Source organism: Centruroides vittatus, unplaced genomic scaffold, assembly GCF_030686945.1.
Source record: "Centruroides vittatus isolate TY-2023 unplaced genomic scaffold, ASM3068694v2 scaffold_1015, whole genome shotgun sequence".
NCBI lineage: Eukaryota > Metazoa > Arthropoda > Arachnida > Scorpiones > Buthidae > Centruroides > Centruroides vittatus.
This window is the reverse complement of record NW_027122666.1, coordinates 29,516-101,604: the sequence shown is the minus strand read 5'-3', so window position 1 is coordinate 101,604 and position 72,089 is coordinate 29,516. Positions and strand designations below refer to the sequence as shown.

Here is a 72,089-nt window from a genome sequence, read left to right as displayed (position 1 = left end):
CCAATATGCCTATTTTTAATAAATTTTTGTTTTCTCGTTTTATTGCAGGATATGCATAGTAATTATATAAGGACTTCTCAAAAAGGTTTTTGGACTGAAAAGAGCTTTCAGCTAGCTATAGAGCACGTTAGAACGGGCGGAAACTTAATAATACTTATACTGCGCTGTTATACTTACTTTAGAAGTACTTTGTACTACATATGCAATAAATTAGATTTGGTTAAGATATTCGAAAATTAATTTTATGCAATTATATTTGTTATCTTACCCTAATGGCATTTGGCATCTCACCCGGATACTTGGGGTGATATGCCTAAAATGTCAGACAGTAAAAAAATCGTCATTGCAAACACAATATACAATTATTTTTCATATACTTCAAAGTTTTATTTGAAAAACATGCCGAAGAATATGATATTTTCGTTAGAGGCCTCCAAAACCCAAATTATCGCTATAATTTCCTTTATAAGCATAATGTTAGGCATCTTCCCCCGAATCACTATACATAACTTTATTTCCCCCAAACATATTTATATAGCTAAAATTAATTTTAACTAATGTTAAAAGTTAAAACTAGTTTTATCTAAAATCAAAACATGTACAGCAGGTAAATTAACTAGAATTTACTGCTAGTCAAAAATGAATTTGAGTTAAAACTAGTTTTAACTAGACAAAACGGGTTTTAACAAAGATGTCCAGTATAAACTAGTTTCAACTAGTTAAAACGCGTTCTAACTAAAAACGGGTTTTGACTGTAACACAACAACACACACACACACACACACACACACACATAATATATATATATATATTGGTATATATTGTACAATATATACAATATTGTATTACAGTCAAACCTGTTTTTATGCGGTCTTTTTTTGTGCGATTTTTTAATGCGATTTTTTATTTGTGCGGTATAGTTGGCGACTAGTCTCGTGCGATTTGTCATGTCTCACGTTGACTTATTATAGCTAAATAAACTTATTATAGCATAAATGAACTTATTATAGTAATATTATTGCATGAATATGCGAAAAATGAAATAATTTATTTTTTAAGTCAACAAAACACCACCTGGACAAAAATATGTAAAACAGACGATAGACGAGACGATGCAGTCAAGTGCTGACATCTGTTGTCAATAAATTCTATTTCGTACGGTTTTGAGTTATTTTCTATGTGAGACTTTTTTTATGCGGTCCCTATTAACCGCATAAAAACAGGTTTGACTGTATATATATATATAATATATAATATAATACAATATATATATACAATTATAATTATACAATATATATACAATATACATAATACATTATAATTTATATTATATTATATATATATACAGTAGAGCGTCGAAAATTGGCGTCAATTGGGGACTGGGGTTGTTCCAATTAGTCATTTGTTCCAACTTCCGACTTTGTACGAAAAAAAATATATTAACCTGTCCGATGTTCAAATTTTTCTCCGTTGCGTATCGCTTCCTGTTGAATTTTTCTCCGTTGCGTGTCGCTTCGTGTTGAATTTTCGTCGATTTTAAGCCTAACGAAAATTTTATAATAATAATCGAGGCTATCGTATCGTTAAAAATTATTTCTTTATTTTGTACAAACAAAATAAATATATTGAAGAATATAAAAAACATGAAAATTATACTTTAGAAGCAAATTTAGTATCAAAAACGTTCGATTCAGCACGACACAGTCCGACTGAAAATCGTTCCAATTTCCGGCCATTTCAATTACCGACGTTCCAATTAACGACGCTCTACTGTAATATAATATAAATTTCACAATTTACATTTTATTTTCCAATATTAACAAAAAGTAAACTTTGTAAAGAATTATAATAAATTTTATATAATAATTTACTTATAAATATTCAATATATTTAATAAATAAAATTATTTTCGCAAATCTAGATCTATTTATGGTTTAGTATGGAATTTGAAATCACAATATGTAATAATGAGTGGATAAGCACATCATTAATTGCGTGATTTAAATAAATTAACTCAGAAATTGTATGAAAGTTCTTACAAATCTGATAATCTACAACAATATTCATTGTTGCATTATGTCTAGAAAACTTGTAAAGAATTATTTGTCTGTAATCCTATCTTACTCAATAAAAAACATCGTATTTATATAAAATTAAGCAGTGAAATAATAATTTAGATAATACCAGAAATGATGTGAAACTTACAATTAAGCATATAATATAGGCTGCATAATACCATATATGTGTTTTATTCTGTATGAAACTTACAATTGAGCATACAATATATGCTGCATTATACTAGCTATCAACTGCATATTTTATATGCAAATTACTGTTATGTCTACGATATATGTTACATAATACTATATACTGTATGTGCTGTCTATAATGTATAAATTTTACAATCAAATATACAATATATGCTGAATGATATAAATGATTTGTCAATTTTGTATGAAACTCACAGTTTAGAATGTAAAATATGATGCATAATACTATAGAAATGTGCTTTTTATTTTGTATCAGATTTACAATAAGATTTCCAACATATGCTGTTTAAATCTATATATGTATTGTCTAAGAAACTTACAATTTAGCTTACAATAAATGCTTCAGAATTAAATACAGTGAGTGATCGGTTAACAAACATAATTCGTTCCAAGACTTTGTTCGCTATCTGAATTGTTCGTTAACCAATTATCGATTTACCATAGGTATTTATGGGAATTTGATTAATTCGTTCTGGAGATTCCAAAAAAAATAAAAAAAAATATATACTTTCTTTATTTATGTATAATAATAAAAATACATATATACACAGTCTTACATTTTTATAAGTCATGTTTTTTCCGTTTGTGGGGGTTAAAGAATCTGTCTAATGTCGATTGCTTTTCTCTCCAGAATTTTTCAGAAGTAATTAATAGCATTGTAATTGTAGAGATCCCCAAGCCTATTAACCTCAACCTGGTTTGGATGCCATTCTAAGTCCGTTGTTCTGACATCCTCCCACTTCTTCAAAAGATCTTTAATAGCAGATATCGGCGTTAATCCTCTTTTAAGAAGAAAACATATTTTGCCGAGTTTTTTGGTGTTCTTCATTCCGGAGTTCTTGGCGTTATTCTGTCGTCAGATCAGTTTCAGGTTCCATTATGAGCTCTTCAATGTTCTTTATTTCTCAGATGTGATTTTTGTTACTCCTTTAGCTGCTTGAGTCTTCTTGATTATACTGTATCTTTCTTAGATAAGATTGAACTTCGGCCTACTGTAGACCTGTTCAAGCCATACTGCCCCTCAACATCAAACACCTTCTGCTTACTCTCTACCTTTGCTATTATACTCTTACCTTTCGAAAATAAAAACCGACGCAAAACTTAACGAGTATCCACCCGAATACTATAAAAGAATTGTTTCTGTTAGAAAAATAAAAGGCTGGAATTACAAGGGAGAGTTTCAACGTTCGGAGGAATACTATCCGATCAGTATATACCGGGTTGAGCGTCGATGTCAACGTCTCCGCGCACCGAAAAGTTTCGAATTGTTGCCTGAGGACAAGGGAAGACCAATCGGAATTCATTATTTTACGTCGCTTCTTCTTGTGTTTGTTCTGTGAGGTGTTCATTGTCCGAACATAAAAATCTTTTTCTCGAAAGTGTTTGTTATCCGATTTGTTCGTTAACCGATCACCCACTGTATTGTAATTTTCAATTTTTATTAATGACATTTCAGCATAACTTTATAACACATAACTGTACAAGCATTAATATGTGACATAATGTTTTTGCAATTTCTGATTCATCATTTTATGTATAAAAAGTACAGTAATTATTAATTAAATAGAAAACGAGATTTTATTCGTAAACTCTTGACCTTAATTATTGAAACACATTAAAATAAATTGTAGTTTAATAATAATAATACTGAATTTAATTATTTAAATCGGCCCATCAGTACCCAAGTAGATAGAATTCATGAATATTAGTAGTTGGTCAGGGGTTTTTGTCGCTACAGCAGTCTGGCCACGTGGAGTTTCCCGGGATTTCGTCACGTATTTATATGTAAATAGAGTTTCCTCCCCGGAAACATCTCCCATTGGTAGATTGCCCATATGTCGCGTTGCCTTGTCCCATCGATCTAGTCTAATAATTAAACTCAATATTTAAATATTTCTCGTGTGATGATCGTGGTTATTTCTGAGTAACGCAATAAATATTCTAAATATAAATGTGTGAACGGCATAGTTAATAAATACAGAAATATAGCACTTTAAAGAAAATATCTCCCATTCATTATAGGCTAGAGATAAATTATTAACAAATTAATGTAAGTAAATAATGTTTTTCTTGCATTGATTTTCTTTATATTGCTACACAAAACCATACAACAATAACAATTTTTACACGCTTTTGTTATCGAAAATCGTTCTATCGAAAAATTAGTTAAAATATATTAAAAATTTAAGAAAAAAATATACAATCAAATTGAGGGAATAGAGGCTGAGATTTGTTTGTAAAAAAAAAATAATTCAGTTAATAAAATTATTATATTTCTCCAATTTTAACTGCTTCTGAGTAAACAAGAGGGCAGTTTTTTGTCATTGTTATTTCATATGCACTTCCTGAACCTATATATAAAGTATTTTTGGATGATAATTGATTCCATACATGAATCATATAAGAATTCTTCATTTTACGAAGAGTATCATGAGTCGAAGAATTTAGAAAATAATCTTTCCATTGAAAGTAAGGAAGAGGAAAAGCTGTGGTAGAATTCATTAAAGTAATATCACAGTTGCCTTTTCTTTCGACGTCAGATATGCTGTACCCATTGCAAAACTTCACTAGCTCGTTAGTGATAAGATGAGGGCCAGCACAATTAAAACAATTGGGATTATATATCTTTGCAAATGTTTTCATGCAGTTGTATAATAAAGAATGGTGACGTTTCATCCCTAAAATACCATTTGCTAATGTATTTTCATTTTCTTTCAATATAAAGTTTGTTACTAAAGATAAAGGTTTTAACATCACAATGTCGAGATCAAAGTATATTCCTCCGAATTTCCAGATCAGGGCATACCTAGCTGCATCACTCAAATGATTTATTTTGTATTCACTCTTTTTCCACTTTTTCTGACGATACCATTCACTCAGTGGAGTTTCTGCTAAAAGTTCCTCAAATGTGATCTTTTTAAATTGCACATTGGACAGATTAAAAGTATTTGTAATTAATGCTTGAGTCGTCATTAAAACTGTAATAGAAAACAAAGGATAATGTCTTGAAGTCGATTCTACTGCGCAGGCTTGACGTGTATTTAAATGTGATGCTCCTGAAGTTTCGATAAAAAAAATACTCCGAGCTTCAAGTATTTGATCTGAAACAAAAATTTTCTTGAATCAACATAGAAAAGTTAACTGTGTAAAGTGTAATTGTGTGCTTGGTAAAGTCAAAAATGTGTAAAAATCTTTGCAAAACTTCTATATCCAAAGGTTCCATATTGCTATAATATATGAATAATAATATGGGAGTGCCAAAAAACGTATACACATTTTAAAGAGATGTTACTTATTTATCATTTTTCTAAGTTGAATTGATTTATGGTAGTAACGTGTAATATGCATCCCACTGTACTTCCAAAGAGACGTGGGAGCTTAGCTAGATGAAAATTTGTTACGAGTATAAGACAGAGGTGCGATTGAGTTTCCTCCAGGTTATCCTGACTTAACACTTCTTGACTTCTACTTATTGGAGACTTTAAAAGACGTAATATACCATGCAAAACCGACTACACTGGCGGTACTTCGAGAGGAAAAGAAAACAGCATGCGTAGCGATACAAATGGACACATTGGCCAACATTACTCGAGCAGTAGTTCACCGAATCAGAAGTGTCTGGACGCTGACGGTAACTATTTTGAGCACTTCTTAGGATTGCTGAAGTCTACCTTGACTTGTATTTATCGTTTGTTATTAGTACTGTATATAATGAGTATTACAATTTTAAATCAGTTTTTTTCCATTCTTAAAATGTATATAAATTTTTTGGCATTCTATGCGAATACAAATTACACAATACATCTATGTATACACAAATTCTTCATACACTCATGCAAGGGTGTCGCCAGCCAATGGGCCAGGGGGGCAAGATGATATAAATTGATAGAGGATATGAATTGTATGTAGGTAAAATAAAAACGATTCATAAATTTTAAGAAGCTTAAGAAGATTATTTTAATTAAAACATAATCTTCTTGGGTTTTTCGCGCGGGAATTATAAATCGGGCAATAAATGACTTAGCATTTAAATAATTTTTTTCGCATGCCTAGGGAGGGGCAACTGCCCCTCTGCCCCCCTCTGGCGACGCCCTTGCACTCATGTTTACAGAATTTTGAACATGATAAGAACAGAGGAAACCGTTATAAGATAGACAATTAATGAAAATACGAAATTGGCTATGGACATAATGGTTATGAATTTCTTACACAAACCTACATTATAAAAAGTATTATTACCTGAAGGAAGGAAATATGTCAACAAAACATATAAAAATATAAGCAGCAACAATACGGGTAGTCCAAATTTTAAAATATTCATAGTATGCTGAAAGACATAAAATGTTTCATTATCAATAATATATACATCTTTGTAATCAATTTCTTACATTTTAAAATTTGTTTGCAACTAATATATAAATTACAGTTTATAAAATTGTTTAATTGGCTAAAAGTTGTTAACTGTTTTACAAAAATATTTCATACTCTGTATTTTAAAAAATTTGTTGTATTTGAAATTGTACAGAATGACCCACTATGACTGAACACTTGTTATATGGGATATCTCCAAATAAAATGAAAGAAAATAAGCATATAGCAAGAATGAGAACGATTCTTTGTTTCATGGCAAGCAGTTGACATGCTTTTTATTACATGTTATTGAAATTTGACTGTGCAATCATGATGTCTTGAACAAAGCAAGTGATCAGTTCACAGCGAATCATCTTGTATATGAAAAAGTAGGTAAAGAAAATTGTAAAAAGTTATTTAATTAGCAAAATTTTAATATGAATGCACGTTCAATGATGATTTGAACCTTATATATTGTTTTCTTTTATGGTCTTTTAAGGTAATTGCAGAATGAATATGTTCAATTTTCCTCTGTGTAGCTTGGTGAAATTTAGAACTAGATGAGCCAAAAGTTTTAAAAATTGGCAGGGATGTTTCTATATATGGGGGATTAATGCTATTAAATTTTGGTGGTTAAAGGTTGAGACAGAGTCGGGATCTGGATCATAACGACAATGACCACTCTCGAGTATATCTCGAGAGGGGTTAGATTTATTGAAAATTTTATTAGTTATTGGCATTTACAATTTCCTAAAAAATCTCACCACTACCTTAAAATAAGCCTTTTGTCTTTTTATAATGATTAATGATATAAAAATTATTTTTTAAATAAAATTTCATAACAGATGGCATTACACATGACTCCAGAATAACATTTCGTTTACAAGAACGTAAAAGACTAATTGCAAATTGGGTACAAAATAAAATGTTAGAAGATTGTTTAAAACGAATTATTAAGTTAAGTAAACAATGAATAAGCATCTGAACATTCTAGGATCCTTCAGCCATTTATTATTTTCTTATTTATCAAATTAATAATGGCTTTAAAGTTATAAATCAGTACTTTATATAAGTTGTAAACATTTTACTTGATCTTTATTCCATTCTTCTTTACTATTACGATGTGTATTTTGGGTGGAGATTCTGAAACGTAAATTAAATTCAGATCAGTTACGAAATCTATTTCCACACAATGGCAAAACATAGTTTTCATTCAAATCCTATTAAAAATAAACTTGTCTTTTTTTTTATATACTTCATCGAAATTACAGATGGAACAACATAACAAAATTCCAGAAGACGAGAACATAATATTCGATTTATTTTGAATCCATCGATTATTACATTTTCGAATGTTCCACAAAAATAGTTTATATTTTCATGATTACATGAAAGGAAACAAATAAATACATACAGTAAAATCCATTTAAAAGACCATCCCTCTAAAGTATCATTTTTGCTCGGAACCATTTATTGTTTATAGTAGGAGTGTGGTATACTGAGTGTAAATATATTTTTAAATTTACAGACATAAGTGTGGATACATTTCAAGATAATTTATCTCTACTGAAGTAAAACGTTAAAAAATAGTCATATTCAACAAAAATTACAGATTGCCCGAGAAATTTATCCTCTACAGTTGAAGATCACGTCCCTTTATCAAAGTTCAAACTAGGACTGATCTTGGGGTGCCGTATATTCTCGAGTAGGACTGGCTCGAGGGTATATGGCACCCGAAGACCAGTTTGGTTTTCAGCACCAAATCAATTTTTTTAATTTTTAATTTTTAGCTTTATAAATTTTACAAAACACGCCCTTTAAATACGTCTTTTATGGAGCATTGCTTGTATCACCAACGCTTAAACTCTTTAGTCTTCTTTAATACTACTCAGTGGCGTAGCGTAGTGGGGGCGGCAGGGGCGGCACTTTAAGGGGGCGGCAAAATTTCACAATAAATAATAATAATACCTAAATAAAAGGGCGGCGAAATTTTCCTCCGCCCCGGGCAGCTGACACCCACGCTTCGCCACTGATACTACTACTTTTTATTAGGATGTTGGTGAGCCAAATCCATTGCATTCCTAGGCCGGTGCCTCTTGTATCTATCACTAGCGCCAGTCCTGGTTGAAACCGTATTTTTCGAAAGCCTGTTTGAACTTGACTATCACAAATAATCATTTTCTTTCTTTTCAATCAATCTCGAAACATGTTTTTGTAAGTTAGAAATTTACTTATTAAAAGTTGAATGACTTCTGCTGCTGCTGTAACGGTTTCATTGGTAATGCTTTCCACAGTTCTCAGCTGAAACTCTTGAATATAAAATGGTGTTGCTTTTCCTATAATGTCTCATTCTCGTTGTTTTCTTTATTTTTGATACGCATTACGTTCGTTTTCCCTGAAGTTTCATACAACGCTCGTTTCCTCGAAGTTTCTGCTTTTGAAAGAATAATTGAGCAATTTTCTTCCAGTATTAAATTGTTATAAGGAAACATCGGAAGTTGTATAGATTGCATCCTACGGAATTTCGGGACTTTGAGTATACATTTGAACTCAGGAAACCGAGACGAGTTCTACTTTTGGACCGGAGACCAAACATAAGAAAGTTATGATATTTACGATTTCTTGCCTTTTACAATGCATTCTACCCCATTTTAGAGTTTTCCATCTAGTGGAAAACTCTAAAATGACGTAGAATGCATTGTGATATATTTGAACTCGTCTCGGTCCCCTGAGTTCAGATATATATTCAAAGTCCCGAAATTTTATAGGAACTAATCTATACAACAGCCAAAACATCAATAGCTGTATTAAAATTTTTATGGACAGTTTTCATCTTCGAATATTTTCTTAAGTTTCTTTGGTATTTCAATTTCAAATTTATTAAAATTTATTTTTAATGATAAAAGTATTTGAGTCATTTTTGAATCATAACCGATCAGTACGAACGATTTTCGTATAGGGAAAACCAGAACCAAACTACCTATATTTTTGGCCAGTAAATGGTGCAGTTAGCACAAAAACATCAAAACGCATTTCATTTCTTTTCCCAGCAAGATATTGTAAGTTTACGGCCGCGACTCCACTAGCCGTAAAAGGGCCGTAAAACCCCTCACCGTAAAAGCTTTTAATCACGTGACCATGATATTTTACGCCTGAGCAGGTCGTAAAATATCATGGTCACGTGATTAAAAGCTTTTACGGTGAGGGGTTTTACGGCCCTTTTACGGCTAGTGGAGTCGCGGCCTACTTCTTATTTTTTACGATAAGTCAAACAAGTTAATGTTAAGTGCTTTATGAATTGCTATTTCTTTGATATTGCACTTTGAACAGTTGATTCATATAATTATATTGTAATTCTTCAGTTCTTAACAGAATAACAGCATTTAAACTTGACCTCTGTGTCCGGGCAGGACGGAACCGAGTTACATTCTGTTGAAGAGTGGATCATTCGCTAGAATTGCTTCAAATGGACCATAATTTATTTGATAAAATTAATAGTAATTAAGAAAACATTTTTCTATTTATTCTTTAAATTTTTTCAAGTATTCGATAAGAAATACAATTCATTTTGACAAATATTACATAAAGCGAAACAAACTGCAGAACAACATAATTTTATCATTAGTTATTTTTAAATAATAAAAATAACAGTGTTACGTTCTACCTCGTAAGAGCATGTCTGTTTATATAATACATAATAATTAATGTTTTTTTTATATAGTTTTGTACGAAATAAGATGTCATACTTGCGTGTATGCTTATTTTGACATCATAAGATGTCAAAATAAGCATACACGCAAATGATAAAAAATAAGTTTATTTTTTTATCATTTGCGTGTATGCTTTACTATTTTACAACCTCTTAAAATTTCAATGTTTCGTTATACTCTTATTCCCTCTGTTATTTTCTAACTAAGCTTTTTAGTAATGAAAATTTTCTTTTGTCATTTTTACTAAAACATTCCGTCTTCTTTTAAAACACAATAATCAGCAGCCGATAGTAACCCACTACATGACAGTTTACTTTATCTGTCAATACACAAGTCAAGTTAAAAGTGCTGGATAGTAAATGCGATTCGTTCGGTCTGTTTTCCTTTTTAAGCTAATGGGTATTGTCACAAAAACTGCAACCATTTTTCTCCAAAACAAGTACTAATTTAATGTTTCTTGCTTTTCGGATCACATACTCCGGTACACTGACTTTCTAATGATTTATTACGAAGCAGTATCCAAAATAGCAGGAAACTAGTATTGAAAAGAAAGAATAACACCTTCCTCCACCGATCTATAATCATTTATTCTTTTTCCTGTTTTCTACCCATCCTGGTCTGATGAGAACTATGTTCTTGTACACATTTTCTCATATAAAATTAAATTAATCGTTACAATTAAATACTTAATACTGGTTCAGCTAATATAATATGTGAATCACTTATTTAGATTTATATGATTGTATATTTATTTTTATTTTATAAATCTGATAAAGGAGTAAAGTTTAAATTTATTAAATCAGATAAAATTCCACTGTATATCCCATAAAGTTTGTTGTTATGCGAAGACTGTAAAATCTGTGTATATTATGTATTGTAATTTATCTTATTTAGTGAAATTTAGTAAATTTAGTAATAAAGAGAATAAGAAAGAGAACTGTAAACTTCACGTCAATTAATAATCAAGAATATTTCTAGTAATAACATGAACAATTTAAAGAAAATATTAGTAGGTAATTGATAAGTTATTCTTGTTTCTTCATAAATAATAATTCATACTGTATAAGAGCATGCTGTTATACTTGGATAAAAGAGTATTTATGCTCTTATATCCGAGGATAACATGCTCTTAGACGAGGCAAAATTGGCACCATATTAGATAAAGTACACAACGAATTGAACTGTTTATTTAAAAAAATCTTTTATAGTATTAGAATGTTTTTTATTTTGCCTTATTAATTTAATAATGATTACCACAGATATACCACTGAACAGTTACTGTATCTGAAGCATTTACATTTAATTCACATTGACACATCAGTCTAGAACTTTTGCAAATCAAAAGAGCACGGAAATACAATTTAAGCATAATTAACTAAGCGTAGGCCTATTTTTCTGTAATTTATATTGGTTATTTGAAGAATTTTTAACTTTAAGATCAATGTTACGTTTTTTATCGAAAGATATAACTATTTTTTAACATTAATAGATATTTGTAAACATTGTAAACAGTTCTAATGAAAAAATATATTTAAAAAAATAAAAAAGAAAGTTAAATATAAACAGGGAAATAATCCTTAAGACTATATTTACCAGTCTGGATTAGCATTTAATTCCGTTCGTGAATACTTAATATTTCTTCCAATTTAATCACATTATTATCCGTTGTCAATAGTTACTGATAATGATTAGAGAAATGATCTTTGACTGTGTAGAAACCTACGATTGGTTTAAATTATCACATACCAATTTCTCGAACGTCTGAATGCTTTATCTAGAATACTTTTGTTTAATTTCTTGTTGAAAGCTTATCTACAGCAATAAAAAGTAAAAATAGATCTTTAAATTTGAAATTAAAATATTCGCGCAATATAAAATATAAAAGAAAATGAAATATTTAAAAAAATTATTTGCAGAAAAAATAATGTAAAATAATAATGGAAATAAATTTTTTGAAGTACTTGCAGCGTTTGAAAAGATAACTTGTATAAATATAGGGAAGTTTACCTTTATGATATGAGTCGAAAATCATATGTTAATCAAAAGTTTGTATATTTATGATATATTTCAATTATAAATAAGCGAAAAATCTTTTAATCATTAATTACAAAATGCTGTTAAATTTGAAATAAAACGTATTCAGGTTATCAATGCTAACAGATATAGAACTGATAGTCTTCATTTTAATACAATTAAAGTCATGTCCGTCTGAAGAAAATTTTCCAGGTGGCATGATACTAGCTTACCATAAATGCCAGACTACCGAACATTCCAGATTATCGAGTACGAAGTTAACAATGCTTTTATAAAAATTTTAATCAAATTTAAATAAAAACATGTAAAAATAATGACAGGCAAATTGTTTTTAAAACGAAATTTTAAAATTCGTAAGACAAAGGGTAATTTATGGATAATAAAAGTGCAGCCAGTTGGCGAGGGACAAACCCACGACCAAACTACCAGTATTCAGTGGTTTTGTCGGCTAAGCCACTTGTGAATTAGCTAAGAGTTAAAATTGTGTGTTGCGCATCTATTATGAGATGTTATGAAAAATAACTTTTATGTTATTAATGTGAGACCGCGGATTTTAGCGGGAAAATTTGTGTAAATGAAAGAAAACTTTCATTTTTTTGTTCAAAAATTATTGTAAACAATCACCGATAGAAAAAACTCCTGGCGGAGAAACAGAGCAGAGGTCTCCAGTAACTATCAACAGTTAGGTGGAAAAGTTGACACTTATCTGTCAAGAATTCGCAAGTCATTGTCAACAACCGACCGCTTCCCACACTAACACTAAAAAAGCTCGCGCCACCGGAAACTTAGTGCGCTTTCCTGCTCCAGCGCACTTTCCGGGTTTCGCTGGAGAGGCGCGCTGTCATCGTACCACACTCTCACGCAGGGTGTCCCTCAGGGCAGCGTTTTAGCGCCTTTCCTGTTCACCAGCTACATGGCGGACCTCTGGGAGGGCATCCCTCTGAACGTCAAGGCAATCCTATACGCGGACGACCTCTTTCTTCTCGTAACGAGTACCAGCCCCACTCAGGCCACCATCCGCGCGCAAAGTGCGCTTGACCATTTGACCCACTGGGCGGCCAGATGGAGCATCGCTTTCTCGGCAACAAAAAGCGCTGTCATGGACCTGTCACCCAAACATAACCGCCCTCCAATAGCGCTGACACTGCCTTCGGGAAGAATCCCGCAACGCACCATCATACGAGTCCTGGGCATGCATTTTTCTCATACATTCACGTGGACGGCTCACGAGACTTTCACACGCACAAAACTGACCAGAGCGAGATCTTTCCTCAAATACTTCGCATCCCGCCGTAACGGTGCTCGTACAGCAGAGCTCCTCAGGCTTTTCTTTGCGGTTCTCAGCCCGATGGCCGAGTTTGGAGCACCGCTCCTGGATGGCGCTCCATCCACCACCATCAATCGCATTGAGAAACCCCTCAACGCCGCACTCCGAACGGCACTGGGCGTGCCCAGGACGACCCCTCTCTTATCACTCTACACAGAGACTGGTTATGTGCCGTTACGGCCGAGGCTACACAGAACACTCTCCCATGCGGCGGCTCAAATATCGAGGGGCAGCTTTAGCCCACTACACGACCTCTACCAAAATGCCTCAAGTCTGGACTTTTATCGTTGGCGCCGTCACCAGGAACCTTACGTGTACCGGGTCATTTCCCGTTACCGTCGGGAAGGCCAACTCATGTCACTCATCTATCACCAGCGTTGCGTGCCACCAAGCACTGCCAGCGTCCATCCACACATCAGTCTAGACGACTACCCCACTTCGTCCACCAACCCACCAGTCGTGACGAGCGTCCGTTTCTGGGAGACTGTCGCTGCAAAATGGCCGGGCTGACTCTGCCTAGGCGTGGATGCATCCAAATCCAGTACTCGGACTGCCATTGGCGTAGTTTTCTCGAACACAAACAAAACAGAGGCCTGGTCCCTGCACAATTACTGCAGCGTCTTCGGGGCAGAAGCCCAGGGCATCCTGCGCGCAATCCACATCAGCGCCCCACTGCCAAACCCACTGTCATCTTCTCCGACAGCCGCTCGGTCATCCAGGCTATGGCCAATGTCTCGTTCTCATCACCACCTATCATCATCGATCTCGCGGCTACTGTCAGCGCCCACACGGTGCCCATCGTCATCGGCTGGACACCGGGCCATACCAACATTCCGATCAACGAGGCGGCCGACAAAGCGGCCCGCCGCGACCCGTTCAGTGGCTCCATCTGGAGACCCCTCACGCCACGCGACCTCACCCGGGCCTTGCGGGACACCACCATCGGCACCCTGACGGATTCCTGGTCAGCGGCCTCACCGGGACCACAGCAACAAAAGCCGGGACCACCCGGTCCCGGTCAGCGGCAACAAAGGCCGGGACCACCTTTGCCTGTTCGCCCCCTGGACGTACAGTTGCGCGTCGTCTCGCTACGCGGAGACGCTTTTGGCCCGGCTTTGGACCGAGACGGCCCCGTTACATGCTTTCCTGTACTCACGGCACCTACATGACTCTCCGGGGTGCCCCCATTGTGGTGCAGCGGAAACTACACTACATTACTGGCTTCATTGCCCCAAATACACTACAGCCCGCAAGGACCTCGGCAACACGATGACCCTTAACATGTCTCTGGTGCGCACGCTGACGCCTCTCTACTGGCCACCAGCCTCCATCACTCCTAGTCAGCACGTGGCGGCGCTGGTGCGCTACATTAGCCTCACTGGTCGTTTTGCTTAGCAATTGGCAACGTTGGTCGGAGAAAGAGCCGCAAAGGCTATAATCTCCATATTAAACTGTGAAAGAAGAAGAACTTAGCGCGCTCGCATAAGAAGTTATTATTGTACTTGTGTCCGTCTCCACGCCCAGGAAGGAAGTCCGGCCGGAGAAGACCTACAGCAACTCTTCCACATCGTCGGCGACCGCCATACATCGAATTATATCGTCCAATCTCACACTAAGAGGTATTTTGTTAGGACCTTTGTAAACTCTCTCTCCCGCAACGGCAATAGGCTTAGCTCATAGCCACCTGTTTGTTTAGAACTTGTAGAGCTTTATATCTACTTGCATATAACCGCATAGTATCGTAGAATAGTTTGTAATCGTCTTGTATGTTATTCTAGTTATTCAATAAATGTTTTATTTGTTAACCTGTCTCCTGTTAATCCAAGACGCCTGTCGACTTACCGACGACCTCCCCACTCACTTTTTGCCCTCCTAGCCATCCGAAACGACAAAGAGATCGGGTTTTGCCAACCCGTGCAGTGTAAGTGGTCAGCGAGGATAAACCCCTGACCCTCTGCTTAACTCACATTAACATCTTAAAAGGAAAGTAAGGAATTATTTTCTTTTTTTAAACAACAATTTTCTAATAAAGAATGTATGGACATTCTTTCTTAGAATTAAAATCAAATAAACTGCCTGATAACCGAAGAGATTAAGGCGTCAGCCTACCTCTATCATCAGACATGTGCGCTATGTTAAAGAATTACCGGCGTAACACCCTATAAGCACTAATATTTGAAAAACACTTATTACTTTCTTGACTGTTACATATATATAATAGGAAGTATGGTGATTGGTCAAACAATGACAACAAGATTTTTACAATTTTGAACTCAGGAGACCTTGAAACGTCGAGAAATGAAGAAAAATTTAAGTTTTTTTCTGTTTGGATGGTAGTGTGGAGCACAATTTTGTTTACCTAATTTGAAGTTCAATAACGCCTGAGTTTTTCATCAAACATTTCTGAAATTTTGCAGGGAGATTTGTGTATTAGAGTGATTGGTGATTGGTTTGTGTATCAGAGTGTTTGTGTATTAGAGTGATGGTGTTAAATATTGATGGTTAAAGATTAAAAGATATGGGGGTGGTCGTATGTTGTATCTCGAGTGTGGTCGGACTTAAAATTTTACTTGTTATTAGCATTGACAAATTTTAATAAAACTTATTTCTACCATGAAAATTAAGCTTCTTGCCACTTTGTAATACTTAATTAATAAAAGTTTTTAATGAAATGTCACAAGAGATGGCGCCATCACAATATTAAATTATTTTACTGGGAAAGTTACGAACCTCGTTACTGGAGTTTTTAAAAAAGTAATAAACTGTACAATAAACTGCCAACTACAACAACTACTGCTACTACTCCCATATTAAGTGATATTTCCATTTTCAAAATTGCTCGAGAAGTTTAAAATCAAACTTAATGTTTATGACTAAGTTGTTTTATGATTTTGTTTTTGACTTTCTCTTCATATGTATAGGGGAAGGTGGGGAATGATGAGGACATTAAGGTTTGAAAAGTCATAAGATGGCAACCATTTTAATGAGAACAATAAATTTTTTATTCTCAGCAACTACATTTTGTAATATATAATACCGAATTTAATTTTTGAAAAACGTTTTTAAAAACTGAGAAATTTAATATATTAAAACTATATGTAAATGCACCATCTTGCCCCACCCATGGGGTAAGATGGGGATATTATTTTTATATACGAGAAGGACAAATTAAAATGGTTAAACTGTCGTTTTCTTCAATATTGGCACAATGAAATTGTGTTCATTTATCACAACGGCTGCATTTTTTATTATTTTCCGAATAAATAAATATAAAAGTTTGAACTTTTATTTACTCGTATTTACTTTACCAGACGATATAGTCACTTCGCGCATGCTCAGTTTCGCTATTTTGTAAACAGACGATATTTTTTTGGTGGAAAAAAATGTTTATTTCGATTGTTATCTCACATTTTATTTCTTGTTAAGATAGTATTTAAATTAAAAAATATTTTCATAAATAAAATAAAACGTTAAAACATAAATAATAAAGTAATACGGTATATACTGTATAAATTTATTACAGTTAGATATGATTTAAAAGTGGAATATTTCATTTTCTATGAAAAGATCATTTTTAAAATTATTATTTTATATATTCGAAAAGGTGATATAGAATTATCAATGACAACGAATTTAAAACTGGTTCACTGCACTATATTGCAGTGCCTCTAGCCAGCAGCAGAATTGGTGGCCGACCTTGGGCAAGATGGAGTACCCCATTTTGCCCCAACGTGCACTTTTCATACTGACTGCAAACACAGGCCAACTTTATTTCAAAACTAAACAATTTCAGTTTTAAAGGTTACTTCGAATACCATAATATCTTCATATAAAAGGTAATGTAAAAGTTCACAACAATACTTATTTTGTAGAAACTTTGTAGCGGGCGTAAAATTACATGAAGTATTGCTGAAACATGGACTGTCTTACTTTCAAACAAAGAGAGTGATTCGGACGTTCTCTCGTACCGTGATTCCTTTTGAAATTGACATTTACTTTCCCAAATAACAGCTAGATGAAAGCACGTTAACCACGAATAAACAGACGCCCCATCTTACCCCATGGCCCCATCGTACACCACCTTCTCCTATATGTATGCTAGAAAACAAATTTCAGAACACTTGTGCATTTAAAGTAGTTAATTAAACAGCAATTTCTTTTCAATATATTATTTATTACTACTAAATATAAATAGAAAGTAATAAAATTTCAATTAAAGAACTTTCAAAAATAATATTCCATCTAACATATTCCTCTGGAGAAAGTTTAGGACCAGATTATGAAATTGCAACGAAATTAATTTTATTTATAAACTCTCCATACGAAGAGACTTTGCATAAACAAGAGGACACTGAGCTGCCATTGTTAATTCATACGCACTTCCTGAACCAGGTTTTAATTTTTCATCAGTTGACAATTTATTCCACACATGGATCAATACACTATTATTTATTTGCTGTAAAATGTATTTTGCCGAAGAAGGTAAAAAAATACTCCTTCCATCTATCGTAATATACAGGAAAAGCTGTTATTGGGTCGAAAACTGTAAGATTGCAATCGAGCTGTTTTGGCATGTTATCTGTAATTTCTTGGTGGCAGAATGAAGAGATTTCTTTTGTAAATAATAACGGACCGATGCAGGCAAAACAATTACTATCGTATGATTGCTTGATGTATTCCATACACTTATAAAGTATAGTGTGGTTATGCTCCATTCCGAAAATACCATTACACAGTTGATTACTACTTTCTTTAATCACGAAATTCTTATAAGACGGGAAAGTTTTCAGTATGACAATGTCTAGTATGACAACTAGGTCCAAGTATATTCCACCTATTTCCAAATTAAAGCGTATCGAGTGGCATCATTTAGATGATATATTTTATAACCACTTTGATTCTACTTTCTTTGAAGATACCTTTGGAACAATGGCGTATTTTAAAATAATTTTTCGAATCTTTCCCGCTGTATTATTACATTAGGTAGTATTTCAAAATTAATATTTGTTTGAATGTGAAGTAAACATTAATACTTTAATAAGGAATGAAGGATGATGTCTTGCAGTTGATTCGACTTCACATGCTTGACGAATATTCAACGAAGCAGAACCTGAAGTTCCTATGAAAAATATATTGTACGCTTCATGTTTGTATTCTGAAAAATAAGGAAAATACTTGTTATTTTATAATTCTGCAAATTAACCCAAAATTAATGGGTTTACTAATTTATTCAAGATGTAACAAAATGAAACGGTTATAAGTTAATTCAATTATTATTCAATTGTTCATTAAAGATGATCAGAAATATAACTTTGGTGCTTTAGTGCGCATATATGGTCTAGTTTCTCCCCAGTTGTGGAACAGTTCAAATATATTATTGGGGGATTTCTATTTCGTCGAAGGGTGTTCTAGAACACAGTTAAGAAATAAATGGTGGACCCAAAAATTATTTTTTGAACAGACTACGTCTTCTTGAATCGACTAGGAAATACTTTTAATATTAAATAATTAAATAAATAAAATATTGTGTATGATAAATACCCGACAACAAAATACTTTTTTAAAAAAAAGTTACAGTAAAAACGTATCCTAATATTTTGTACAAGTGGGTTATATTTCAAAAATTATTAATTGCCAATTCATTTTCTGTATAAAACGAAATACAATAAATTAATGATTTTTTTAAGAAAAATTACAATATCAACCAATAATTTTTAACTTACATCCAGATTCCATTTACCATTAACTTACAACATCAAAGTCAACGTGAGTCTATCAATCATTATAATATGTTAGAAACTTCCGATTATAGTTTAGCAAAAATATTGTAATTAATAAATATTTGAAATTGTTATCTTTAGACATAAAAAATATGTACCCTAGTATAACAAAAAATAATATTGAAAAATCTTTACAGAAAATTAATGCACCAAATTGGATTATTAAATTGTGTTTGTTAGTAATGGAGAACAATCATTTCATGTATGGTGAAAACGTTTACAGACAAACTGATGGGATACCAATGAGAACACGCATTAGCCCAAGACTTGCCGAAATCTTTATGATAGATATAGATAAAAAATTAAAGATATAAAAGGAATAATATTTTATAATAGGTATGTAGACGATTGCATTATTTTATTTGATAGTAGAAAGACTAGTGAAGATTTAATTTTAAAACTTAATAGAAATAAACACAATTTGAAGTTGAAAAAGAATTTAATAATAGTATAAATTATTTAGATATAACCATCAATAGCACTGATAATAAATTAGAATACAAAAAATTTATAAAACCTATGCAAATACCAAGAGTACTTAATTATAAATCTAACGTTCTACAAGCTATGAAATTCGATATCTTCAAAACGTATACAGATAAAATTAAAAATAGAACGAGTAAGTTACAAGAGGAAACAATTTTAGAAAAATGGTTAAACTGGATTAATTGTAATAGCATTAAAAATAGAAATTTTGAAAAAAGATAAAAAATGTGTAAATTTAACATATAGGCCTATACCTAAAGTTTTTGAAAGAGTTAAAAATATATTAAACAGGAAAGTTAATCTAATACCGAAAAAAAATTTATTTAAATGCTATTTATATCACAGGTCTGCCAAAAAAATTGATTGAATGAAAGAAAAGAAAATAGTTTATTCATTTAATTGTAATTGTGATCCAGCAAAAACTTATATAGGAAAAACAAAAAGGACATTAGAAATTAGAATAAAAGAACACATACGCGCAATAAACGGGAATTATGCAAATTCTGCTGTTGCAGAAACTGTAATAATTACGGATGCTAAATTGATATAAATACAATAAAAATTAAAAAGAGTCTAATAATTACAAAAGGCATTATATTAATTATATGAACATATAAACATAAATAAAGAAACAAACAAAATAAATAACAATTTAGGAAGAATAATCCACCAATCATAGAAGACCATACTGGATGACGTTTACAAAAAGCAAGCAGTATAAATGATTGATAGTGTGAATAGCTGAGCCAGTGTAGCTAGTCGAGTGCGTCTAGTCTAGTGGAGGCCAAGCCAAGCAAGCTAGTGCCGTCTAAGCTAGTCTAGTGGATTCCAATCTAGTGCAGTAGTCTAGTCCAGACTAGTGCAGTGCAGTCCAGTCCAGACAGTACCAGAGCAGTACGAGACAGACAGACAGAGGCGGTCAGACAGAACCAGGACTGAGGAGAACCAGAAAGAGAAAAACATACAGAAAGACAGAAAAAAGAGAGAGTGAAACAGGATCAAGAGAGTGACCGATGTCTGAACAGACGAGAGAAGACATCTTGTTTACCTAGTATGTTGTGAGTCGCGTAGTTCAAATACCTCGTTAGGTACCCCCCTCGTTGTATAGATAAAGATAGTCAAATTTCCAAAAATCGGATTTGATAACTTTGTTCCGAACGTTCATTTTTTTTGTAATAAGTTCCCTTTAATTGATTATATGTGATTCTGCATTCTTTTTCCTGACAGGCTCATTCTTGGACTTCGGAGTGACTCACCCCTTACTCTTGCGCCTTAATCATTTATTTCGTCTCAATCGGCGGTGTGTCCGGTAAAACACACCTGGTGGCAGGACCCTACCCAAAACGTGCGTAATATTAAATTTTAACGGCCCCGAACCCCACAATAAACTCGCATTGACTTTGATGTTGTAAGTTAATGGTGAATGGAATCTCGATGTAAGTTAAAAATTATTGGTTGATATTGTAATTTTTTCTTAAAAAATCATTAATTTATTGTATAGTATTTCGTTTTATACGGGAAAAATGAATTTATGTAAATTGGTAATTAATAATTTTGAAAAGATAACCCACTTGTACAAGGTATTGTACAGTACATGTTTTCACTGTGTGTTTTTTTTTTTAAAAAAGTATTTTATTGTCGGGTATTTATTATGCACAATATTTTATTTAATTATTTTAGTGGTTTGTAGTAATACTGCTGACGAGAAGTATGTTTAGCCCGAAACACGTATAAGTGTACAGAAAAAAATTACTACAACTGGTGATATAATAAAGAGAATTTTTATTTTTCTGAACTCTCATACTGCTGTTTAAAATTTGACAAAATAATAAGTCCTACTAATGAGTAATGTCCAAGTAGACAATTAGAAATAAATTAGAAGTGAGGACGGTAAGGCATTTATAATTAATGAATATCATATATTGTCTAAGTTTGATACAGCGAATACAAGGGAGGCTGTAGCGCCCTGGTCCTCTCATTTACACAAAAAATTTGTTCGAACTTAAAACATTGACCCCTATGAATAAAAACGAAGAAAATGCTAATAAGCATAAGGTAGAAGTAAATGCATATACTCTATTTGGTATGAATAAGGATTACCTTACACTTCCGATCAAATGCTTTTGGTAAACGAGTAAAAGCTTTTCCACTGCAGGATATGATGCTCTATTTTATTAGTTCATTAAATTCATATTAGCCGTACCCATGTTTGGTCTTTACTTTTATATCTACACTAATTAAAAAATGTCAACGCTAGTGAATAAGCATCTGGCATCGCAAGTAGCTTGCATGTTTAATGTGGGTTTTCCTTTTTCGATTAATGTTCTCATCACCGTAAAATCTGTTTTCTTATTCCTATGTAGGTGCAGTCATTCACACAAATTGCAGTTGGAAGGCGATAATTATTTTGCCATAGTTGTTTTGCTTCCATGACAGAATGATCTGTTGTAGGATAAAATTTCCTACAACAGATCAACTATTTTCTCCGCAACATTGCTTACACTGTTGACTGCTCTATACCAAGTTCTTCTCCTATGTCTTTTTGGGATCCAGGACCAGCTAAATATCTTAAATATATTTTCATTTGTTTGTAAAGAAATTAGCGCATCATCACGTGATTCAGTCGTCACTCCTAAAAATCACGTACCAACCATTCAGCACGTTCTTCTTCGGACCTAAATAACGGCTTGAAATCACTGACTGTGGAGAGGAACGAAGTTTATAATATTTAACGTTCCTTAGATTATTTCAGCCATGGTTAAACATTAACAGAAAACAAACCTAGATAAAAGTCTACAGTTACATGCATCTAGTCAGACGAAGATTCAACTACGTTTTAAAGGATATGCATATAATTCGAAATAAATACTTACTTTCATTCGTACTAAAACAAAACCTACAGAAATTTCTTATTGATTATTCAAATATTTTTAATTTTTTAAGTTAGCTCTTTAGGATCTTCTGGATCAGCTGCTACTTAAATGTTCAATCATCGTAAATTGATTAAATTTAGTTGCATGCAAAAGTTATAGCACGTGATTTCATTATATTCCCTTCATTTAATACATTTGTTTTAAATTAAACAAAATAAATAATTTAAAGATAATAGTAAAAAGATTCAAATAAAAATTAAAAATTTGATTTCGAGCATACAAGGCTTACTAAGAGGATACAATTTAAGGGACGTTAACAAGTTTAAATTCGTTATTGATTAAAATTTGCATTGAAAAAGTAGTATTAAGTAGTGGAAAAAATAAATACTTTCAATTCTATTAGCCAATTTCAATAGATAAATTTTAATCAAGAATAGAAAAATTAAAAATGTTTTTCTTATAGTTACGTTGTCATTAGTTACTGATAATAGTTGGACGATTGGGAATGTGATCTTGGCTAAAAACTTCGTCACATGACATACTTCTCGAGTATGGTAATGTTTTACGGAAGATATTTTGTTTGATTTGTAATTGAAAGCTTATCGAATGACAAATAAGAACGATAGATGCTAAAACGTAGAGCAGGATGCAAAATAGTATAAACAAAGTACTGTATCTTCAAAAAGACTTAACTTGGTACCTGCAACATAGCGAGGCAACGTACTGTACTATGTACAGCTTTAGTTATTGAAATATTTCAGACGAAGAATTTTTATTCATTAAAATTTGTCTATTTTTAAGAATATGCTTTTTTTATACCTCAATGAATTTAATCATGGTATATAAATTTTTTTTATATACATTTATTATACAGCTAATACTGTATACATACAATAAACGTTCAGTATTTCACTTACACTAGTTAATCGGGATTCTACTGGATAATAAATATTTTGCAACCTCCTATCAAGTCATAACATGTATAAGCACTTTATGCTTTGTGTTCTTAATTTAAAATATTATATGAAGTAAATGCATTGTTTTCACGCGTAAATTATAAACAAACCTGAAGCACGAAGAAGTAATCATAACAACCTAGCTGATTGGTTGCATTGAGAAATTGTTCACGTTTTCTGTATATATATGTAAATTTTAAATATATTAATTTATTAAAAGATAATTTGAAATAGCATTCAGAAATGTAAATAGCACACTCAGTTGTATTCTAATAAAGAATTTGTTGATATAATCTTATAATTTATAATTTTGAAAGGTATTATGTATTCTAGAAATAAGTATCGCATAAAGGTTTTAAAGTATTACAGTAGATCAACAGCCATAAATCATTTGTCTCGTTGAAATTAATACACTTGGCTACATATGAACCGCTAAAGTACAAAAAAAAAAAATGTTTAAATAGACTACACTTTTACGTCAAAGTAACGTCATTAACACAGTTTCTTAAAGCAAACTGTAATAATGACGTTGAATTGACTTAATGGTGTATATTATTCGGAGAAAACGAACACACCTAACGTTATCTTATCGCAGCTGTGTAGTGAAATCTTGGGTACAACATTATCAATTGCAAATAATATATTTCAATGCAAAACTGAGAAATTTATTTTAATTTTCAGTTATAGTTTCTTGTAAGTCACATTCTTCAAGATCCTCGATTTATGTGCAAAGGGTGACGAAAGAAGACACGAATTAAATTCCTTATATAACATTTCGAATTAAAGACATTTTATCACTGTTTGTGAATTTGCAATTTTGTAGATTTTTTAAATAAAAGTTCGAATAATAATAATGCAATAAGAAGAAAGGTTAGAGACAGGAAATTACCAATAATTATGCAATGTCTAAATGCATTTATCATTCTTTTTATTAAAAAATTTGTATAAATTTTGCTAGATAATTGCATGATGCAAATTATCAAGTATAATTTTTTATTTAAGTTATGTCAGCAGATTAAATAAATTTTATTTCTATTAAAACCTGAGAAAATAGCATTATGCAACGTTTATCGAAACAATTGTTTGATTGTTAAATGGTTTTAACCTAAATTAGATAATTATAATGGGAGAAATATAGGGAATATATAAGGAAGTAATTATAATAATTTTATCTGAAAGTTGTGTATTTTGTTTATAATTACTATTATTTATCTACTTATCTGTGAATAAGAAAATATTATTTCTTAATGACGTCTGGATACTCGAGCTAGCAGTAAGTCAGTAATAATTTTTGTTATAATAATTAAATTTATTTTAGTAGAAGTTGTTAACCCGGCATTTATGGACCAGAGTTGGTTTACTTATCGAAAATGCCGGATTATCGGACTTTTTTTTCGCAAAATTCGATAAATTATATGCTTCCGATTTGTTTACACACGTTCTCCAACCAGTCTGAAGATAATACTGAGGCGCAAACTAGTGTTGGGCACAATCGGTTTTTTACAACCGATCGTGCCCAACACTAAATACCATATGACAATTCTCAAAAACTCATAGTCTGATGTGGAAGAAGATGAAACGCAGCCTCCGATGAGATATTACAGTAAAATGTATTCACTAGCAAACTAACAATGTTAAGCGTCAAAGACGAAGGAACGTTTGTTTCTTAATATCGCCTATGAGAGAACTTGCTAACGTACTCATGTGGCACAGGCAGTAGCACCTTCGACGCCGGAACACTATTTGGTGGGTTTATCTCAGCATTAGATTTTTCTTTTGTCTTGAAACCACTATTCTAGAACTTTCCGGATGTTTCCATTTGTGAATCGTCACCCACATTCTAAAATACACGATGGGCGTATGTAGGGTATATACAGTGACTAGCGTGCGAAACGCAATATCTTGGAGCACTAAACTGTGTCAACAAAAGAGAAAAACTGCCCTGCGTGTCATTGGAATCGCTAAGTTATCTGTCAATATCGGAAAAGAAACGCATGCAACTATGGAATACAGCAAGAATGGAGACTGCTTGCTGTGCAGACGAAGCAGATTGGCACTTCAGGCTTCCAAAATTTTGGTATACTCGGGGACAATATTAAATCAGACGAGAAAAGCATTTTCTGTCTCTAGATGATTGGCAGACCATCAGTCCTGAAAGCCATTTAGAGGATGAATTGGATTCCTACTGTATGCGAATGGATAAGAATTATTTTGGGCAGACTATGAACAACACGAAGAGAACGGCATTCCGACTGACAGGCCGAAAAAATGTGCCACATCTCTTTCCGCAAGAAATCTCACAAAATATATTTGCACGTTTTGTCGTAATGATTAGATAATTGGTTTTTCTGTTTTTATACATTTATAGTACTGCATACTTTGACGTGCCTAAATGGCATTTCTTTTGACGCTTGGAAAGTCCCAAATATCTTTCTTATGGTATTTTTATTACTGTTTACAGCACTGATTAAAAGAATTTCTTTTTTTATAAAAGTATTGTTAACTTTTCCAATTCAATAAATTTCGTTTTGCTATATTTGTACTAATTGCATTCTTCTCTTTCTTGATCTTCCAATCTGACCCGACCATACAATATTCGGTGCATCTAATATCGCCTAGTCGGCGGAAATCGGTTCCTCTGTCGGGCAAAAAATAAATACTATTTCTTTAGCACGCTAAACGTCACTGTTTTCACATCTTTACCACAAAAGAACAATGCTCTTTTCGTTATCTCATTTTTCTGCCTGCAGTATATGGCCCGGTGGTTGGTACTTCTTTTCGACTATGTTTGCTTTCTTGTTGTCCATTGCATTGTTTACAAGACCGCATAATAAAGTAGGCAAAATATGGTGTAGTTACCTTATTAAACATAAAATTAATATTTCTTATTTTTAATTATACACTTTCCATGTGAACAGCCTTTTCATAAACAAGAGGACAATGAGTTGCCATTGATAATTCATACGCACTACCCGAACCTGGTTTTAATTTTTCATTTGTTGACAATTTATTCCACACGTGGATCAATACACTATTACTTATTTGCTGTAAAACATTTTTTGCTGAAGAAGGCGAGAAATAATCCCTCCATCTATCGTAATATACAGGGAAAGCTGTTATTGGGTCGAAAACTGTAAGATTGCAATCGAGCTGTTTTGGCATGTCATCTATAATTTCTTGGTGGCAGAATGAAGAGATTTCTTTTGTAAATAATAACGGACCGATGCAGGCAAAACAATTACTATCGTATGATTGCTTGATGTATTCCATACACTTGTAAAGTATGGTGTGGTTACGCTCCATTCCGAAAATACCATTACATAGTCGATTACTACTTTCTTTAATCACGAAATTCTTATAAGACGGGAAAGTTTTCAGCATGACAATGTCTAGGTCCAAGTATATTCCGCCATATTTCCAAATTAAAGCGTATCGAGTGGCATCACTCAGATGAAATATTTCATAGCTACTGTTATTCCACTTTCCTTCAATATACCATTCCAACAATGGCGTATTTTCAAATACTTTTTCAAACGTTGTCCGTTGTATTCTGACATTAGGCAATAACGTAAAGTTTATATGTATGTCAGGATTTGACGTGAACATTAATACATTAATAAGAGATGAAGGATAATGTCTTGCAGTCGATTCGACTGCACATGCTTGACGAATGTTCAGCGACGAAGAATGTGATGTTTCAATGAAAAAAATATCGTGCTCTTCGGTGTTGTAATCTGAAATATAAATAAAAATATGCTAATATATATCATTTAAATCTTTCATAAATTAACTTATTATCAATGATAATATTGTGTGACATTTTTTAATTTTATTCAGGCTATAAAACAGCTAATTAATTATAGACGAGATTGGATTGGAAAAATACAACTCAACAAATTGTTAATCTGCCAAGTGGGTGCCTTCAGATAGGACGACTGTAGGAAATTGCTTACTATTTAGAAGTTACACACGTGAATAATAGCTGAAAAATTCCACATGCAGCGCCCAGTCTCTCTGTGTTTTCCGTAATGTTACTTTCCCGACTCCTGTTAAGTTGTGCCTAACTTGATTCAGGAAAGTAACATTATATAATATAATATAATATAAATAAAATAAATATTATATAATATTTCTACAACTTCATATATATTAGTATTTCCAATATTATATTGTTATTTTAGTAATAAAATATTTTTCATAACCAAACACTATTCGTTCTGCAATTTTTCTTGAATTTCACATAGCCTCTACATTTGTCTGGAAAAGTTCATTTATTTACAAAATTGTTTAAACATTTGAAAATTTTATTTAACCCATTCGGCACTTCTAACCCTAATACTTTTAATATTTATACTGTACACACCATAGATTTTGAATACCATACTATAAAATCTGTTACGCAGAGTGGTATGCTATAAAATATTTCATAATATTGCTTAAAGATAAGCGGTTAAGCCGCCATCTTGTATTAAATTTATAATTTTGTAATAAATTAACGCCTTAATCGTCTCGGCCATCTCATCCGGCTGTTTATTTAAACAAGAAGTTATCACTGGATAGGCCTATATGAATTGTACAATACATTCGGTTATGTTACCGTAACCAAATTTTTGCCGATACCACTACATCATTGCAGATATCCGAGTGGGTTAAGCTAGTATTAGATACTTCTAATAATTATGTGATAATTTGTATAATTTAATAATAACTCTTTATTACCTAAAAGAGAACAAGGTGATTTAAATGATTTCAAACCGTAAAACGACGATAATGATAACGAAACGAATAGCAGGCAGATAAGTATTAACTTCTTTCTACTCTGAAAGAGAATATAAATAATATTTATATTAAATATATGTGTATGTTTGTGTATTACACAATTAACTTTACATATTTAAAAGATTTGTTAATATATAATAATATAATAGAACATAAAAATTTGCAATCGATATATAGGTTTAATTTGATAGGATACGGCAACGCAACACGGGTAATGTGCTTTGGAGAGATGCTTCTGAAGAGCACTCTCTGGGAAAAACTGGCCCAAATTTAAGTGTTAGACACGTGAACAAAATCTGGAAAAGTATACATGACCAGCCTGTTGGTCAGCGCAACACGCCATTAACTAATAGTAAAATACCAGGGTTCAATGCTTTTATCCACTCTACCACTGATGGGCACATCGAATTATCAATTTCTTACACTGCTGGATGAGGGATCCAGCAATTGCAATCCCTAGTTGCAACACTAACCCAACGAAAATTCTCCAAATAAAATAAGTTATTATTGTAAAATCACCGAATAGTAAATAATTAATGCAAAATGCAAATTTGAACTTTCTTACTTATTTATTCCAATACATGTTTTGTTATTGTACGAAGAAATGGTTAATGGTCCTAATCAGTGATTTTATAGAAAGTTTCGTGGGCATGGAAAATTTGAATATTTAAATATTACTTTCGTGAATTATTCAAATAAAAATCGAATGTATATTATTGTGTCATGGTCACAACGTCTGGCTGCAATACAGTATTTTATCATCGTTTTATTTGAAAAATCACGTTACGTCTAGTCCAGTGTTCCGCAAAGTGTGTGCCGCGGCACACTGGTGTACCGTGGTCAATAGTTGGTGTGCCGCGGAAAAATGCCAAGTTTTGTGAAGGTAATGCACCTACACATAGCTGAGAGTTATGCGAGCGAAGCGCTTCGTTGCACGAGGAGCGGGACAGCCCACCCGCGCGCCGCACGCATGCGCGTGTCAATGTGATATTGTAACGCTGCGCCCCGCTTAGTCATCGTTGTCACGCGCTTTTGTAAACTGAAACAAATCGCTTTTCGCCAGTAACTAGCCGCTAGTTTGTGAATGTGTCGTCGCGAACGTAATTGACTTTTTTTATTACAAATAAATAGACCCTAATACATGTATGTGTATATAATGGTGTATATATGTATGTGTATATAAATTCCTTAAACCTACCGCAAGTTCGTCAAGTGAAACTAATGATTCCCAAGAAGCAGAGTCAACGAAGAAAAAACCTAAGCTTGTTAATCGAAAATATGATGAGAGCTATGTACGTACGTTATGGCTTTATATATTGCGGAGACGAATCATGCCCAATCCCAAAATGGAGAAACTTTGGGTAATAATTCGATGGTGCCCAGTAAACTTTTACGACATTTAACTACTAAACACCCATCAGTGGCTCAAAAAGACAAAGCCGTTTTTCAACGTTTGAAAGACCAGTCTAAGAAACAGGTAACTCTTATGAGTTCGTCTTTCAAAACATCAGACAAAGCGCAGAAAGCAAGCTACGTGATCGCTAATATGCTTGTTAAATCCAAGAAGCCTCATTCTCTCGCTGAAACTTTAATTTTACCTGTCTGCAAAGAAGTTGTCAAGATTATGATTAGCCAAGAAGCCGCTAAGGAAATCGAAAAAATACCTGCGTCAGCAGATACGATCTCACGTCGAATTAATGATATTTCTAGCGACATTCAATCAACGTTAATTGAAAAATTAAGGCTTAGTGGAGTTTTTGCGCTACAAGTCGACGAGGCTACTGATATCAGTGGTCACGCGCATCTCGTATCAAATGTGAGGTACACTGACGAATATGAAATAAAAGAGGACTTTTTATTTTGTCTGCCACTACCTGGTTATACCACTGCAGAAGAAATATTCAAAGTAACAGACCAGTACTTCAGTGAGTATAATTTGGAATGGCACAACTGCATAAGCATTTGCACGGACAGAACAGCAGCTATGACGGGAAAAATTAGGGGATTTATAACCAGGGCTTCTGAAAAAAACCCTAATATTAAAAATGTACATTGCTTTTTACACAGGGAAGCACTGATGGCGAAGTCTCTGCCTGATGAATTGTTGTCTGTCCTACAAGAAGTCGTCAAAATTGTCAATTACATCAAGTCGCGACCGCTGAACTCTCGTCTGTTTAATGCAGTGTGTCAGGAAATGGGAGCAGATCATCAGTCACTTCTGTTTCATACAGAAGTACGATGGCTTTCTCGCGGAAAAGTGCTTTCTCGAATTTACGAGCTAAAAAATGAGACCCAGACGTTTTTAGAGGCCTAGGGTTCAGATTTTACTTTTCTGTTTAAAAGAGAAGAATGGGTAGCAAAACTTGCATATCTGGCGGATATATTCGCCAATTTAAATGAGCTCAACAAAAAACTGCAAGGCAGGAATTCTAATATTTTAACGTTATCGGACAAGATTGAAAGCTTTCGCGCTAAGTTGGTGTTATGGATCAGCCACGCTACCGATGGTAGTAATGAAATGTTCCCAAATGTCATGGCTGCCGATTCAGAAAAAAAGTGCAGGCTTTGATAGTGAAACACTTGGAGCTATTAGGAGAAAAAATGAACTCTTATTTTCCTAAGTGTGACCTGCAACTTATGGACTGGGTACGAAATCCATTTTCAGATAGCATTTCCATTGGACACCTACCGATAAACGAGCAGGAAGAATTCATGGATCTAAAAACTGATCGGACATTAAAACTAAAATTTTCCGAAACAGAGCTAGCACATTTTTGGCTGCATATAAAAAATGAGTATCCACTGCTTTCAAAGCGTGCTATTGCAATTCTCTTACCATTTGCCACGACCTACTTATGCGAATTGGGGTTTTCAACTCTCACTACGATTAAATCAAGAAAAAGAGAACGCCTGAGGACGATCGACCAAGAGATGAGAGCAGCCTTATCAACGATTGTTCCAAATTTTGATCGCTTGTGCTCAGTTAAGCAGGCTCACATTTCTCATTAAACATTGTACTGAATTTTATAAATAAATAAATATTAAATAAACATTGGTTTTTCCTTTGGTGTACCTCTAAAATTTCTTGATTTGGTAGATGTACCTTGAACACAAAAAGTTTGCGGAACACTGGTCTAGTCCATACCAAGAGTTCGTATATATTTGATCGTTGCTTACGGCGCCTAAAATTTATATTTGTTCTAGATTTACATTTATCTAACTCTGTTTTCCAGATTAACGAAGGACATTTTACAATTTACATTTACCAAAGATTAGAAGGCCTCCACCAATAGATATAGCCTTGGAAAGAGAAATATGAAGAGTTATAGAAGTTAGAAGAATGAAGAAAAGAAAATAATGACAAGAAAGTGTGAAATATGAGACTAAAGTGTGCCACCCGAGATCCAATTGTATAACATCAATGAATACAAATTACAAACATATAGTTGTGTACAGAATGACTGCCTCTACAACTTGAGGCATTAGGAGCCCCATAACGGCTAACTTGCCTTGGTGCTCAACACACAAAACGCGTATGAACAGCCCTTTGGGGGAAAAACAGACAAAGCCCTCCATGGCTTAGGAGGTAACATAATAAAATAAAACAAAACAAATTAATACAGTTGCGTGTGTACACAAGACAAGGCCTCCATGGCTTTGGAGGTAACAAAAAAAAAGCGTGTGTACAATACAGCCAGTATATGAGAAGAGGCCCCCAACAGCTGTCTTGCCATGGGGCCAAAGCAAATGTGTATGTACCGCATAGCTGTTATACTTTAGAGTGTCCGTTGCTCTGATGAAAGTTTCAAAAGCCTGTAGGGTCTTTTGACTGGTGAAAAAGGCTTTCAACTGGCATAGCCAGTGAAAACCATGATCAGACAGAGTGCTCGCTAAAATTCGTCTTTCGTGTTTGTATTTAGTGCACAAAAAGATGATATGCTGCACATCTTGATCGTCAGCTAGGGCACAAGGGCATTTCCCATTCCCTTTGTTCAGGAAACGTTTCAGGTATGCCTTGAAGTTCCCGTGTCCTGTAACGATTTGGGTGGTAATGAAGTTTGGATGGTAAAAAGACATGTGCCTCCTGTCCTGGATGCTTGGAAAAAATTTGAAGGCAAGTCTGCCTGTTTTTTCTGCTTCCCACCTCTGTTGCCAGAGTTGAGTCATGATGTTGTCTAGTTGGGACTTGACCAGGCTCGATGGAAGGGTGTTGAGAGAGATGGGTATGTCCGCCTTAGCCGCCTTTTTTGCAAGTAGGTCGGCTCGTTCGTTTCCGGTTATCCCAGAATGCCCTTTGACCCAGTTTAAGAGGATTTTTATCCCTTTTCCTCTAAGTAGCATCAGAAGGTTGATAGTTTCTTGAACTATTGTTAACTTTGTGCGTAGTTTCATGATTTGGGCTAGGCCGTTTTACTATCGCTGTTGATACGTATTGTCTTATTTCTGAACATCGGCTTGTCTCTGATATATTGCAACGCCTTAAAAATAGCCAAACTTTCGGCTTGGTTGTTTTAGCATTGCATTCCTAGCTTGAAGCAGGCCTGGTAAATTGATTTTACGGAAGTGTTATTAACAACTAATGCACACCCAACTCCCTCGGCAGATTTCGACCTGTCAGTAAACACATTGTACGTTTTGTCATTTATTGCTGGTGCCTCGGTAATTTCCGGGTTTGGTTCAGCAGGGTGAACTATGTTAGCCTTTTGCTGTGCGTCCAGGCCGTAGTTATGGATGTCTTTTATAAGTTCCTGCATAGAAGCATGGACAATGGGAGTTTGAATGCTGTTTGCCCTTTGACCTAAAAGTTGGTATTTCCAATATAATTTTAAAACTTTTAGGTCTAGTGGTAGAATGTTTGAAATTACTTGCAATGCGTTCGTCGGGCTTGTTCTGTATGCTTTAGCTATCGATATTAAACTCATTCGTTGGATAGAGTTAAGGCGTTTCTTAATGTTTTGCTTGTTGGCGGCTTCTCCCCAGATCTCCGCCCCATAAGTAATGGCCGGTTCGATTGCACATTTATAGATTGTCTGGCTAGTCTTAGAATTTATTCCTCACGTGCTCCGGGAGATGCAGCGTAGGGAGTGGGCCATCGTAACTGCCTTGTTGTGGATGTGGCTGACGTGTGATTTCCATGTTAAAGTCTCGTCAATCTTCAGACCTAAGTATTTGATGTCTGAGTTATGTTTAATCCTATGCCCAGGCAGTTCAATTGCTGGTTTCTTTTTAAGAGGGTGATGCCGTGAGAAAAGTATATTTGCGCATTTAGCTGGGTTGATTATCAGTTTTTTCTTTTCTGCCCACAAGTTTACGATTTTTAGAAGTTTGTTCATCTGATTCTGTAAGACTTTTTGGTTTTTGTGTGACATCAGTATCATCGTATCGTCAGCAAATCCTAATATATCGATAGTAGTGTCCACTAAGGAATTTTCTTGGAGTTTGAAAATATCATTATATTGTGTCACAGTATTGGCCCAGACCTAGAGCCCTGTGGGCACCCTCTGTCTATATCTCTCGTAATGACTTTGGAGCCGAGCATTATGCTTGCCTTTCTTTCCATAAGAAAACTCTTATAGACCCCGTAGATGTTTTTAGGGCAATTTGTGTCTTTTAGTGCCGAGAGGATAGCCGGCCACCACGCTTGGTCGAATGCCCCTTGAAAATCGATCTATACTGCTAATGTTTGTCTGTCGTTTTGTTTTGCGTTCCTTATCACTTCGATCATTTGGTGTAGTGCCGTAATCGTACTCTTGTTTTTACGGAATCCGTGCTGGTTGGTGTGGAGAAAATTTGTCTTTTCCATTTTAAATTCCAGTCTTTTACATATTAAGGCATCGAGGATTTTTCCAAAAATTGGTAGTAGGGATATAGAGCGAAACTCCATCACGAAGAACAGACGGGCGGACAGACGACAGAAGAAATATATAATCTGAAAGTGTAATCTGAAAGTTGCTGCCCAAATTTATATTATAATTTGACGATACACAAAATTTTAATACCAAAACGCCACATTGTCCGTAATTCTCAGGAATATGTCTTTTAGCTAAAGCTGTTAGAAAATGTATTATTATTTTTTAATAACAATAAAAGTATATTATTCATTAAGAAATGCAATCGTGCCAAATTAATCCACAAAAAAATCTTACCATACAGAATAGTTTTTAAAATTTTTGTAAATAATATATTCGTAGTTTCCCTCAATCCTCTCAAGTGTTGTGAATTAATTTAGGAAAAATGTGCGATTACAGTATTGCAGAAAATGGTGGTAAAAAGTGCATTCAAAAAAGTTACTTGCAATAAATTAGTACATTCCACACGTGCCCATGACATGGTACTGTACTGTACATACTCTGTACTTGATTTCGATCCATATACGAGCCCACGTGACAGGATTCAAACTTGTTAATGGCATTCACGAATGTTGCAGCCCAATATATATTATAGCATACATTATACTATTATAATAACATTACACATATCATTGCATACATATATATTGTAGCATACACGCAATTCTGCACATATTCCCAAAGAAAAAATGTTCAAAAACGATGTCATGTGATTTAGAGCCAAGAAACCGTGCGTGCTGCCTCGATCAATCCGGATATCTGGATCACGCGGCAGCGATGACCCTTTCAACAGTGTGTATGAAACTTGAAAGTATAAGCAAGTGACAAAATGATTACAATAAGCGAATTCCATTGTATTTATATGTAATTTATCCAGTAAAATAATTATATTAGCTCTAGTGTAAAAGAAAATTCTTTTACATTAATCACTACCTATTAATAATATATAATACAGTAATTTCAATAGTTTCTATTAAATAATTCTATTTATATATTTAATTACGTGTAATGGAATTTAATAGAAAATTAAACTTACTTTATATAAGCGACATGAGAACATAAAATGATCTTTGGCACTGTATGTTGTTCAGTTCTGATATAAAATAAAAGAATTATGAGAAATTGTATCAATAACAATTTGAATGAAATTAAATTTTTAAATATCTAAAATGAGATTTTTAAACAGATAACAATTCAAATTTATCATTGAATACATAGTATATTTATCTAGAAAAGATGCAAATATCAGAAATATTTTAATTGAAAACCTTAGTGCAAAAAGTGCACAAGTCACACATTACACAAATTGAGTAAAACACGAAATATGTCAAAGTTGTCCTGAAATATCACTAACATTTTGGCGGGCAAAATTATATTAATTAATGTATAGTTATAGAATAATCCAATCCATCACCATTATTTTCAGTTTAATTCATCAATATAATGATTTTTTTTAAATAAGAAGTGTGGACTTGTACACTTCTTAACATAATACTTTAAAATGTTTACAGATCCTGATCTTGTATTTAAAAAACTCATTTTCAAGTTAATAGGCATAAACATATGGATATAAAAATAAACAAGCTTTTCATAAACAAAACAAAACAATGATTGGTTATGTTTGGCCATTCTCTTAGTTCCGTTTATTGTCAATTCTCTTTCTTCTTATTATCTGTTAGGTTTTAATAGACTTGACATTTTGCTACCTTATTATCAACATACTAAAGAAGCATAGTTTGAATTTTTTCATGAGCAAGCTTATTCTTAAATTTAAGATCCGTGTTCGATAAGAATGTTCAGATTATTCATGACTCCTAACATCTTGTAAGATGCCTGAATGATTGAATCATCCTTATGAATTTTTGTGTGCGACATGACGAAAATCACAGACTATATACAGATATTTCTTGTAAAACATAGTACTTCTACAACACGGTTTGAAAATTGGAAATATCCCCCGTAGAACACGACTTCTGGTTTCGCTCTAACACGGTTTGAGAAATTTTCCGTACAAAATTTCACAATTTTTATTTCGTCATTCATATAAAAATTTTATGATAAAAATAAAAAAAAAAAAATATGAAAATGTTGCTGATACTTTTAACCAAGATCAACAAAAAAGCTGAGGTGACGAAGATAGTTTGAAAAAAGAAAACGCCTTGGTTTAACTAAAATTAATATTAACACGTAATATAGTACTTTCAATTGTGCTTGTTAATTAATTAATTATTGATTGGAAATAAATTATCCATTGCTTTAATAAACATATTTCTTTTAGTAACGAAAAAGAATAGTAAACTTTCGCTAAATTCTGGAACCTAATCCTATGTTTTGCATTATTTCTTTGTTTTTCATAGCACAGATTCGCATAACACGACATTTTTTCGGAACGTAACTACCGTGTTTTGCGATGAATACCTGCATATAACTGAATAGCAGTTTTGCTCACGCGCGTCACTTATGTCACCCACTCTAGTAGCAACGTACAATAAGAAATTCTAAGTTATATAAACAATACATGAGTTAAATGATGAAAATTTTAAATGCTACTTACGATTATTATCAGCAACTTTAATAGACATTAAATTGTATTCATAACACAAAGTACGCATTCTAATTTCCTTACAGTATGGTCGGTTGTTAAAGGTTACTGATTAATCGATTCAGAAATAATTTTTAGTTGTGTTAATATTTGATTGGTATAAAGAATCACGTGAACAGCTTTTCTAAAGTGTTGGAATGATTTATAAAAAATGTTTTGTTTGACTTACAATTGAAATCTTATCTATTGATAAATTACAAAGATTGATATTAGATTTCAAAATATAAAATGTTTCAACGCTTTTAAATTAATGTCTCTCTAATTTGGCTACATATAACCAGTATAAAATTGATATTCATTCTACACTTTATACATTTTCTATAGATTCTTAATACATTAAAATCTGTATTAACCGGAAACATGTGTACTCAATTATTTCTGTTTCGATAGATCAGGTTCTGTTTTAGGCAGGTTTCACTCTATATACTTATTTCAAATATTTTAAAATTTATTACAAAAACAGCTAAACTGCTTTTAAATATAACACTACTGCAGTATTTTATAGCAATATTTGTTGAGATAATCTTATCATTTCTAATGTAATCTTTAGAATGTATCACATAGGAGTTATAATTTTAAAATACTTTAACCAAATTAAAACATGCTGATAGACAAATTTTTATTTAAAACAATTTAATAAAAGTTTATGTCATTAACAATAATTTAAATTACTTAATTGATAATGTAAACAACATAGTAAAAGTCTTTTTTTATTTTGTAAAAAAGAATTCTCTTAAGATTAGTATCATTGTTATCTGAAATATTTTGGAAAGGACTTCTTAATATGTAAAAATGTTGGACTTTTATTATTTGGAGTGTCTTTATACCGCTTCACCTTTACTGTGATGATGTTTACGCAATTAGAAAAGCTATTCATATCTCGTATAATCTTAAATTTGTATTTGATAAGTAATAAGTTTCACATATTACCTCCGGCATATCTTAGAAGATATCTCATTTACAACTACGTGAATAACACAACTGACAGGTTCGCATCTAATGAACCGGTTGTACTGTACATGTGCAGTTTTCCGGATTTTCTTTACGTGCCCAGTACCTAAATATCTATTAGTTTCCCATAGTCCTCTAGGTATGTCCTGTTCTTGGCAGATTGCCATGTGTTGGGTTGCCAATTCCATCAATCAAATTTTATCTTACTCACTTTTTTATACTTTCCTATATTTTATTCGTGTTCAGTATATATAACCTGTTCCAATAAAATGTATTAAACATGGCTGTATGGTCACTCAAGTAGAAAGAGTACACGGAATCGATATATTCATTTCCCATAAGCATCGTGCCTATAGTAGCCAAGTGGATAAAACTACATCGTTGTCGTAGATTCGTGCCTGACCAATGTTCTGGCCAGATGGAGTTTTTCCGGGTTTTCTTCTCGTGTGTAACACCTAAATAGAGTTCAGTTTTCCATAAAAAGTTCTCGTAAGAGAAACATTTCGCCTTGCAGATCGCCCAAGCCCAAGTGTTACATTGCCATATTGCATTAATTCCATTTTATACTATCCTATCCTGTCCATAAGCATATATTCGTTTACACAGCCTTACGTGTTATGTGTAACGCAAAATACATATAATTTCCGAATGAAACAATGAATAAAACAGCAGACTTACGCGACGGTATAATTTTTTAAAATATTTTACATTTATAAAATGATTTAATGCGTAAAATGTATGAAAATTTTACACTTTTTCCTATTAATTTCTCCAGCGTAATATAGCCCAAAATTTTTTCCTTAGACAAAGGGTTTTAGTATATTAAAAAATTCTATGATAAAGAGTTTGATAAGTAAGAACACATTCCTAAATTCTATAGTAATTGTTATTATTATCTCTTGTAAATGTTATTGTTATGGGGGTTATTAAGATTCTGATCTCTTGAAGCTTTGAATCAAATATATAAACAAAATATAATATAATTTTTCAGAGATGCCAGGGAAATCGAGTCATCTCTGAATCCAATATTAAGTTACTTAATATTGGATTTAGCACGTTTTGGAAATCCTACAATTACGAAAATTCATTTATTATTTTTCTGGAACAGTCTTATTTTGCACTGTGAATAATTTACCATTAAATATAACTTTTTTCTATTTTTACTGTTTATATTTTAATTCTGATTGTAATCCTTTTAAATAAGCACGCGATCTCCAGCATATGGCTTTAACAAATATAATTCTTTTTAAGGGAAAATGTATTTTCAAAATTATTCGGAAAACGGAAACAGATATAACCAAACAATTTTCGGCGTTAGAATAATGTTTAATTCTTATATTAACCACTAAATCTCTAACTGAACTTACTATAAGAAACAAAAATACCCAAATAGCCTTTAAAATGCAGTCCAATTTATTTACGTAGGCCTACCAAACTTTGTTCGATCCTGACGAAGGCCAGTTAATTTGACCGAAAACGTTTGGTACGTAAATAAATTGGACTGCATTTTAAAAGCTACTAGCTGACCCGGCCACGCGTTGTTGTAGTCAAAATGTATCTATTATAAATGTATAACACTTCCCCCGTGGGGGAATTTCAAAAAATCCCTTCCTAGTGTACATTCTCTTGACGTACCCTATTAAAACGCAAAAAAACCACATGTAAAATAGTATAAATAGAAGCCGAGTTCTTCACAGTAAGCCTTAATCCTGTCCCTTTTCCCCGCTGGGAAATATCGAAAAATCCCTTTTTAGTGTATATTCTGTTGACGTAACCTATTAAAACGCAATTTAAAAAACGCAAAAAACCACATGTAAAATAGTATAATAGAAGCCGAGTTCTTCACGGTAAGCCTTAATCCTGTCCGTCTCCCCAAGTGGAGGAATTTTGACATGTATATTATATAAAAACACGTTGCGTATTTGAATGCAACGTGGTGTCAAAATTTCAAGGAATCGGTAGGAACAAACGAACGTTATATTTATTTATATAGATAGACTAGCTGACCCGGCCACGCGTTGTTGTGGCTCAAAATGTATCTATTATAAATGTGTAACACTTCCCCCGTGGGGGAAATTTCAAAAAATTCCTTCTTAGTGTATATTCTTTTGACGTACCCTATTAAAACGCAATCAAAAACGCATCTAAAATAGTATAATAAAAGCCGAGTTCTTCACAGTAAGCCTTAATCCCGTCACTTTTCCCGCTGGGGAATATCGAAAAATCCCTTTTTAGTGTATATTCTGTTGACGTAACCTATTAAAACGCAATTAAAAACGCAAAAAACGCATGTAAAATAGTATAATAGAAGCCGAGTTCTTCACGGTAAGCCTTAATCCCGTCCATCTCCCCCCACTGGGGGGAATTTCGACATGTATATTATATAAAAACACGTGCGTATTCGAATGCAACGTTGTGTCAAAATTTCAAAGGAATCGGTAGGAACAAACGAACGTTATATTTTATTTATATTAATATTTATATTAAGTAATAATTTTAATAAAATAGGAATAATTAATAGTTATTCTCCTAACCTCACTCAGACTCTATTACACTGTAAGACAACAACACCTTGATGCTGAGAACCTTTAACTTTAATCATAAACAAACGTTTTCGGCCCATTCCATGGCCATCGTCAGGCTAACAACATTCGAATACTGTTCCGAATAACCAATTTCAAATTTAAATAAAATACAAAAGAACTCACGCGCGATGCTAAACAACGTAAACTAAAACTAATATAAACAACATAGAAAAGAACAAACGAACGTTATATATTATTTATATAGATAGATAGAAAATGATCTGCTTCAGTCCATTCTCACAGAAAAGCATAATGCCTGACAGAAAAGCAAACTTAGTTCGTCGGAAGGTAGCGCCATCTGTTGGACATAAAAGCCTTAATTTATATATAAATATATTTTTGAAAGGGGGGAGATGGTGTAGGGGTATGAAAAATAGATAGTAGCCGATTCTCAGACCTACTGAATATGCATATCAAATTTGGTAAAAATCGGTAAAGCCGTTTCGGAGGAGTACGGTAACTAACATTGTGACACGAGAATTTTATATATAAGATAGAAAATGATCTGCTTTAGTCCATTCTCACAGAAAAGCAAACTTAGGTCGTCGGAAGTTAGAGCCATCTGTTGGACACAAAAGCCTTAATCTATATATAAATATATTTTTGAAAGGGGGGAAATGGCGGTCTTCACATATGCCAGAAACCTTTGCGGGAATGTATTAAACAACTTCCCGAAGTTTCATGGAATCGGATAAATGGTGTGGTAATGCATGAAGGACAAACACACACACACAGACGTACATTCATTTTTATATATATAGATTTGGGTATTTTGGTTTCTTATATTAACGTACAGATTATAATTTTGAAAATCGACTTCTTTAATCTTCTATGAACTTTAAAAGAGTTGAAAATTTACAGAAAGCAACAAATTGTATTTTTAAAATTTTGAATCTAGGTTATAGAAGAATTAAATAAGACTCGAACCCGAAAAACTGTTTGGTTCCATCTCTTTCTATTATGAATTTTGGAAAAAGATTTTTTTTATAGATGCATATTAAATTTTTAACGTCAAGTGCAGAAGATCGTGTGCATAACCAAACAAGTTACATCATAATTTTTTTATTTTATTTAATTTCCTTACTTCACTAACGAAATATCGTTTAAAAATGCTATCCTAAATTATTTTACATTACATTAAATATAAATCTATATATATGAATAAGGAAGTTTGTTTCTTTGTTCGCTATGCACGCCTATGCCGTTCGACCAATTGCTATGAAACTCAGCAGTTACGTTCATACACTTCTAACTTAAATAATATCGTATATCACACCCCAGATTAATTGATTGCATTTGTATGTGTCGATTAATTTCTATCTACATTTGATAGGCTGTCTTTACAGGTAGTGCCATCTATTTAAAAACATTAACAAAATAATTAACTAAATATAGGCCTAGTTCTTACAAAAAGGATATCATTTAAAAAAATGTATATTATATTTAACCGAATTACTACCATAATGATATAGCGCGAAATAGATGTGTCATTACGACATTTCTGGGACAGGTAGCACATAGCACTTGCCTGCCTGAAGTGTAATAGTGTTTTGCCCCCGTACATTATATTTTTCAAAATTTTTGAATTGAAAGAAACAGAGGACGTCTAAAACATTCCGTTCGGAGCAAAATTTTTTGAATTGAAATAACGTGACTCGCGGTACAAATCGGAAGTTTATATATTGTTAATCTGGTCCTCTTTCTCTTACGATATTTATGTCTGGTGTAGACTCCAGACATGAAAATCTACAGATTTGCTCTAGATTTAGGGAATTTAGTTGCGTAGATATTGGGAAATTTGGGGAAATTTTGAAAGAGATGTATCTCATACAATTTTTTTGCGACTTCTATTAAAATTCATTCATGATCATAAAATATTTTATGGTTCTTTTAATATGTGCTCTCTTTGATAGCCATTAATGTTGATAACATTAAAACACCGTTAATTATTACATCACGTACAGATTATTGTATTCTATAAATTACTATTATATTTAAACTAATATTTATTATTCTTTTGCTTCTAGATAATAATTAAAATTACATATAATCTTTTTTTAACTCTTTCAGCCCTGTGGAAACAAAAAGAGGATTTCTTTTTAGCTGTTTTGAATCTAACAAATTCAAATGGACAATCATCCGAAAAATTCTTAGGGTTTACGACTCATCTGAACTCGTTCTCGGGTCTTATGCAGTGGTAGATGTAACCTTAAACACTACGCTTATACAAATGGCCTTTTCTAATACAATTTGTATCAGCCTCTACCATTATGCAATCAATAGAAAAATGTAAGAAAAATATATAAAATTTCACTTGGCAACAATAGCTTTGATACGCCAATATCTATTTTGACCATCCAGAGGACGTCTAAAACATACGAGTTGGGTCACGTGCTGTCTTACCAAGGCCAGTTTTTATTTTAAAATAAGGAAATTATCGATATTGCATTAAAATCTACAATTATATTTTTAATTTTCGCATATTGTTTTCTTTCTAATGGTGAAAATGCGGTTTATTTTCATTGATGTTCATGTATACATAACAAGCAAAGTATTGGAATTTTGTCAAATTTGACTTTTCGAGTTATTTGCAAATTTCCACATTTTCAGAACCATGAACCAAAAAAGTCAAAAAAAGGAAAATATCCATATGAGGTTGTGTAATACGAATTCCTCTTTCAATTTTTCAAAACACAAGATAACATTAGAATGAATGAATTCACTTGACATCTGGGAATTTCATTTGTATAATTCTATTTATTAGAAAAATAGATAAATTTTAATTTTTAAAGTGAAATAATTCGACTCGACAAATGTCATGACGTAACGCGTCAGGTAATTGTCGAAAGTAACCAATTATTACAATGCATTGTTAGATAATTCCATTGTTGGCGCCGTTTTGTTGGAGGAGAAAATACTGAATCGCGAAGAAAAGACGAAGAATCGTTAACGTTAAACATATGTTATTCAAACGTGAGTTAGGACGAATGAAATTGCACAAGTGATGTTAATCACGTGTGGAGTTGCATTCTTTCCAACTCTCAGTGGAACTATGACGTAGCCACCTCCCGGTAGTGAGTTCTGGGTTGCCATTCGTTTGGAACTAACGAAGGGTAAGCGAAGAGTTGCGTGTTTTTCGTTTATTTTATTATTATAAGATGGGATGAAAATAAGCCAATACACGTAGGAATAATAACAGAAGTAAAAAGAAGTTATTGTCCCTGTACATCGTCATTTTTCTGTTAACAATAGAATTAATTTGAATGCCGGTCATCTATCTAAATAAATGACCAACATTCACTGGAAAAGATTTGAATTGAAGTAGTCTGATTTCGGAAGTTCATATATAGTTAATGGGGCCTCCATTCCCGAAGTTTTTCATATCTGCTTTCGACTTACATGTATCTAATTCTAGAAACTAAAGGAGGACACAGAAGGTAGACGGATGCCAGAGAGAAATTATATGTATATTTAAATCACGATTATGGATTTTGAATCACTCATTTAGCTTTATAGTAACAAATAACAGTCAATTTATTAAATTAATATAAAAAATTACGTTTATCACATGAAGCGTGTTGTACCAACCGAATGTACCCTACATGTAGGCCGACATTTAACAACCGTGACGATGTGATAGTGTTGTACTGTACTTGTTTTATGTACTGTACGTGTGTCAATAAATTATGGAAATTAATTTTTAAGGCTCTTCAACACGACCCTTCGCATTGTCATTGCTGTTCAGTAATAATCCGACAAGACAAACAGAACGTATAGAAAGAAAACTACAGTCTACACAAGGGGTACTCGGGTTCGTATTGGGTACACGACTATAAGTTTGAGGACCACATTACTACAAAAGTCGTAAAATACAGAATCAATTTTAACCAATAAATAAATATATACTGTATTTATATATATTTTATAATACAATTTTCATCCACAACGCGTCGCGTATCATTCTCAGCCGTTAAAAAGTTTATTTAAAAAATAACTTTTATATCCTTAATCATAATAAATAAAATTGTGTTATGAGATTTTATTACAATTTTTTTTTTATATTATTAATTATTAACACAATGGTAAAAAGTGTAATTTTGAGGGTAGGAAATGAGTTGTAAATGCTAATAACGGAAATCTTCATTAAGTCCGACTCCTTTAGATAACGTAAAACTTTGTTATTTCGAAACTTAAGGAAGCAAAAAAACACGACTTTGAATTAACCAACTTTTTTTGTAATTCTTGAATAAAATTATGACATTATCTTCATTTTATTCGAGAATTACAGAAAACTTCGATCCGAAAAAGGGAAATAAGACAGATCAGGCACATTTTAACAGTGTGTTAGCATATGATGACGGCAATTCAAATTCGACTATCGTCTGATGTCACCGTTTGTTAGAAATAATTAGGTTTTACATCTCTTTATATGAATTTTTTGCCCGATTATTTATCCAAGTATTTTATTAATTTGCATTTGCATTTGCATATTAAAACACATACATACACACATTTTTCAGGTAATTTCATCATGTCCAAGCCGATAAAAATCGATGGGTAGTAGGAGCACCCGTACAGTACATTAGGACACTTGGGCCACGGCTACCCTTCGTCGTCGGGATGCCCTTTTCTTAATCCCTAAGGGAGCTCTAAAATTTTATTTTATTTTAAATTAGTTACCTATTTTTATTACGAAAAAACATTTTTTTGTTGGTAACAAAACAAAAAATATTTCTATTAACCGAAAATAATTCCAGCAAATCGTTATTGTTTGGTCGAATGCCGAATTACCGTTGTGTTTGATTAACGCGATAGCATCGAGAAATTAATTAACTGCGTTAACAAATGGAAGGAACAATTTGTTGTTTAAAATTTGTTTTTGTATACTAGTACATTCTATATATTAACAGGACTTATTATACTGGAAAACTATGGATGCAGATATTTAGTCATACAGATCAAAAATAATGTTCTTTATTTAGGTTCACCTGAACACATACATTTTAAACATGTGTTTCGGACTTGTTCGTCCCTCCTCAGCAGGCCTTTAAACGACACTTTCTATAATTAACAATAATCATTAAATAAAGAACATTATTTTTGATCTGTATGACTAAATATCTGCATCCATAGTTTTCCAGTATAATAAGTCCTGTTAATATATAGAATGTACTAGTATACAAAAACAAATTTTAAATAGTGTTAGAAAGGACAAAAAGGCATAATAATTAGACAAATTTGTTGTGTTTAGTTATGACATCGCAACACTTTGGATAATCCTGCCTAGAGGGATGTCTTTCGGGAGATTCTTTTAAGGGAAACTGGTCCGTATTTAGACGTTACAGGACGTGGGGGAAACCCGAAAAACCCCACGTGGTCAGACCGTCGGAACGAGACGCGAACTCACAGTGTTCAGAGTACGAAGACCGCTTGGCCACTGGTGGGCCTACGGAAGTGAGTATTTATAGGTCTCCCATTTTTTCAAATTGCAGTTCAATAATTATCCTTCATTAAGCGAGTGGATAAAACCTCCGAACACTGGTAGTCGGTCGTAGGTCGGATTGGCTTCTGAGTTTTCTTCTCTCCGAGCACTTAAGAAGTGAAGGAAAATAATCAAGTTCTAAAAAAACGTCAGCAGATGGTTTGACAACCATCTGCTGACGTTTTTTAGGATTTTCATGCAAATGCGTACGCAAATCACTGCTGCTGCTAAAGCTGTCTAAGCATAGATACAAATAATTGTCATTTTCTTCAGTTGAAACGATAGTGTCTCGACAAGGAACATCGTTGAGAGAACGTCGTGTCGGCAATACTTGTAAATTGCGAGTTTGCGTGGCACTGTGGTGATAATCTGGCTACGGAATACAAGAAACAAAGATAGAAGCACTTCTATAGGCACTAGAATAGTAATGCAAACGTGAGACGGAGTGCTTCCTTTGTTGTCATTTGTGAAGAAATCCTTCACAAATGGTGAAGGATTTGTGAAGACGACCCATGATAGAAGAACAAATCGTTCTTCTATCATGGGTCGTGTATCGGTGCTTTCTGGAGACTTGTCTACTTATCACTATTTCACTTATTTACATTCATATAACAATTCCATCTATCGTCTAACTGTATGACATCATTGTAATTTCTCAAAATTCAATTGTTTAATTTAGTTATTGTGACATGTTCAGATATTTTTGTTTGGCTGCGAAAAGTTGTCGATCTGTACATTTTCACTGTCGTCCGTCAGTCTATCTTCCTTAATTTCGAGAATGAAGTTAGATAGACGAGCGTAGAAACCAGCTGCAGAAATTTTAAAAACAAGTCTCGAATAACTATACGCGAACATCCGATGATAACCGGAATGTTATTTCAATTCAAAAATTTTCCCCTAAAAGGTGTTAGATAAATGACCGGCACGATTCTATTGTTAAAGAAGAAGTGTAACGTACAGGTGCAATTCACGCTACTAATCGTCTCGCGGAATAACTACTAATTTAATGTGGAGAGCATATATTTTTAGTTAAATAAACTAAAAATATGGTTAAAACTTGCAGCCCGGCATTTTGAAGATATGTGAAGTCACAATAAATAATTTCTCGTTTTAAAATATTTTCCTGTTTCTTTTACGTAGTTTGTGGAGTTATTGCAATTACATTCGAATTCATATAGAGACTCCCAACATCTTCTTTTGTCCTGTTTCCTAATTTTACTTATGTGAGATCGTAATCGGGGGCAGAACAGGTTAGAACAACCTTCTGTCACTTAATCGAATACAAATCCTAAGATTTGTTCTCGTTCGTCATACCCAATGGCTTCCGTAAAACTTGAGATATACAAAAGTCTGTAAAGATCTCCTGTACGTTGCTTTTTCCTGACACCAGTTAACCAATCCTTTTTAGCGGGTTAACGCGCTATTAATCGTCTCGCGGAATAACGAGTGGGAGGGATCGCGAGTACGTCGGAAAGGTGGAAAGCGGCGGTTGAGTCAAGGAATACTCCATCTTAACAATAACAATTTAAAATTTAATTGAATCGATAAAATAAATGAAAATACAAAATAAATGGATTAGAATTGAACTATCTTAATTCTAAACCTAATGCACGAGAGAGAGAGAACTTACATAATTATCCCGTAGTTCATAATACCTTATCAAATTAGCAGATTCGATGTCTTTAGATGTCTTCTATTTAAAGTTCATAACTTTCTTGTATTGGCACAATTATGTAAATTTTTAGTCTTCTACTTCAAGATATAAGACAATGGAGTCCCTTTTGTTCACTCCTTCTCACGATGAAGCTTCTAGGCAAACTCCCCGATTTAGGCGCGAATTTCGATAATATTCTTCTGTTTTACCTAATCAAAATAAAGGATTTTCTTTACGTAAATGGGAATTTTGGGGTAAAATCTGGGGAACAGTCTTGGATGACGTCGAACTTGTATGATGGAAGTGGTGATAAAAGTTGACAAACATCATCTTTAACGGAAAGGGGGGGGTATTTCCTCCTTTCTTACAATAGAAAAAGTTAGTTAATTTAGCCTTTTTCGTACATAATTCTTACAATCCCTAGATTATACAATTAATTTCACGCATGATGATATTAATCAAAATACATTTTCTTTAATGACTATATTAGAATAAACATTGTTTTTAAAGATGGAGATGAGAAAATGGAATATTAGTAAGTTCTGTTTTTCGTTGTTAAGGAAGTTCCAAACGGAAGCATCCTTGTTACATCGTAAAGTTGCGTTTAATATTTAGAAATATTATTTAAATTTAATTAAAATTTTTAATAAATTAAAGGGGGATAAGGCTCCATTTTCACACTTATATTCAGAGCCCTTACATTTAATAAATGTAGAGATCCTCGTTATGCTGTAAATCGAGATGGGTTGATGATGATGATGATAACAAACGCAGAGCCCAAACGGTTAGGAGTTGAAAGTTGAAATTTGGTACACAGGGTACATCATGAGAACGTACACTAAGAAGGGATTTTTCGAAATTCCCCATCCACGGAAAAGAGGGAAAAAATTAAGGCTTACTCTGAAGAACTGTACTATTTTAGATGCGGTTTTTCGCGTTTTTGCAGAAAATCGAGCACATTTTAAGACCATCTAAAAATTCTTTAATTACTCTCGAAAGAGGGAGACCTAATTCTTGCACCCGACGAAACGGGTAAGATCGGCTATAATCTAATAATCTTAATCTTCGCTATCGTTACTTTTTTCTCGAGCAACTCCGGGCTCATCTGCTAGTATTTTAATAATTTATATTTAAAAAAAAAATTGAATTTTTCATTACGCGTTTGCTATACTGTATTGGCAGTCTGAAAACGGAGTATTTTCGTTATGAGTTTTAATGTGCATTATTTAGTTTTAGTTTTTGATTTAAAATTTGTGAAGAAAATATGTTTCTTCGTATGTCTATTAACCAATTTTGTGGAATAAACTCAAATTATAAAAAATCAAATGCGAAGAAATCGCCACTTTTCTAGGATATGCGGTTATTCGGATATATCCGTAATTATGGACTTTTTATCCATAATCAATTGATTCTGTTTTTATTTTTGCCACTTACATCATATAGGCACTATGAAGGGTTTTAACATCCATCATGGGCTCGAACCTGCCTAGGACGGGAGCAATCGGTTGATGACTGTTGGGACCTGATATATCCTGTACAGATCGCCCATGAAAAATTCCTCCAGTTTTTCGACTTGTCAAAATCGATGCAAGGTCTTCCATTTCGGTAAATTGACGTATAAATGGACTCCTCCATCCTAATACTATAAACAAAAAGTTTGGAAATATTTCTAATATTTTGTAAATAAGCCAGGGTGTGTATCATTTGTATAGATACTTTCTTTACGATTTTCTCTTAAACCAACTTTGAAAAGTTTAGGATATTTTTCCATATTATGTTTATACGACCATATAAACAACTTGAATGTTCGAATTAAATTTAGACGAAAAATTTCGAATTGGAAGTCGAACTTTAGTACATCTGTTGTACAAAGTCATTTCAAATAGATGCAGCAATCGTACAAAACTCCTTTCTGCTGCAGGTCTTGTAAGAATCTTAAGACACGTAATGACACAAAAAAGAGATATCATCAATAGCAGGAAATATTTGCATACGGAAAAGGAAATAATAGCTTACTCAGATATGTCCTAACGTGGTCATCTAGGTTTGTGTATTAGGGGATTCGTGCATTAAATTTTCGTGATGGTTCGAGGGGTGGGGAGAAAAGGGGGTCGTGTGTATCTCCAGTAGGGGTCGGATTTATAGACGTTATTAGCATTTAAAATTTATTATAAAATACAACCCTATCCAGAAAATTAAGGGTTTTGCCATTTTATAATAGTTAAACATATAAAAAGTTTTTAAATAAAGTATAACAGATAGCGCTCTCAAATATTGTCGGAAAAGTCAAGAAACTCGTTGCTGGATTTTTTTAAGGATGTGGCTATTTATACATACAGTACGCATACTCAATTGGCTATTTATACATACAGTATGTATACTCAATTGGCTATTTATATATACAGTATGTATACTCAATTGGCTATTTATACATACAGTATGTATACTCGATTGACTATTTAACCCTTTTAAAGCCATGACGTAAAAATGACAGTTTTAATGTTATTTATAATTTAGGATATCCTAAATTTCGATTATCGATATCCTAATTATATTCGATTATATAATTCATTTCCGTGAGTAACTCTGCACGAACGGCCATTTTGTATGTACATTTTGATCAAAACAAACTCAAACACTTTTTTGACACAAAGAAATATAGGTTAATGTTACCTATGGTAGCGAACATGGCGGCTCGTCTCTGAAACAGTGGGGACGCACGTTCTAACCTAACTTAACCATTCTAATAATTTGGCAATAATTATGGTAATTTATTAGAATAGGTTAGGTTAGGTTAGAACGTGCGTCCCCATTGTTTCAGAGACGAGCCGCCATGTTCGCTACCATAGGTAACATTAACCGAAATGTATAATAATATATGTATAAATAGAATGTATAGTATAGTATGTGTGTATGTATGTATATAAATATGTTTTCTACCAGAATGATCTAGTAGCAATTCATTAACTGTGGCTGCATCCGATAATGATGCTTTGGACTTATTGGACTTAGTGAATATTAATTAATTATACAAGTTGTGATGCTGCACCCAAAAACGTCTTTTTGGATGCATCCTTGTTGGCGAGAAAATGTCAGTTAATCCAGCAAATTGTATGTTGAAATCTGGATCGTCTTTCGTGTTTGCAATGAACTGTTTGCTATTTGTGGTTAACGAAAATTAAAAACTAGAAAAAATTAAAAACAGTTTTTTTTAACTAAATTTCTAGTAACAGCTGACAAAAATGGAGCCTGCTGCAATCGTCTGACATAGAATGTATAGTAGAAATATATAGTAGAATAAAGTAGAATATGTATAGTAGAAATATATGTATAAATAGCCAATTGCATATACATACTGTATGTATAAATAGCCACATCCTTTTTTTTAATATACCACTGCTTAAATTATATTTAATTGCATTAAGTATAAATCTTCGATATATGTGATAACCAAACAGTTTCCTAACCGATAAATTGTATTTTGCTACCATAGGAATTAGAGATGTAGAGATATAGTAGCCTATATCTCTACATCTCTAATTCCTATGGTAGACTGTCTCCGCATTAGATTTTAATGTTTGTTTAATTTTTTCATTAAAAAATAATAAAAATAAAGGCCAACAATGTTGCCAGAAATTTATCGGCCTTTGTTTTATGCAACAAATAAAAATTTAAAAAAATCAAAAAGTTATTGTCTTGTAAAATTGTAAGTAATTGTGGAAAAATGTGTGTACTGACTCGCCATTCAATAAATGTAAGGCCTACTTCTTCCATTATAATGAATAGATATTTTATTTTTAATTACGTGTCATTCTGTCCTTTAAGCAAAAAGAGGGTCATGTTTCTTTTTTACCATCGAATTTTAACACAGTAATATTTTTACAGTATTATGTAATAAAACAGCATTTTGAACAATATTTTTAATAATCTGATGCAACCATAAGTAAATTTTCATTATAAATCTGTCGTCCCCTCAAGAAAAATGTAATCACTTTTCAATTTATAAATTGCAAACGAATCAGTATGTAGCCAAAGCAATTACTCAGGATGCCATATTCGAATCGATATATTAAACGTAAAATTAATAGTTGTAAGTTTAATTATAAACTTTCCATGTGAACAGCCTTTTCATAAACAAGAGGACAATGAGTTGCCATTGATAATTCATACGCACTACCCGAACCTGGTTTTAATTTTTCATTTGTTGACAATTTATTCCACACGTGGATCAATACACTATTATTTATTTGCTGTAAAACATTTTCTGCTGAAGAAGGCGAGAAATAATCTCTCCATCTAGTGTAATATACAGGGAAAGCTGTTATTGGGTCGAAAACTGTAAGATTGCAACCGAGCTGTTTTGGCATGTCATCTATAATTTCTTGGTGGCAGAATGAAGAGATTTCTTTTGTAAATAATAACGGACCGATGCAGGCAAAACAATTACTATCGTATGATTGCTTGATGTATTCCATACACTTGTAAAGTATGGTGTGGTTACGCTCCATTCCGAAAATACCATTACACAGTTGATTACTACTTTCTTTAATCACGAAATTCTTATAAGACGGGAAAGTTTTCAGCATGACAATGTCTAGGTCCAAGTATATTCCGCCATATTTCCAAATTAAAGCGTATCGAGTGGCATCACTCAGATGAAATATTTCATAGCTACTTTTATTCCACTTTCCTTCAATATACCATTCCAACAATGGCGTATTTTCAAATACTTTTTCAAACGTTGTCCGTTGTATTCTGACATTAGGCAATAACGTAAAGTTTATATGTATGTCAGGATTTGACGTGAACATTAATACATTAATAAGAGATGAAGGATAATGTCTTGCAGTCGATTCGACTGCACATGCTTGACGAATGTTCAGCGACGAAGAATGTGATGTTTCAATGAAAAAAATATTGTGATCTTCGGTTTTGTAAACTGAAATATAAATAAAAATATGTTAATATATATCATTTAAATCTTTCATAAATTAACTTATTATCAATGATAATATTGTGTGACATTTTTTAATTTTATTCAGCTATAAAACAGCTAATTAATTATAGACGAGATTGGATTGGAAAAATACAACTCAACAAATGGGCAATCTGCAAAGTAAATGCTGATCTTGAGCACTTTTACAGAAAATTACTCCACATTTAGGAAATCGGGTTATGCACGTGGAGTTTTCGTGGAGCGAAAACTCCACGTGCATAACCCGATCTATTTTCCCCGAATGTTAGTTTTCCGACTCGTCTTATGTCGTATCTCACTTGACAGAAGTAGTAAAAATATTTATATTTATATACAGAAGTAGTAAAAATATTATATAACTATTTTAGTAGTTTCCATGTTTGCTTTTGTTATTTTAGTAATAATAAAATAAATTCTTTACAATCAAAACTAATCGCAATGCAATTTCGCTAGAATTTTACAGCATATGTATGCAAACTATATTTTCTCTATCGTAACAGAGGAAGAGTTACGGTTTCGTCCACAGATCATTCCTTCTCTGTCTGTAAAAAGTGAGGTTTATAAACAAATGTATGGAAATTAAGTTAAAAAATATGTAGCTTATTTTTTATAGTTCTATTTTACGCAGTTGGGGGCTAAAAATCAATTAAGTTTAAATTAATTAAACAGCGAGTTAAATATGTTTGAATACCATTTACATTTTTTAAAAATTTAACTTTCTGCCCTGCGAGAAGTGAGTTTTAAAGCTCGGTCGTTTTTCTTGATCATTGTGGATTCGTCCGGGTGGTAAGGGACGATGCTTATCCAGGACAGACCACCAATGAAAATTTCCTGGGAAATTGCTCGCTCGGATCCAATTTCGTATTCCTTAAACCAGGGTAGTTAACGTTCTCGGATTTCCTGCTGTCTTGCTCTTTATTTGAACAAATGGTTATCACTAGATATGCCTATATGCATTGTACAATACATTTTGTGAGGCCTACCATTTTCAAAAAGTTTAAATGTCATTATAACTGATATATGTTATTTAATTATTATTTGCATTATTTTGTATAACTTTAATTTTAATCAATTTATCTTAAGTTAATAATGTAATCTCTTGATAAGTTGGAAATTTCATTTGGATATTTTAAACTATATATATATATATATATATATAATATCTATATTAGGATAAACAAAGTCTATCCTCGGAACTTAGCCTATTTCTTTACTATTAAATCTAGAGATATCTAGAGGGAGGTAATCCAAAATTTGCAACTCACAACTCACTAGGAAAAGAGTTGTCTTCTTTTCACCTTCTGTCTTCTCTTCGGTTCCTTTTTCGTTTTACTTATCCTTTTCTCTTATCTCCTTGTCTTTTGTACTAATATATATTGTACTAATATATATATATTTATATACGTATTCTACATTTTTTTTTGTTCTGTCTGTATATCAAACAATTGTTATCTACCGGACAAGACCCCCTTTGCACCGACACGTCGTACGTATGTGAATGTACACCGTGGTTGTTTACGTTGTCAAGTAGTGTTGTAGTAATTTTGCTTATTATCCCATTTTTTAGGGGACTCTCTCTTAAAATTTTTTAGCAATACAGATAAAAATATAATCAAATGAAACGAAAATTATTTTAATTGTGATTAACCTCACAATACTTGATGGAAAAGACGAAAAGTATCGTCGTTTCCCCTTTTCAACTAGCGTTAAGTGACAGTTGTTAACGTAGACACATTTAATTCATACTACAAAAGAGAGAAAGAGGAATAAAAATAACCAATTAAGTTTATTTCTCATTATATCAACTACCGCCGAAATTGGTGAGAAAAAAATAAAACAAAAGAGAACACCGAGAAAAAGGGAGAGGAGAGGAGAATGAACAAGAATCAAGAAAAACAGTCAATTCAGAGAAAGGAGAGTCAACAATACAGAAAGGAATCAGACCAGAGAAGACCGTCAAATTTGGAAGGGAGAGAGTCAGCAAAGAGGGAGATAAGGAGAGAAAAGGATAAGGTACAAAAGATAAGGAATAAGAGAAAAAGATAAGTAAAACGAAAAAGGAACCGAAGAGAAGACAGAAGGTGAAAAGAAGACAACTCTTTTCCTAGTGAGTTGTGAGTTGCAAATTTTGGATTACCTCCCTCTAGATATCTCTAGATTTAATAGTAAAGAAATAGGCTAAGTTCCGAGGATAGACTTTGTTTATCCTAATATAGATATAATGTTATCGACAGACTTTGTTTTTAATATTAATTTTAAACTTAATTTTAATGTTATGTTTTGTTTTTGTAATAAATTTTCCTTTTTTTTTAATTCTTAAGTTGGTTTAGTTGATTTTACATCATTCATCTGAGAAGCCAATTCGTTCACTTCGGAGTGAATCTTTCCCTTGCACCTTACGTATTTCAATCTTATCTAAAGTCTAAATGAGAGTTGTATCCGAATACACACCTGGTAGCAGTATTCCGCCCAAAAACTTCGAATCTCGATTTTGACGGCTCCCAAGGTCCCACAATTCTATTATTTAACTAAATACTCTATATACCAATACACGAAACTCCACTCAACATCAAAGACAGCAGAGGTGAATAGCTGTTGCCTAACGGCTTGGACTACCGTAGCGTTTTTCCTTCTCAACATATTAATGTTATACTTCATATATTAATCTATAAACATATATAGGTAACAGTTAATTGATGTAACCTAATGTCAAACACAGGAACTTTTTATCCAGTAATTAATTGCTAAATATGCTTAAAAAGGTGCCAAATTAATGCTATTTTTTACATCCCAAGACTTTTGGCACTTTCCATTGTTATGGTTTGTATAGTTTGATCGTTTTGACTCTACAGTACAGTTTGTAGAAAGTTTTGTGTGACAAATCACTGCTGTACAACAATATTTTTATGTAATATTAATAAACTGTAAACATTACATCTTTATTTAATACAGTAATACAACGAAATAAACATGATACATGATTCTCGTTCGTTCAGGTATGTAAATCTTTTTTGGCCTTTTTGTTTTGTTTCCCTGGAACTATGTTTCGTAACAGTTCATTTGTAGTTTTATCTTGTCATTAATAAGTGAACGCTATTAGACATTAGTCGCAAACTGCTACATGCTTCTGAAGACAAATATTGTAATCTAGTAGCTGTACCTTGACATTTTGTTTACCATGTATAATGATATTAATAAATTTTGATGCGTAAACATCACACAGGTGATACCTAAAATTTTTTGCTAATCCAGAAGGGCCTAGGATTGTAGCATTTTCATAGTGCTTCATTTTCAAGAGAATATCTCCAGGATCACTCAAAGGTTCTTGGGTGCCAATGCTCTTTGATCGTGCATGAGGTACTCTGCTAACAGCCCAAAGCAACATAGCACCTTGTATTTTGATCATTCAAGGATACATTCTCAAAAATTACCATGGATTCTCCTTTTCCTGTTGCTGGTGATGAGTTCACTATCAAACACGACTTTGGAATGCAAACATCAGGTGGAACGAATAGTTCCACCTAATGTTTGCATTCCATGAAGTTATCGAGATCTATCTCACAGCTGCCTGCATGCGATGGCTGTAGTTCATCATAACGGTTTTCATGACCGTCCGAAATTCACTTGCATCACGGTTGTAATTGTTACCAGTTCTAAGGCGAACAATAGAGAACAAGTTATTTATGCAGTTCTGAGTAAGCTGTCTCTTGAGGAGAAATTTAAAATAATATTTTTCCTTAATTCTCGCCACAATAAATGCATGGCACTTATGTTTTCCAGCCATCAAATACAGGTATGCTTAGTGTTCTCTGCTACTTGTTCAAAACCTCACGTATCTAGAAAAATGATGTCATTTTATTCACAGTTTCCAGAGTGGTAAATCCTCTCTGAATTCCAAATAGAAAAAAAGCTCACAAGACATCATATTCCTCGTAAGCCACAAAAGAAAAGCACGTCTCAGAGATTGCACTAAACCAGACTGGGCAATGATGTCGCTTTTAAGCGCCCAACGGAAGAGTTTCGTGTATCGGTTTGTAGAGTAACATTATTTGATTAAACCACGACCAAATTTCATCCAATCATCACATTTTTGCAATTCTACGAGTGATAGACTGGTAATACACACTTTTAATTATTCAGAATTTTATTGGTTACAATAAGACCATGATAACAATTATTATAACATAATATAAAATTATTTATTACCTGAAAAATAACGATGCAATTTGAATGATTTCAAATCGTTAAACGACAATATTATTAATGAAACGACTATCAGGCAGATGATTGTAAGTGTTAACTTCCTTTTATTCTGAAAGAAAAAATAAAAATATCATTATACATATTACACAATTTAAAGGATTTTTTAACAACCAACGCTATAACGAAACAAAAATTTGCAATCAATATATAGGTTTGGTTTAATTTGATAGGATACGACAATGCAACATATGGATAATCTGCCGCGGAGAGATGACTCCCGAGAGCAATTTCTATGGGAAAAACTGGTCCCGATTTAAGTGTTAACAAATGAGGAAGAAATCGGAAGTAACGTACTATAACTTATCGATCAATGGCTGATGCTCATTGGTTAATATTCAAGTTGATTCTTTCCATAGACAGACTATAGAACTTTCTTTTCCATGAAAAATTTACATTCTCATTTAATTGTGTAAATACTCGACGTATTTCTCTTACAATTTACAATTCCTCCAAGATTTTCTCACTTATAATTTCTTGAATTTTACAAATAAAATATATACAATTACGTAATAATACAAAATTTTAATACCAAGACGCCAGTAATTCTCACAAATATGGTTTCCAACAGTAGCTGTTAAAATAAATCATTTATTATTATTTTTAATAACAGTAATGGAATAAAATAACAACGTCAAATATAAGAAGTTTATTCTTAAAAATATCTACCCAATAAAATAAAAAAATCGAAAACATAAAACAGCAATGTTTATTTATTTTTAATTAAAATATATTATACATTATTTAATGTAATCATGCTAACTTATTCCTCAAAAAACATTAAAATATAGAAAAAATTTAAAAAAAATTATTATTAATGTACCGGTACAGGCTATTTTCCTCGAAACTTCCTAGTTTTGTAGATTAATTTTAATTTTGAAAAAAAAATACATGATTACAATACTGCAGAAAATGGTAACTTCCATTAAATTAGCACATTTCCACACGTGCTCATGACGTGGCACGTACTCTATACATGATTTAGGTCCATATCCGAGTCAAAAAATTAATATTCAAACTTGTTAGTGGCATCCTCGATTCTTGTTGGCTGATACTTTCGTAGTATACACGCGATTCTTCACATATCCCAAAACGTACAAAGAGGGTAATGTCGGTTATCGGAGGAGCCAAAGAATGGAAGTCACCTCGACCTATACGGATATTTACATCTGCCATTTCAAATGTATGTACAGTACTGATATATGAAACTTGCCGCCATTTTTTGGCATATATCAATTATCTCCACACATGGATTTTACAGAAAAAGTTAAAACTACAGAGGTTTGAGAGAACATCCTGTGCTAGAATTGGAATTTTAACCAGAATAAGACCAGAATTTCTACTAACTGTAGTCTTATTTACTGTACACAATGTTAATAGTCGGTTTTTATCAGTATAAGAAGTATCTTCTTATACTGATTACAATAAGCGAATTCTGTTGCATTATACATAATTTATCCAGTAAAATAATTATTATCTCTAGTCTAATAGCAAATTATTTTATATTAATTATTAATAATATCCACTAATGTGTAATTTAAAATATATAATCCACTAATTTCAACAGTTCCTATTAAACCATTATAAATATACTTATCAAAATATGCGTTATGGAATTTGAAAATTAAACTTACTTTACATGAGCAACTTGAGGACATTAAATGACCTTTAGCCTGTATTTTGTTCAGTTCTGATATAAAATTAAAGAAAAATTTATGAGAGTTCCGGTCAATAACAATTTCAAAGAAATTACATTTTTAAATATCTAAGATGTGATATTTTAAACAGATAACAATTCAAATTCAGCTTTAAATATATATTTATCTACCAAACTTGCAAATATCAAAAATGTTTTAATTAATACTAACTGATGACACTTCATGACATAATTCGAAAGATCGTTCAGGTGCTGAAGGAATTAGATTTATCAGTAAAGAAGTGTAATTTACATATCTTTACATCTTAATAATTCGAGTCTGAAGTGTAAAAAATACACATAATTATAACATGGAATGTAAGGACAAGGAAAGAGTGAGAGCATGATAAGATAACGTCATATATGATTCGAATAAAAATTTCAGAATAAGCGAGCTGGATGATCTGAAATTGATTTTTGCTTAAAACAGAAGTTTTTATTCTGGATCTGTGTTTCCAACCTTTCTCTAACAGTGGCACCAGATCGGTAATGTTTCCTTGTGGCATTTCTATCTCCTGATCTATATTTCCCGAAATGTAAAACTTTAAGGACATCTTTGTTCCTGTTTTGGGGTCTCTATCCTAAAGGCTGACCTAAAGAACTATTAAGACATAAACCAACAAAGGATTCGAGGAACTAGCTTTCAATATGTCGCTATAAATAAATTTTATCAAACCTCAGAGAGTCCTCTGCTGAGTTTCGGCATTGTAAACCCTGATAAATTTTGAAATTTTACTAATTTCAGGAGCATTTTCAGATATATGTAACGAGTGTTAGATCATATTCTACGATTAGTATTGTGATCCTGAAGTTCATTAGTTTCATAGCAGGTCTGACGCTCCTTTCATTACTTTTAGTATTACAAGTAAAATAAGTTATGGAACTACTCTGCACTATATTTCGCGAAATCTGAACGCGCGAGGTGCCTAGTGCTTAAACTTGTACTTGGTCGCGGGTTGGCGTCTTAGAAATGGCCACATGGAGTTTAACGGATTTTCTTCTCTTGTGTAACAGCTAAGTAGGGGACAGCTCCTCATTGATTCCCCCGTCACTCCCCCTCTGACAGAAGGCCGAAGTGTTGTGTTATGTTCTTCCAGAAATCGATTTTTCGGAATCACGAAGTAATCTTGTGAAATCTAGTGTGTAAGGCTGGTACTGTTGAAAACCACTACTCTGATTAAGCATTTATTGCAGAAAACATGTAGCTATGATAGTCGGAAAATTAATAAATATTAAGTTAAAATCGAAAAAAAGAACAATTTAATAATACTTCATCTATTCATATTTAAAATTATTTTTATCAACTCTTAATCGTAGATCATTGGCATCTATACAATAGTGAAAACATTTGATGATTGGTTAACGGGATTAAGCAATTGAACACTTGGAAGTTATAGAAAGTGTGTCTTTCCGGAGAACTTTCTGTGTTACAGGCTCCTATTAAGATGTTAATTTGATACTTCTAGTAATTCATGACAGCAATATGTATAGCCCAATATGTTTATATCGTTAATGTATTTTATTATGGGTTTGTGTTCGAATTGAAGCATAACAATTTATGTATACCTATGTAAACGGTACTTGCTATTTTATAGGAATCGTTTAGCATCTCCATGCACTGCCCATGCGCTGATATTTAATTTATGAAAATTTAATACTATAATAGACAAAACTTGGTTACTTATTTTAAAAGAATGAATAAGTAAAATATTTTAATTTTATTCGATTTTATTTTTATTTTTATATTTTATTTTTATGAGTCTGCCGTCACTCAATAGGCTTCTGGGTTAATGCAAAACGAATGGTCCAGTCACAGTATTTTATATGTATTTTAATTTCATTTACATTTTTCGTGTTATTTTAATTTTTGTTATTTATTATTTAATTTCATTTACATTTTTCGTGTTATTTTAATTTTTGTTATTTATTATTTTGTACTATGCTTGTTCTATTGGTTTAATTTAAACGTATGTTCTATTTTGGTTTTATTTTGAATGTGTTCGATTTTGTATCGGAATCGAACAGCTGTTACCTGAAGATGGCCCATAAATTGGGCCGAAAACGTTAGTTTTATGTAATAAATTGTTTGTTCTCAGCGATAAGGTGTATTGTATGTTTCTACTGTATTCATTAAGAAGCTGAGTCTGAGCAGAAGATTTATTTTTATATTTATTATTTTAAAAACTTATATTCTAAAAAATTCATGCTTGTGTATTAAGAATAAGTTTTTATACATAATCATGAATAAATTTTTATTCCTATGTATTCTACAACGTTTTACTTAACTCTCACAGTATATTAAAAATATGATTGCAACACGAAGTTTATCTCTATTATATAAATTTGATAAATTCTTTACATTATCTACAATCAGTTCAATCAGTACAAATTCTATATTTATTGATTAAATTTAATTGTTTAGTCCATATAATTGTTTTCATCATATCCTGTAAATTTAACTTATTAAACTTATTATTTTTAGTCAAAATTAAAGATAAAACAAGCGATTCAGAGAAACAAAGATTGAGAAAAAGCAAATAATAATTAAAATGGAATTTCGAAAAAAATGAATAAAAAAATTATACAGGGTTCCTCATGAACACGCACCATAGGCAAACTATAATGTAATGTGTTTTTCCGTTTCAAGACAATATTGGTGCAAGATTATTACATTGGAATCATTCTAGTGGGCAATGACAGGTCTAGCAATATAACAGTGAGGTAGGAGGAGAAGGGTTCAACCACCAGGGGCGAATTCTCTGGGCTTGCTTAGCATGCGCCTCATGCTTAAGAGAAAGTTTAACTGTCAGTATACTTTTATATGAGAACAAGTATGCCAATAATAATTTATTCTAACGTGTAAATTCTTTTATCATTTGTGTTTCCTTTTACACTGGCAGCTTGCAGCTAGCCGTTTTTGGAGTCGTCCATAAACTACATAACGGCGATTTTGCACCAATTTCGCATACCACTATGGGACAACTGATTGCAAACTTTAAGGAAATTGATACATTAAAACTGATTTGTGATCCTTGACACCTTGAAAGGTATGTAAATGATTCGATCATCCGTCTGGATTTCTATGTAAATCACGACTGCAATCACATCGAACACATAATCTGAACAGCTAGTTTGCCCGTGGTACGTGATTTAAACTATGCGAATCCTTCTAGGAGTAATGTAAGTAGTTCTAAGTTCTTTAAATAATATGCGAGTTAATGACGAAATTTTAAATAGTACTTACGACTATATTGACGAACTTCAATAGACATCAAATTCTATTTAAAGTAGAACATGTCATTTCTAATTTTCTTACTGGATGATCCAGTCGGTTAGTTACTGATGCGAAGTAATCGTCTTAGAAGTAATCATTTTTTGCTTGTTAACATTTCATTGGTGTAAATCATCACGTGATCAGTTTTTTCAAGTGTTGAAGTGATTTATGAACAGTATTATCTTTGATTTAGAATCAAAAGCTTATCTATTGGGTAAGCTTTTGATTCGAAATTAATAGATAAATTACGAAGATTGATGCTATAGGCCTATATCAAAATATAAAAGGTAGAGTGGAAGGAACTATATGATATACGCAAACGATATAATTGTAATTTTCATGACATAAGAACGCATTGGTTTGATACAATTATAATGAATTTATTCGCAAATAAAGATATTCAGACCCACTTTCAATATAGATTCGCTCTTTGTTTCAACGCTTAGAATACGTCTGTCTGCCTTATCTATATATTTTACAAATACCTTGTAAAAGTTGTTTATTTTAAACTTATATATTTTTTTGCACATTTTTAACACAATAAAACTTGTGAAAATTAGTTTTTCCGTTTTGGCAGGTTTCCGTTTCACTCAGGTTTCATTGTCAACTGGTTTTATTATATTTAAAACTTTCAGGTATGTTAAAATTTATTACCTCCAAACACGATAATATTTTGTTTTATTTCTTAAATCACACAGTTTGATAAACTTCGATAAAATATCTGAATGACTCATTTCCGGAACATTTTTCTTTTTTAATACTAATTAATGAAAGTGTAATGTGAAGGGTCGTATGCAGAGTATTAAAGTAAAATTATAAAATAAGAGTGAAAAGGTTTTATCTAGAAGGATCGTTTAAATCTTTCAATAAAATTAAAAGATAAAATTACAACATACTTATATTAACAATTTAAATAACTAAAACAATCTACACATGTGAAACCATTGCCAAACTTAAAATAATTAATTAATACTTCCAATACTTCCTGTGATAAAGAAAGACCACTTCTCGACCAATCAACGACAGGATTACTTATTCAGAAGTTAGTGGCACCGAGATTGCATTGCGTCACGATATGAATCATCGATGACGTTGCTATTTAAATTACATTTTAATGCGCATGCGGGAAAGGTACTATTTCCGTTTTTCGGTACGCGCCGAAGTTGAATTTAAGTCAAATTAATTAATAAAAACCGCGTTAATTGACATTGACGTAATATAAAGGGCTTTTAAGTATCCGTGTTTAAATATCCTTAAGTTAAATTAAATGACAAAAATTTATTAATGTAGTAAATATTACTATTATAATCAGGGGCGGACTAAGGCCTAGGCAACCTAGGCAGTGCCTAGGGCCCGTAATTTTTGGAGCCCGAAAATTAGGTTTTTAATTTTTTAATTTTTATAATTAATTTTTATTTTTATTTAACAGAAAAACGTGATATTCATAATTATTGCTGAAACGTATCCAAATTATGCCGAATCGTTGATTGATAAAGTCGACAAGTGTGGACGAGCGTTCCCGTGCTTATGCATCCACGCCCGCGAGTGTCGATGTGTGTAAATACGATCGAGCCTCGCGCCTATCGAGCCTTTACTATGCACGTGTTTAAAAAGTCAAACGTAGCTATTTAAAATCAGTGTCTCCTGAAGGAATGTTCAGGAGACACTGATTTTGATGTTCTCCTGAACTTGTCTCCTGATGTTACTTGTCTCCTGAACTTGTCTCCTGAACTCACTGATGTTCTCCTAAACGTGTCTCCTGAACATACGTTCAGGAGACACGTTCAGGAGAACATACGTTCAGTGCATCTTATGTGAGTTGTGATTGAAAATTGTGCAATTAAGACTTAAGTACCTAGACTTGATTGCAAATAGATTGTTTTAGATTTATAGTTAATACTTTCTGGAATTCCTAAAATAAAAATGTAAGTTTTTATAAAAGTATTACATTATTTAATTAAAATAATATATAATATAAAATACCACAAATTGTGATTTTGTTTGTGATTGTGATATTGAGTAAAAATAAATTTAATTGAAGATCATTTTCTTCTTTCTTTTTAGTACGTGGTCTTTAAAATGAGTTCCTATAAACATTTAAGTGGAAGTGAAGAAAGAAAACGAAAAGCAGATCGAGATAAAGTGGCAAAACAAATGAAAAGATCGTTGGACAAATTTTTAACTGTAGATGGAGAACAATTACAACAATCGTCATCATTTTCACAAATTTCACCTGCTCAAACTCCAGAAACATCATTTGTGTCCGAAACTATTCTGCAAAAAGACCAGCAGGAGAAACCAAGCAATTCCGTTTGTGAAGATGAAACAAAAGGAGAAAATATAAATTTAAAATCATCTCAAAGTAATGATGAAACTAAGAGTTTTGTAAACGATATTGCATTATGGCCAGAATACTTAACAGACGCCATGCAAGAGTATTATATAAAAAATCCATCAAAATGAATAATCAATGGATCTTTCGAATCATCTTCTATTCGATGCAACAAAGGGTCAAAACAAATCACAAGAAAATTAAGTATTGTCTCCTTCTTCAGAACTATTAATAGCGGGGAAAAAGTTAAAAGAGATTGGTTGGCTTTTACTGAAACAAACAACTTATTGTACTGTTACGTCTGTAAATTATTTTCCAAGCAAACAACGCTAATGACAAAAGGGAGGAATGATTGGAAAAATGTACATAAAAAATTGTCAGAGCACGAAAACTCCAGTGACCACATTAACTCCATTTTAATTTTTATAACAAGATCTAAAATTACCGGACGCATTGACACTGAACTGGAAAAACAAATTATAAATGAAAAAAAAAATATTGGAGGGAAGTACTTAAACGTGTGGTAGCGACAATCAAATTTATTTCTTCATACTCTTCAGCGTTTCGTGGTAAAAATGAAGTGTTTTTTAGTGAAAATAATGGTAATTATATAGGTGCTTTGGAATATTTATCCGAGTTCGATCCATTTTTGCGGGAACACATGAAAAAATATGCAAACTGCGGCACCGGTACTATAAACTATTTGTCGTCTACAATATGTGATGAATTTATTTCTATTATATCGAAAGATTTACAACTCACAATAGTGAACGAAATAAAAGAAGCCAAATTTTACTCTCTAATTATTCATTCAACACCTGATATATCTCACGTAGATCAGCTGACCGTCATTATTTGCTATGTTCTTCCAAGTGGTATAAAAGAAAGATTTTTGGGATTTCTACCTATATTTTCTCATACGGGTGAAAAGTTGAAGAAAGTTATTTTAGAATTTTTAAATAATATAGATTTGGACATCACTAACTGTCGGGGACAGAGTTATGATAATGCGTTTAATATGTCAAGTAAATATAAGGGACTCCAATCCAGAATAAAACAACATATTTTCTCTGCCCATTTTATACCATGCGCAAATCATTCATTAAATTTAATTGGAAACGCTGCTGCCGAAAGTTACATGGAAATGACCACTTTTTTCAATATCGTTCAGGAATTGTACGTATTTTTTTTTTTTTTTCAAGTTCTACACATAGGTGGAATGCATTACAAAAATTTTGTAAGAGCAAACACTTGAGTATTAAACCTATTTGTAACACCAGGTGGTCTGCTCGTTCCGATGCTGTGAAATCCTTAAAGGAAAATTATGAAGAAATTAAACATTATTTACGTCATTTTTCCTCAAACAAAGATGAAAAACCATTAACAAGATCCGAAGCTGCCGATTTACATAAAAAAACTTGATACATTTGAGTATGTACTGTTACTTACTATATGGGAAAAGATTTTAGAGAGAATAGATGCTTCAAACAAGACTCTTCAACAAAAAGACGAATACCTAAATACAGCAGTTTTAATATATGATTCATTGATAGATTTCATACAAACTGTTAGAGATGATTTTGACAATTTAGAAAAAGAAGCAGAAAAAGTTAAAGATATTGCATATACTAATGATAACAAACGGCAGAAAATACGAAAACTATTTCATGATGAAATTCCAGAACATGAAATAAGATTCAGTGGCAAAGAACATTTTAAAGTTAATATTTTTTTTTGTTGTATGCTATTCTTTAATTAGCAACATTGGACAGTGCTGGCTGCTGGCGTGTTTTTTCTTCGAGTTACTGTTTCGAACTACAATTTATTGTCTTCTATTAATTGACTTTATAGAAGATGTCTTTTTCTACTGTGATACTTTCTATTTTAATTTTGTTCTTTTTGCTTGTTATTGGAGGAGTCGAACTTAACCCAGGCCCAATGTCTCGTACACCACCTTCTTCACCTCGCAATAAAGCTTCGACGTCCGCCGGCAACGCCGCCGATCTCCAAGCGAACCAACGCTGAAATCATCTCGATTGGAGGACTATTTTGCATCGCAGGATATTTCTTCTCAACTACCTCAGAAGATTCTATGTCTCCTCGAGGAACGTTTTGATACTATTCTATCGAAACTGGAGGAATTGTCGTCGAAATTTGACTGGCTGTCTAATTTACATAAGGAATACGACGAACGTCTGTCTCGCCTGGAAGGAGAAATTGCTGAACTTTCGTCCTTTAAAACTGTATGTATGGATAAACTTTCTCTTCAAAATTATTATATAGACTCGGTTCATAACGATTCGAAGAAGGATAATATCATTGTTTCTGGTTTGAGTGGCGATGACGAGGAAATAGTTAACAATGCTAATCGCTTTATTGAATTATTTAAAAGACAGAGCGGGGAGTCTATTCCTGTAGTTAATAGTTATCGAATATCGGGTACTCGACTTTTTTTGTTTAAACTCTGTAGTCAAGATGACAAAAGAGCTATCTTTAAAAACTTAAAGAAAATTCAAGCGTCGCCGTCATTCTCGCGCATTAGAGTCTTTGACGATTTGTCATACAGATCGAGATTAAGGCGTAAAAAACTGTTGCCTTTTTTGCGGAAGCAAAATCTTTGAAAAAAAAAGTATTTTTGAAAGCCGATTGCCTGACTGTCGATGGTGACAGATTTACTTTTAATTTGGATACGAATGAACTACAGAAGATCGATACTTTTTTAGACAAACCCAGCCAAAAAGGTTAAGTGGAACAACTGCTAACGAGACAAATAAAACTTTAGAAATGAGGATACTGTCTTGGAATTGCCAAGGAACGCTGGACTTATCAGTGAATGACCAAGAGTTCATTTATATATTGCAAAATTATGATTTAGTTGCTTTAACTGAGACATGGTTAACTAAGCATTTCAAACCGGTTCTCTCTATGTTGAACTCAGATTTGTTTCTATACGAACAACTTGCTAAAAAGCCAATTGGTCCCGGTCGTCCTTATGGCGGTCTTATTCTTGCAGTTTCCCAGAAATTGGGTTCCTCGGAAATGTTGTTTAACTCCGATAATCTTATGGTGATTAAATTAAACTATGGAAGATTTTCTTGTTCACTTAGTCAAAGCTTGATTATTGTTCTTGTTTATATGAGAATAGATCTTTATGATTTTCTGTTAAAAAAAATGGAAGACTTGTTGATGAATTTCCCTGACGACGATATAGTTATTTTAGGTGACATGAATGCCAGAATAGGTGAGGAACTAGATAATTTTTATGCTGGGAGTAATATTAATGTTCTAAATTCCCGAAGATCTAATGACTTAACATTGAACCAAAGAGGAAAAAGTTTTTTACAACTGATTAAGTCGCACGGATTATATATTTTAAATGGTCGATGTGCCTCAGACAATCCGGCTAAATTCACTTTTCTTTCAACAGTTGGTCTATCTGTTATAGATCTAATAACAGTAAATGTTTATTTACTAGATAGATTATTGGATTTTAGAGTTCTTGATATTTTTAATTCTGATCACTTTCCAATCTCAATTTCATTTGAATTTACGACGGATAGCGTACGGACTCTGAAACTCCCAAAAATTCGCTACGTATGGAAACAAGATAGATCGGATGACTATTTATCTTTGGTTAGCTCGCTGTATACCTCGATTAAGACCACTTTTTCGCTGGATGCGCAGAGTTACTATGATGAATTATTAAACATTTTGTTGACTTCGGCTTTACGATGTGGGATGGTCAAGAAGAACATTTCCTTGTTATCATTTGAGAAGCAATGGTTTGATTTACAGTGTCTACGTCTAAAGAAATCTAAGAACCGAATACTACGAATGTTTCGAAGAAACAAAAGTAGAAACCTCTTGGACGAATATTGTAAATTAAATAAAAGCTACAAGTCGCTATGTAAGGCGAAGAAAAAGATCTTTTTGGCTAAAATAAATTCACTATTATTGAAGACAAAAAATACTAGAGATTTTTGGTCACTAGTCAATAAGTTTCGAATTAAGAAACCGTGTGAAAATGCTATATCTCCCTCGGATTGGTTAAAATATTTGCAAGAGTATTTCGCTGGACCAGATACAGTAATTTATATCGATGTAAGTCTTAATAATACTGTGCCTCTTTTGGATGACTTTATTACCCTGAGCGAATTAGAAGTTGTAATCAGAAAATTAAGATCATCTAAGGCCCCAGGTCCTGACAATATAAGGAATGAAATGATAAAATGCCTTTCTACAGAAATACTAATGGATATATTAGATATGTTTAATTCCTTTTGGTCTAGGCGCTCCTTTCCACTATCTTGGAAACAAATTGCTTTGAGAATGATATATAAGAAGGGATGTAGGCAGACGCCAACTAATTATAGACCAATCGCTTTAATTAATGTATTTAGAAAGGTCTTTTCAACTATTGTTGCAAATCGACTCCGGATTTGGATGAACGAATTTAATATTGTTACACCTGTTCAAGGAGCATTTGTTAAAAATAGAGGTGTTGAATATAATTTGTTTATTTTGACCGGTCTTATTCAAATATCACTATCGAGGAAACGAGGGAAATTATATACCGCATTTATTGACCTCAAGAAAGCTTTCGACACAGTTGATCATGATTTGTTATGGTATAAGCTTAGAAGCATTGGTCTTTCTTCGTTTTTTGTCAACTTACTTAAGAGTCTCTTCTCCAATACTAGATATTTTATAGAAACTTTTTCATTAAGCACTGATTATGTTGAGTCCAATAGAGGGCTACCTCAAGGAGAACCACTGAGTCCTATCCTTTTTGTTTTGTTTTTGAATGATCTCCCGGGGCTTCTGAGAGGTAAAAGTTCTATGATACCTTTATCTTCTCATGTTGAAATTAACTGTCTTCTTTATGCTGATGATATCCTTCTCTTGGCTAATTCGGCTTCTTCGCTTAGAGAAAGACTTAATCTTACTTGGAAATACTGTGAAGATAATCGATTGACAATTAATTTGGAAAAGACAAAGCTTATGATCTTTCGTAGAGGTGGAAAACTTAAAAAAACAGATAGTTTTAGTTTAGAAAACCATAGATTTGAAATTGCGTCTAACTTTAAATATCTGGGTATTTATTTCTCTTCACATGGTACATTCTCCTATCATTTAAACAAGGTGTTACCTGCTGCAAGATCTAGGATCTCCAATCTCGTCTCGTTACTTATTAAAATCAAAGCGTCTTCATTAAATAACTACTTTAAACTATTTGATTCTTTGATTGGACCAAGTATGTTTTATGCTTTCCCGGTTTGGGGCGGTGTTTTAGTGGACAAGTTTGAACCGATACAATTATTCTACTTTAAGCGGGTGTTTCATATTAACAGATCTGTCTCGGGGTCTGCATTGAGAATGGAATTGGGAAGACCTCCCCTCGCAATTGGATTGGTGATAAAATTGTTTAGATTTTGGAGGAAACTAGTTGACCTACCGGAAGACGATTATCGAAAATTGACATATACAAGACTTTCAAAGATGGATGGTAATTCTTTTTTGAAGCCATGGCCAGCTATCGCTAAAGGATTATTAAATAATATAGGATTGTCAAATAGCTATATGTGTTTAAGTGAGAGTCAGTTCTTTCTGGACTGTGATCGACGATTGAGAGACCTGTATTGGTTTAGGGATGTTCAATATTTGACTGAAAGAGGCTGGAACAGTGAAATCTTCCTTAATGGAAAGTGGAGTCCAATGCCTTATTTATTGTCTGATTTGAGTTATAAACTAAAGTCATTTGGTGCACAGTTTAGACTAAATAGGTTCTCCATAAACCTAAATGGCAAATCAATTAATATCTCGGACGATTCAGAATGTTCTTTTTGTGGATCAGTAGTGATGGATATGAGAAAACACCTTCTCGATTCTTGTAACTTCTTTTTGGATACCCGAGCTGTTACTTTGCCATCTGATTTTTGTTATCAAATTATACTCGGTAATAATTTTTCTAAGCTAACTTTGTATAAATTATACAATTTCTTTGTTCATGTAGCTACCTGTAAACAATAATGTTCTTTTAACCCCCTTTGTAATAACGAAAGTTATATCAAATAATAAAGATTGATTGATTGATTGATTGATAATTAGCAACATTAAAAAAAGATCTGAGGGATATAAAACTATTAACAATAAATTCAAAACAATTTTTCATGATAGTGATGTTAGTGACTTCAATAGAGGAATTAAAATGTTATGAACAAGATTTAAACCTAGCAGAACAGAAAAATGAAGTATTACAATTTAAGACTTTTATAAGTAAAGAAAATATTATTTCGCCTGTATCCATGTGGTCATTTATTCAGGAAAATATTATTATTTCAACATTCCCTAATTTAAACATAATTCTGAGAATTCATTTAACCCTTCCAATAAGCAATGCAAGCGGTGAAAGATCATTCTCAGTAATGGCCAGAATAAAAAATTTTTTAAGATCCACATTAGGCCAACAAAAATTAAATAGTTTATCATTACTTTATATAGAAAAAGAGTTATTAAATAACTCTATTAATTATGACAAACTAATTGACGAGTTTGCAGAATTAAAAGTGAGAAAAAAGGCAATATAACTAATCAATCTGGGTATATTTGTTTCAGTATTATTGTTTGTTTTAATAAATTATGTTTATTTAATTTTTGTACATGTATATTATTTTTTTTCCTTTTTTTTCTTGGAATCCGATAATTAAATAGAACTACATACTATATGCTTTAAAACCAAACTACCAAACGCAAAGTATGTGTCATGACTGAAAAATAGGCCCGGAATTACAATGTTGCCTAGGGCCCGCTTTAGCCTTAGTCCGCCGCTGATTATAATACAGTGGTGCCTTGTATAACGTACGCCTCGAATAACGGACGCTGAGAACAACGGACTTTCTATTTTGCCGTTACGTGACTCGAGCAACGGACTGGCTGCAAACAACGGACTTTCCGGCATAATTGGTGACTGTTCCATGGGTGCGTTCTTTAATAGCAGTCGCTCTGCGTCTCCGCTACTACGGGAGTGCGCTGCTGTTTGTAGGCATTTAGGAACGACGGTGAAAGAAAAAAAGATGGCAGCGCCCGCACTATCGATAGTATCGTGATGAAGGAATCTATAATTCTAAAATATGAGCTTTTAAAGGCAAAAGAAGGGTTCCAATTGTAAAATTTAACCATAAAATGGATTATTTGTTGAAAGAACATTCAAAATAGCCACGAAAAAAATTTGAATGCCGGCTACCATTCGAAAAAAATTCGTAAAGACACATCACCGCGTGCGCTACTCGCGCTTTTACAATTTCTAAATTTTCGTTCATAAACCACATAATGGACCGGAAACGAAACTATCTGAGCCACGGAGGACGCCATGTTGCTTTCCACCGTAAACTACTGCTACAAGCGGCCGTTTTTGCCGTTTGACAGTGCGCGCTCCCACCGGAATTTAGGAACACGTTCTGCAGGAATTTTTAAACGGATGTCGCTCGCGCAGAGTTAAGCGGAGGAATAAAAGAACGCACCCCATGTTCATTTTTTTATGATACAGTACGGTTATTTTATGCTGCGGAACGAATTAGATGTTCTAACATGTATTTCTATGGGAAAATGCGTTTCGTATAACGGACGTTTCACTTAACGGACGTGCACCTGGAACGGATTAAGTACGTTATATGAGGCACCACTGTATATTAATATAATAATATGTATTAATACTAGGTAGCCAGTTAATTAAAATTAAAAATAATAAAATAATGAGCAATTATTTCTTCTGACATCGTCCAATGCCGGGCTTCAATTTTTAATCATATTTTTCATCTATTTAATTTAAAATATATGCTCTCCACCTCAAATTCGTAGTGGCTTG

General features: G+C 32.9%; 4 protein-coding genes and 1 pseudogene across 6 annotated transcripts; 2 read left to right on the top strand and 3 right to left on the bottom strand.

Annotated features, from left to right (window-relative positions):
* Positions 1-4,516: 4,516 nt before the first annotated feature.
* Positions 4,517-11,990, bottom strand: LOC136986213 (lactosylceramide 4-alpha-galactosyltransferase-like). The gene is made up of 3 exons (XM_067283699.1): positions 11,924-11,990; positions 6,486-6,597; positions 4,517-5,371 (listed from the first exon to the last, which is right to left on the bottom strand). Exons 2-3 carry the CDS (start codon positions 6,589-6,591, stop codon positions 4,539-4,541), a joined length of 939 nt encoding a protein of 312 aa, XP_067139800.1. The 5' UTR covers positions 6,592-6,597; positions 11,924-11,990; the 3' UTR covers positions 4,517-4,538.
* A 1,287-nt stretch (positions 11,991-13,277) lies between these two features.
* Positions 13,278-14,860, top strand: LOC136986259 (uncharacterized). The gene is made up of 2 exons (XM_067283753.1): positions 13,278-13,854; positions 13,995-14,860. Exons 1-2 carry the CDS (start codon positions 13,278-13,280, stop codon positions 14,858-14,860), a joined length of 1,443 nt encoding a protein of 480 aa, XP_067139854.1.
* A 3,137-nt stretch (positions 14,861-17,997) lies between these two features.
* LOC136986258 (lactosylceramide 4-alpha-galactosyltransferase-like) lies at positions 17,998-19,427 on the bottom strand (annotated as a pseudogene).
* A 7,105-nt stretch (positions 19,428-26,532) lies between these two features.
* LOC136986186 (lactosylceramide 4-alpha-galactosyltransferase-like) lies at positions 26,533-61,946 on the bottom strand. 3 transcript variants are annotated; one of them, XM_067283666.1, is made up of 4 exons: positions 61,864-61,946; positions 58,558-58,613; positions 56,870-56,975; positions 26,533-27,520 (listed from the first exon to the last, which is right to left on the bottom strand). In XM_067283666.1, exons 1-4 carry the CDS (start codon positions 61,889-61,891, stop codon positions 26,682-26,684), a joined length of 1,029 nt encoding a protein of 342 aa, XP_067139767.1. In that variant the 5' UTR covers positions 61,892-61,946; the 3' UTR covers positions 26,533-26,681. The 3 variants fall into 3 exon arrangements, with proteins under 3 accessions (XP_067139767.1, XP_067139765.1, XP_067139768.1); XM_067283664.1 differs by lacking the exon at positions 26,533-27,520 and adding an exon at positions 51,607-52,627; XM_067283667.1 differs by lacking the exons at positions 26,533-27,520; positions 56,870-56,975; positions 58,558-58,613 and adding an exon at positions 51,609-52,627 and having other exon boundaries at positions 61,864-61,940.
* Positions 61,947-63,972: 2,026 nt separating this feature from the next.
* LOC136986256 (zinc finger MYM-type protein 1-like) lies at positions 63,973-65,647 on the top strand. The gene is made up of 3 exons (XM_067283752.1): positions 63,973-64,255; positions 64,786-65,401; positions 65,506-65,647. The coding sequence occupies exons 1-3, from the start codon at positions 63,973-63,975 to the stop codon at positions 65,645-65,647; spliced, it is 1,041 nt and encodes a 346-aa protein (XP_067139853.1).
* The last annotated feature ends 6,442 nt before the right edge of the window (positions 65,648-72,089 follow it).

Excerpts from the sequence above, each read along its gene's own strand:
- LOC136986186 (XM_067283666.1), bottom strand. The coding sequence starts at position 61,891 with ATGTCTATTGAAGTTCGTCAATATAGTC. Across the intron at positions 58,614-61,863 it reads TGAAGTTCGTCAATATAGTC|AACTGAACAAAATACAGGCT; the intron begins GTAAGTACTATT and ends ATTTTATATCAG. Across the intron at positions 27,521-56,869 it reads ATTGCATCGTTATTTTTCAG|ATTACAACACCGAAGAGCAC; the intron begins GTAATAAATAAT and ends TTTATATTTCAG.
- LOC136986213 (XM_067283699.1), bottom strand. The coding sequence starts at position 6,591 with ATGAATATTTTAAAATTTGGACTACCCGTATTGTTGCTGCTTATATTT. Across the intron at positions 5,372-6,485 it reads TAATACTTTTTATAATGTAG|ATCAAATACTTGAAGCTCGG; the intron begins GTTTGTGTAAGA and ends TTTTTGTTTCAG.
- LOC136986256 (XM_067283752.1), top strand. The coding sequence starts at position 63,973 with ATGAGTTCCTATAAACATTTAAGTGGAAGTGAAGAAAGAAAACGAAAA. Across the intron at positions 64,256-64,785 it reads AAATTTAAAATCATCTCAAA|CGTTTCGTGGTAAAAATGAA; the intron begins GTAATGATGAAA and ends CATACTCTTCAG. Across the intron at positions 65,402-65,505 it reads TTCAATATCGTTCAGGAATT|GTGGTCTGCTCGTTCCGATG; the intron begins GTACGTATTTTT and ends TTGTAACACCAG.
- LOC136986259 (XM_067283753.1), top strand. The coding sequence starts at position 13,278 with ATGGCGGACCTCTGGGAGGGCATCCCTCTGAACGTCAAGGCAATCCTA. Across the intron at positions 13,855-13,994 it reads ATCACTCTACACAGAGACTG|GAACCTTACGTGTACCGGGT; the intron begins GTTATGTGCCGT and ends CGCCGTCACCAG.